At 36.5% G+C, this 55,156-nt stretch overlaps 3 protein-coding genes across 3 annotated transcripts in view; 1 reads left to right on the forward strand and 2 right to left on the reverse strand.

The window, feature by feature from the left end:
- The window catches only part of LOC145771033 (uncharacterized), a 2,505-nt gene extending 828 nt beyond the window's left edge, over window positions 1–1,677 (reverse strand). Inside the window, exons 1-3 of the mRNA XM_082582775.1 lie at window positions 1,588–1,677; window positions 1,032–1,105; window positions 1–168 (exon numbers count right to left, since the gene is read on the reverse strand). The exon at window positions 1–168 is cut by the window's left edge and continues 12 nt beyond it. Of these exons, the coding sequence (XP_082438901.1) occupies window positions 1–168; window positions 1,032–1,105; window positions 1,588–1,593 (248 nt within the window). The 5' untranslated portion in view covers window positions 1,594–1,677. The remainder of the gene's footprint in view (window positions 169–1,031; window positions 1,106–1,587) is intronic.
- A 19,428-nt stretch (window positions 1,678–21,105) lies between these two features.
- On the reverse strand, window positions 21,106–23,335 carry LOC145770435 (uncharacterized). Its single transcript, XM_082582081.1, has 2 exons — window positions 22,894–23,335; window positions 21,106–22,794 (listed from the first exon to the last, which is right to left on the reverse strand). Exons 1-2 carry the CDS (start codon window positions 23,030–23,032, stop codon window positions 21,122–21,124), a joined length of 1,812 nt encoding a protein of 603 aa, XP_082438207.1. The 5' UTR covers window positions 23,033–23,335; the 3' UTR covers window positions 21,106–21,121.
- Window positions 23,336–26,072: 2,737 nt separating this feature from the next.
- Window positions 26,073–43,769, forward strand: LOC145770391 (uncharacterized). Its single transcript, XM_082582024.1, has 15 exons — window positions 26,073–26,474; window positions 27,561–27,742; window positions 28,295–28,398; window positions 28,724–28,824; window positions 29,787–29,991; window positions 30,154–30,360; window positions 31,036–31,136; window positions 35,316–35,450; window positions 36,545–36,737; window positions 37,491–37,621; window positions 38,411–38,510; window positions 39,024–39,244; window positions 40,867–41,019; window positions 41,709–41,877; window positions 42,481–43,769. The coding sequence occupies exons 1-15, from the start codon at window positions 26,097–26,099 to the stop codon at window positions 42,768–42,770; spliced, it is 2,670 nt and encodes an 889-aa protein (XP_082438150.1). The 5' UTR covers window positions 26,073–26,096; the 3' UTR covers window positions 42,771–43,769.
- Window positions 43,770–55,156: the final 11,387 nt, after the last annotated feature.

A 55,156-nucleotide genomic window follows, 5' to 3' on the forward strand; every position in this document is an offset into this window, starting at 1 on the left:
AAACCTAAAACACACAAAGTTAAAAGTCCCAACATAATTGCACAAGCTATAACGGCAGTTGATGAACTTTCTTCTTTCTTTGATACTTCCTCGGGTTCACAGCAACCTTCGTCACCAAAAGTTATCACAATCGACTCACAACGCTCCCCAGAAAATCCTGTAGTGCATCTAAAGGCACAAAGCAATCAAAAATCTATTTATTTAAAGTTTGTTCATGATTATGTGATTTTACCTTACCTGAAAGGTTTCAAAAAATGATACCATCAAAACAAAGCTAAATAAAAAATAAATAAAAAAGTAGTTGCAAATTCAATGAAATGTTTACAGTCTTTGGTTTTGCGTTAGAATAATATATACTTTTCACTTCCTAAGAGCAATATGAAGTTTTACCAGGTTTTGTTAACTTAATTTTATCATGAGCTTTAAAATATTCTCCGGCGTACATTAGGCATGCTTCTTTTTCCACTTTCAAAGTAAAAATATAATTAGAAGCATTTTGTTAAAGTGATTGAACAAAACACGAAATGTGTTTTCGCTGCAAAACAGGCAAAATAAACATATTATTTACAATGCTGAGCTCAACACTTTTGTATTATCACCATCACGGTTACATGCTGACAGATAAATTTTTAATGTCTTGAAAAAAAAATTATAGAAATAATTCATTTTTGCCAGTTCAGTAAATTAAAGCAAAGGAAATTAAAGTAAATTTGAATATCAACATTGCATTAACCAAAATTGTGTTGTAATAAAAAGGATACAGTAGACTACAACTAAATAAACATCGAATCTATAAAACAGAAGAGTAACTCCCACGATTTTTTTTCAGTTTACTTTCTCTTTATTCGTGAATCAGTAATTGTAGTAGTTCAATGACGAAATTCAGGACTGCAACCATCATTTGAACTTTTATGAAACAGTAATTTAAAATTTGTTAAACCTCCTTTTCTGCACCTAATATTTCACAACTCGTAAGTTTGAGGTAGTACATACTTACGAATGAATTAAATCTGGAAATAATGATAACTTACTCGCAGCCTCCGCCTACAATACACCATCCTCCGTTCAAACACGTGCAACTTCCATTCTCATCATAAAAAATGTTCTGCGAAAACAAACAAATATACAGAAACTTCTTTCATGACTTAATTTATGCTCAATTTGCTGCGTAATAGTTTACTTCTTGATATTGTATTACAGTTGAGAGTGATATAAAAATTTGGGCTAACCTGCCCGCATCCATTCATTTTACCGGGAGTACAACACTTCTCTGTCTACTTTTAGTTATGCCTGATCCTACCGTACCAAAGAGATACAATATACTCATACTGCTCATTGTTGCATACATACATTTTCAATAACATGATGAGAGGCTAAAACCTTTGAACTGCTCAATAGTGTGCAATGCTAGTACAAATTCAATACTGTTGTTTTCATTAAAAAAAAAAGTTTACTATTCGTAAACGTTTTAAATAATTGTTTTCATAACAGAGGCAGAATCTGACTTAATATTAATTACAAATAATTTCAGCTCAGTTTCACTGAAAGCAAAGCTCAGACCATTAGTAATACAAACGTACTTCTTACCGGCATAATGCTTTATATTCCGTATGATTCTTTCGATAAACCTTACATTGAAAAATAAACAACCAAAACGTGAGATGTCTGGCATACAAAATTAGTCGTTTTTATATCTGTTTAATCAACAGAAAAAATAAGCAATAATGGAAATGATTGTTTATTTAAACACATTCTTCTTTTTTGCTTGAACCTTGGAGACCGAGGGTTTATCACCGGGCTGTATCACCCCATAGTTGGCAACGTTTGATAGCGATACTCTGGTCCTCTTGTCGAGTCATGTCAAACACTTCATGAAAATGACGCAAAGTTTTGTTCCAGCTTTTCCACAGCAGAATTGGTGTGAGAAAATATTCAACTCGGCAGCTCCTCTACATGGCTGCGGTTAAAGTATCGGCTATGTAAAAACGATACAAGAAACGCAGATCTGCGATTATTAGTACTGTATGTTTATTATTGTTACTATCAATGAGTTGAAAATAAATTCATTCTTTTTTCTTTAAATCATAAACAGACATCTCAGCAACAACACCACATTTAACATTATAAAAACAATAAGCTAACGTTTTCGGCTAGTCATACAGCCCTTTTCAAGCCTATAAGAAAAATATTTTTAAAAGAAATACTAAAGAATAATACACTATCACAGCAAAAATGTGGTCACATCTAAACATTTGAGAAACTTGCTTAACTAGCTCACACAAAATGATAACTGAAAAATTACGCAGCATAACGGGTCAAGTATTTGAGAGGTAAAATTAATTAATTGTTCAGAAAAGGACTCAAGCAGATTACGCAAGATAGACAGAAGCACAGCACGAGATAGTGGCACAAACAAAGTAAAAATACGAGAAGCACAAGACGTGACAATTCATTCAAAAACTGTTAAAAAATAGGAGGATCCGCGAGCAAATAATTGCCTGTTGAGCCCTGAGTTGAAAGATTTGATGATCAATGCCTTGTGAATCTTGGTGTCGAACTTGGACAAACACTTACGAACAATTTCGAAGGACTCCAATGTGGGTTTATTGCTTGAATGAATTGTCACGTCTTGTGCTTCTCGTATTTTTACTTTGTTTGTGCCACTATCTCGTGCTGTGCTTCTGTCCATCTTGCGTAATCTGTTTGAGTCCTTTTCTGAACAATTAATTAATTTTACCTCTCAAATACTTGACCCGTTGTGCTGCGTAATTTTTCAGTTATCATTTCCTGTAAGCTAGTTAAGCAAGTTTATCAAACGTTTAGATTTGATAATATTTTTGCTGTGATAGTGTAGCCTACTATTCTTTAGTATTTTTTTAAAAAATATTTTTCTTATAGGCTTGAAAAGGGCTGTATGACAAGTCGAAAACTTTAGCTTATTGTTTTTTGTTTTTATAATGTGAAATGTAGTGTTGTTGCTGAGTTATGTCTGTGTATGGTTTAAAAAAGTTACCTCTCCACCCAAATTGTATTTTCTTTAATGTTTTTTATACAGCGGTGTTTGGCAGTGGGATAGCGCAGCGGATAAGGCATTGGCTCTCCAATAATGCAAACCTGGTTCGACTCTCGGCTTAAGCTTGTTGTTGAAATTACCTCTCACCTCTACCCAGGGTGTGATAAACTGGGTGGGCATTGTTGCTGAAGTAAAGGCGCCGAGAGTAAGGAACTGGCCACCCTACTCTCGTTAGTCTCGAAAGCTTAGTATAATGAAAACCTTTTCTTCTCATACTCGACACTTCAATGAAGTATGGAACCATCTTTTTTTATGCAAATCTAAAATACCCTTAAAATTTTCACTGATTAAGTCCAAAATCTTCAAGAGCAAATTGATGAAAAATTTAACCTTTTATACAACTAGCTGACTCTTCTTATGCTTGCTTCTCAATAGTTATCATTTAATAATTAGTTTTAAAATCAAGCATAGCCTAAGTAGATATTTTTCTAAGAAATTATTTTCTTCCTGCTTTAGCCTTTAGCAAAGTTAGTAAGTTGCAACATTAACAGTAATTCTGCATGTACAGTAAGGCTCAATATGTTCGAGCTATTTTTGAAAAATGGCGTTTTGTTTAATTTCTAAGACGAAATACGATAGAAAAAAGCAAACTTTCTTTAGTTTCTTATTCGTTTACAGAAACTACTGATAAGAAAATAACCTTTTTATGTAAACGGCTAAACAAAAAGTACATTTATGTTTAATAGTGTGCAGCACTGTGTATATACTGTAAAATTCCGGTCGTAGGCAAATTCATTCTGATTTTTGCCACCCAAAAGGCAAAAATTTGATGATCTAAACAAGGCTGCACAACACGCCATTATCTTAAGTTGCTTTTTCTAAACTTCAAATTTCATGGTGAGAAAAATGGAAAATTAATTTACTCCTGCAGCTATTGAAACAGTTTCTCAAAAGCTGTTGATGATTATCTTTCTACGCTATGATCGGGTCAAAACGTAAGGTCTGTGTCAAGCCGAGAGCGAATCATCCAGCATCGGATGTTTCGAACTATGCGTCACGTTTATCAAGACAATTTAATCTCCACCTTCAGCGTCAAACACTTTACAAAAATGGCAGTGTGGTCCAAAAATAACCGGATTCCAGGTACTGGCTTTTAATACAAAAGCAATTCATTTTAATCCAAATGTATGGCGTGAGCAATACGTTTACAAACGCTTTCAAAGCTAGGCACATTCTGGTCTCGAAAAAGACTATACACTGGAAAAGACTCTTTTACCGCCTGAAAAAAAGAAAGAAAATTGGCTAGACAAAAATTTGGCTGACCAGTGAACAGTTTAATGTTCTTGAGTTTGTACATGAACACAAACACTAAGCAGACTATGACATGAAAGCATGAGTAACAAAAATTTCTAAACTATAACTCAAAAGTACCATCGCTGATGCTTGTGCGCTGTACATTTTTAGGAGCTATTACACTAGGCCCACTGACGTATAATAAATAGCGTACTAGCAGGTTTTAATTGTTTTCATGTGCAACTAAAATTGTTTGAAACGAAAACATTTGTTTACACAGAACATTCTTTGCTTTGCTACGTATATTTTATATAAAAATCAAAGCAATATATCACTTACATACTGTACACCAATTACAGTGAGCTTAATGCAATGGAAGAAAAACACAACACTTCAAAATCCATATCGACGCTGGCATCCATCCAACCAGAATTCTTGTGCCAAGAAAGAAATTGGTGCGGCTCAACCGCCCACGCACTGTCGGATTGTTTCTACCAAACATGAACAAATGGAGGATGGCACCATCTGCGATCTGTGCTTGAGACAAAGAAGAACAAACTTAGACCACACAATTTGTGTCATTTGTCGGGCTCCAAAAGGTGTGCACAGTTTGCGTAAACTGGATGAACCATCAATACAATGGCTGGTCGACATCTTCCCTAACATCTAGCTCAAGTCGCATCTGAGGACGAAGATTATTCCATTGACATGGCGAGATCTTAGTCTAACTCAAGCTCAAATATTCACGGCATAGAAGTAGTTAGTACAAGGTCGAATAAGGTTGCACAAAAAAACGGTGTACAAGATTAAATAACCTGAAAGTGATGAAGTGAACTGAAAAGATGCAAGTGGTCTTGGCAATCTTCAGCTTTGCCAGATAGCAAGTCAAGACAAGACGCTTGAAGTTGGCGGCATAGCGCAATCTTTATCATCTTCACATTCAATCACGTTGTTTAACTAATCGTGAAAACGTCACGAGTCTATTTCGACGTTATGCGCTCGGGATAGTTTGTTAGTGCTCACTAGAGGACGGCATCCCACTGCCCGGGGGCCATTGTTCGTTGAGCAAATTATTGGGCCAGTGCCTGTTAAATTAATTACTGAAACTGCACACATCCGTTCAATAATTTGTTAGTTTCAAGATCTTGTAAAAACAAAATTATAAATTTGAGACTTAAAAATTTGCTTCCACTGTTGTTGTTGTTTAGTATGACGCAAAATGAACATTTGGACAAACTCAAAAGATGTTCTAGTAGGTTAGAATAATAAAACTTCAAAATTTTAGTATTCTCAATTACTATTTTACAAATTAATCGTATTTGCAGAAGTTTTGCATGCATATTGTAATCTAAACCACGATTTAAAAACTACTGTCTATTTTTCAATATTGCAATCGTTAAAGCATGGAATAAGTAGTTAAAGGATATAACATTTTCGTATCAAACATTTGAACTAGACTAAAGAAAATAATTCAGCAATTATTACTGTACTAGCTTGTTCGTTGCTATGTGTTATTTGTGATGCCATTTTTCTTGTGTGCATCTCAACAAGACTATTGCAAACAGGGGGTAACATCGCTTACAATATACCACATTCCCTTTATATCATATAGAGTAACACTGGATAGGACCTGGTCGTAAAAAAACACACCTGATGAAACTTAAAAAACTATCTGCTCAACAGCTTCTTACTAAAGCTAGAAAATTCGTACTGGTAGCAGACAATACAATAAAACACATCGCAAGATGTTTATGCTATTTAACTGCGAAATGCTCTGGTTCAATATTGTCTATGTCAACCTATACAAAACATTATTGACTCAGAACTAAACGAGGCATGTCAAATTGCAACTCCAACTCGCCATCTAACAGTAACTAGGCCTACTAACCTGTACAGCTTAGCAACTATTGCTTCTTCTTACATCCGAAGAAGCCTTCATAACAAACTAAAAAAACTAAAGAAATTCGACGGCCATCACCTCCTTTATAAACATAAATTTAGCCTATACTCTCTCTAGAGTCTAGAGTCTAGAGTTAGACTTATGTCACGCAAGAGATTTTTCAAAGTTCATCGATCAGAAAATACTGGTGTGGCAACTTCACGATAGGGCAATGAAGTACGGAGCTTGAGAAAAAACAACGTCATGCCATTCAAGTCAATTTAGAAAGCCTTCAACAAGCTCCCACTCTTGACAGAGATAGATGTTGCTTAAACAGACCTCGCTGAGAAGTCGGAAAACATAAAAGCAACTATTTCAAGTGGAAAATGGCTCAAAATCCAATGTGTGAACGTTTAGATAAACTCAAACGATGACAGGCATCTTTACCAACAAACCTCTCGTCCCTTTCTGTGACAGCGACTTGAGAAACATTACCAGCAATAAAGAGTTGATTGGTGGTACAGAACTTGAAAATCGCAAGTAGAATGTTGCTCATGGTAGCTCGAAGCTGCAGGTTTTCTTCCGACTCTCTGCAGGAGCTATCGCCATAATAATAATAATAATGTTATGGTTTTATTTATTGTCGCTCTACAACAGCTAAGGTCTTTTAGCGACAGGGCTCATTTTTTATTTGTATCAGGTTTACGATGTTATCACATTATTACCCGACTCATTCTCACTGCGCTATGCAGGATAGAACACAATCGGTACCGTTTTTAAAGTCTTCGGTTTGACCCGACCTGGAATCGATCTCAGATCTACCAGCACCAGAGCCGAAGGCGAAACCTCTCGGCCACTGAGCTGGTCTATCGCCATAATACAATAAGCCTAAAAGTGACAAAGTATTTATAGTAGAAGAAAAACGGAATGTAAATTTGGCTGATCAGAATAATGCAAAATTAACGAAGAAGTTTTAGGGCATAAACGAATTCTTTTTGGCGGCATTAGATTGGATTGAGAGTCTTTATAAAGATTGCTTCAAGTGCTGCGAGGTGGAACGAGAAACGGCCTTTAGCAAGGATTAAAACCGTCAACCATTGTTTCTTTGTCGTCAAACCACCGATATTCTTTACGACCAAAGAAATTTTCCCCTCTACCAACAAAAACTGCTTGCCTACCATAAAATTTAGTGACGTACTTTACCAACTTAAATTCCACTGTGAGAGTCGATACGAAAGCAGCACGTCCTGACGCTTGGAAGAACGAATCAAACAACATGTTTCGAAAATAATTTGAGAAGGAAACAACACAACAAGAAATCAACCAAATCGTGCCTGCAAAACTGTAAAGGACAAAAGCATATTTCGTGACTCTGCAATAGAACAACACCTGTTGGATAACGAAGAATGTGCTTTGAACTTAGAAATGATTTTAATTGTTGCTGTATAGGCCGTTCCTCGTTCCACCCCGCAGCACTTGAAACAATCTTTGTAAAGACTCTTGATCCAATCTAATGCCGCCAAAAAAACTTCGTTTCATGCTCTAAAACTTCTTCGTTAATTTTGTATTATTCTGATTAGCCAAATTTACATTTCGTTTTTCTGTTACTATAAATACTTCACCACTTTTAGGCTTCTTGTATTATAACGATAGCTCCTTAAGAGAGTCGGACGAAAACTTGCAGCTTCGAGCTACCATGAGCAACATTCTACTCGCAAGTTACCAGCAATGTTCTCATTTGGTTCAACTGATGGCATGACAGTTTATGAATGAAGGAAGCTATTTTAATTGTTTCATTTTTACTCGGTGGTCTAATGGGTGGAGTGTCTGCCTGAATAGATAACGTGGGCCTCATACCCCGTCCGATCATGCCAGAGACTTTCCAAAAGTAGTGAGGAATCTGTTCCTATTTGGAATTCAGCAAACGAATGAATTTGGGGTAATATTGTACTGAGCTGCGCTGACATTGTCTGCTTTGTAAAGCGCTGCGAGCAACAGCAACGCGTGTATGCGATGGATGCAGCGCTACATATAACACAAACATTAATTTATTGATAGACTTTTTGAGATGGTATAACTTTTGCTTTAATTTTTCATCATTAAAAATTTTCCCTAAATATACGGGAATTTTTCGTATAATGCTTTTTGATAGACAGAAAATGAAGTATGAAACTTAGTGGAAATAAAGGAATTATCTTTTGCAACTAAATGGTAAAACAAATTTCATACCCATGTGCGCCATTTTGTTTCTTATATATTTAAACATTTCATTTTTGTTTGAAAAGGTTTAGCAAGTGCTTGTAGTCTGCTACGTAAAAACTAAATTTTTTATTGGATCTTTAAAATATTCTACCTCTGTTTTACATTTTTAAATAAATTTGATAAACAATTGCAAGGAAGAAATAATGCAGCTTGCAGAATTATTTTCGTCTTATAGGATTATAGTCCATTTTATGCATTTCAAAGTAATGAATTTGAAGCTGATCCAAAACTTGTTGAAGCCATGTTTGTTTTTATGGTGCTACTCAGCTTCAGCTACAAAATTAGAATATTTTATTTACTACATAAAAATTTATAACAATAGTTTGATGTATCGCTGTAAGTAGGGTATAGCAAATCAACGATCGATAAACTTCACTAAATAATTTTTAATGTTCTAAACGCATTGACAAACTATAAATAACACTAATAGTGTATTTCAAGCAACACCGTAACATCATGCTTAGGCTACTGTCGGTAAAACTGCATTTTAAGTTGACAGTAAATATGAAAAAAAATCTTTAAATCAAGCAAATTCTCTTTAATCGGCTTAATTGTTTTAAAACTCTGTGTGCCATTTTTCTCTGTTTACCTCTCTTGCTATTCTGAATATTTGAACTCGTGTATGTTTAGTGCGCAAAGCTTCTCAATGCTACTTATCCATCCCATAACTTGCTATTCTTTCTATTCTTCTTCCGCTAATTTTTCCCTACTCATATTGTTTCTATTTCTAGATGCCTCATTAAATGCATGCACGATGAGAGCCACATTAAGAAGCCATATGTTTCAAAAATGTTTGAAACTCACAGAACAGAAATGTTGGAAACTATTTTAAAATTTGAATGATAGAGGTTTTTGTTTTCCTGGATATTCCTGATATTTCTGTATTTAACAACAGACACCAAATATGTATTTTAATATCATGAACCATGTTCCTTTCTTCTTTCCTTATTAACCATCTTTCGTGCCGATAAGTGCAAAGTGACCTGTGCAAGTCGATTTTGTGAACATTATAAACTCCTCACTCCTGTCTTCTTCATTCTTATCGAGCTAAATTTTCAAGGTTTAACGCAGATAACGAAACGCCAAGTCGGAAAAGTTCGGATACACTTCTGTGTGTTATTACAAGTGAGTTCAACAAGAACAAAAAAAAAAAATTTTATGAAAACGTTTCTTACAAACATTAAAATTTCATTATTATGCTTGCAAATCCAACTGAGCCAGTACGGAAAGTGATGGAATAAAAAATTGTTGGCCACAGATAGGCTGATGACAATACTGTCAAACAACCGTATTGTACTTTGATTACAACGATCAAACATTTTTTTGCGTCATGACAGAAATCAGCCTAGAATGGGTAAAATCTAAGAATTTGCTTTTAATGCCGCTACAGTAAAGCCAGAATATGAGCACAAAGTTCACACTGGTAAGCTACATGTTAAAACAAAGCTATTAAACAGAACGAATTGAAGACTGGAACCTATTAATATAAATGAAGAAACATGAACCGTATGTTTCAGTTGTCTTGAAAAATCAAAAATCTTAATTGCCGTTCAAAGAAACTGACTCGAGCATGCAAAAAACGATGATGTTCTGTGGTCGTAATGTTTGGTGTTGCTTTTTGTCTGCTTATCAATATGTGTTTAGGAGAGCGACTTGTCGACCCTGGTGATTGGTTGTTATCGGAATTCATGAATATTTTTCTGAACAGTGACTAAAACAAAAACAAATCAACAATCTCAACAAAAATGCTGAAATAAAATGTGAACCTTTTCTTCTTCTTTGTTTGAATCTTTTTTTTAGCCAGTTCAAGACTTTTGACGGGGCTCTGATTTTAACCACCCTTGAGCAGTCACACTGACTCGGCTACATGTTTTAGGAGGCCATTGTCGAGTAACCATTGTATTGATTAGTCATTCACTTCTAGCAGACTATTATGCATACCCACTTGGCGCATGATAAATGACGCATTGCAGAGATGTGTAGTCTGTGGTTTGTTCCTTCTTGTCACACGCACAGATCGCGGATGGGGTCATCCCCTAATTGTGCAAGTAAGCGTGGAATATTCTGGTACGTAGGAGGTTGAACCGCACAAAGTCCTGTCTTGGCAAATGCGTTCCAGTTAGATGAAAGGTAGCAACTGAGATCAATCTTTGAAGTCTTGCAGAGTCCTCTTTCCGCTTTATGTTCTATTGATGGACAATCCACTTAGCCGCGCTGATGGATTAGTCCTCAGCATTTTTTATCAAAACCTCATACATGGGCCTGTACTTACTGACAATCTAAATAAAAGATTGCTTCACATGGCTACTTTTGTCAATTTCTCTACATTTTTATTTTTGCTGTTATCTGTCATTTCAATTAGCCTACAGTAGATTCTGAGAAGCAAAGTACAGTAGCCTACTGTTAAAGTCTAGTATTGCCATTTCAAGAACGTGACACAGCCAAAATAGCACTGGAAATGTCATACATTCCAGGGCGAACTTTAGGTTATTTTCCTTTTGGGAGAACCTCCAGTTGTACGTCATTGCATGTATGAATGATAAACGCAACGTAATTGCTCTGACGTGTGGTAAAATTACAATTGTTGGTCATCATATCTGAAAAACGTAAAGTGGTTAGAAAAACTTCACAATAGATTTAAACAAGGCTAACATTAGAAGTAGGCGACCTCAAATTTCTCAAACTGTATACAAGGAAAAAATGGTTTTATTTTTGCTCACCAGTGTAATGCAATAATGCTTTTTTCAAGTAGTAGCCTATAAGTAGGCTTATTTAAAAGTCCGTTCAGCATAGGCACTGAAGCAAAATTACTCACTTAAATATTTTAGAAACAATCTTGCAAATACAACAATTTGTGTTATACTGATGCCATACCTCAATGGCTTGGTATATAACTTTAATTTAATTTGAATTGCTCGAATCTTTTCATGTCAATATTGACAAACAGAATAGATTTACCTCAACCAACGATATCTGCTTGAAAAGTTTTGTAATTTGATAATAATAGTTTTTAAGAACCTACTACTCCAAAGAAATCTTCTATACGATAAAATTGACTTTTTATACTGAGACTGAACAAAAAAGCTGTTTCCATAAAACGATTCGTATTTGAAAGTAGTGTTATATCTAATCTAAGAGATAAAGACTACTGTACCACTATAGCTTCATTTGCAAATATATCTTGAAACAAATGTTTAAAACTTGTTTCTGAACTGAAACTTGGAGTATAATTTGCATTCTAGATATTGTTTTAGTTAGTGTGGTTTTGCATTTTACGTTGACATTAAAAGTTTGTAGCTGTTACAAAAACAACCGCCTTTAAAAAGATTACTGAGAATCTGAGAAAATTATTCAACTTCTGCTAAAATCCTGTGAATTAATTTCACAATGTAATTGACTGTTTATACTTGAAAGGTAATCTAAGCATCTATGTTTTTTTGTTTATCTTCTGCATACCAACCCTTCCACCGGTCCTTTGGCAGTATTGTAGAACTAACACGATCAGAGGTGTTTTCGTTTTTTACAAAGTTTCTAGTTTCGAGTGATGTTGCATGCAAACTATTTTTAACAAATATTCTTTTTGTTTGACTGATCAAAAGAAACTTTTCAGATTTAAGAAAATAACTTAAAGGCAAAAAGCGGTAACAACCTGTTTTTATAAACAATGTTAGCACAGGCCTCCCTGTAGCGTCATGAGTTTACCTTCACAACAAAGCGGTCTCCAAACCGCTTTTCGATCAACTTCTAAGTTAATGGACTTTTCTAACATGTAACCAGGATTACTCAACTAATCTTAACAAAGGTCCAGTTTGACAAGTTGAATATTTTTAGCGGTCCAAGAAATTTAAACTATCTGTACCAAACCACTTTTTTAGGTAAAATATAACTCGAATTGGATTTCTGAGAAAGTGTTGGGGAGTTTGGGAGTCGAAGCCCCCCCCCTCCCCCAGCAACTGGAATAATCACAGTAAAAATTGCTTTCTCTCATTAGAAATCTGTTTAAATAATCCCTGAAACGTGGCAATGAGGTTATTTTTCCAAAAGCTCAAGGTCCACCATCAACACCCAGAAGGTCCGGACCCCGGATTCGGACCGCGGTCCGCCAGTTGAGTAGCCCTGATGTAGACTATGTAGGCTATTTTTCATTTATTTTGAATGCGTGACAACGTGGTTGTATTAAAAGCGAAGCCTACTCCTACTAGAATCATAATATTTTAAATAATACCTTGCATTGTTAAGTATCAAATGTTATCAACATTTAATAAATCGGAGCATTGCGGCTGTTAGTTTTTATTTTAATTTTTAATATTTCAAGTCACATTGTTGCATACCTAAATTAACTGATCGGTATTTCGGTGCTGTTTTAGTAATTTGTACAACCACATCATCTTTCAATTTTAATTAATTGGCGAGGAATGTTTCTCAACTACACTGAAATGCATAGAAAACATAAGTTGTTTATATAAAAGTTAAATAAAATCCTATTGTTGTTATGTTTACTCTCATCATGTAATTCTCTTCTGATTGTCTGCTCTGCTGCTGTTCGAGCAAGTTCTGTTTTGACGTTCGTCTTGACTTTCGGCTTAGAAACCATCCTCGTTCTTTCTCTGGAGGCATCAAACTTAAGCACAAACGTTTTTAACCTACTAATATGAAATCTGGTTTCAACATGAAACGTAATGTTACCTTTTGTGACGTATCTCTATGAAAAAAGCAATATCTTGAGAGCAACTGGTTGGCCTACAAAGGTCAACGATGGCAGCCTTATTTTCGTAAAAACATCAAGGTAAACTATGCTCTGAATAGCAGGCCTATATAACTGTTCAGTATCATCGACATGGGGTCTGTCGAAAGAACTTGTTAGTCTGAGCCTAAAGCAAATTGAGGGACCATGAACCATTCAATAGGATCCAGGAACTTAAAACTAAGACACATTCTTTGATTATACTGTGTTTGCACTCAATCCACTTTTTATAGACAATCCCAGGTTTGGGGTAGGCTAGAAACCACCTTATTTCTCAATTATGTTATAAACAACTTAATTGCTCCTTTTTTAAAGTAGTTCTTTCATATTCCTAAAAAGATATCTTGTTTTTTTAGAGGTGTTTTGTTTTGAGACCCTGGGCATTTAACTGACATCGACCCAAACTGCATTCTAAACCGACCGTTCTCAAGTGTGAAAATTTCCGAATTTGCAACAAGAGTAATTTTTAAAAATTGGTTGTGCTTTATTTGTGCATTATATGATTCTCAAACTGTGCGTGGTGACGCCTTGGTGCGTCCTTTAAAATTTCAAAAAGTGTCGCATAAAAAAGTTCGGTTTCTTAACGAAATAAAATCATAGAAAGGAGTTAAATTTTTTTTATAAGACAATGTTTGTTCAAATTAATTCGTTTGAGGCAGCAGATTATTGAGCAATATGCTTGATTCAGAAATGCAAACGTTAGTCAGCATTCTATTAGCACTCACAGTTTTGCCATGACTGTGATTGCAACAAAATATGGATAACAAATAAAACATGGTGGAAATTCTTTGTAAAGGTCGTAAAAATTCTATTCACTTCAGAAAAAATTGTAGAAATTACAAAAAAAAAATATTAAATCGGGATTATAGATCTATGATTTTTGATCCTGTCTGCAAGCATAGCCTATAGCTCCTAACATCGTCAACGTCATCAATCGTCATAATTGCATCGTGAGTTCAACAAATTCTTCTAAGTGCGTCGCTTTAAAACTTATGAAACATTCTTTCAGTTCGGAGACGCGGTATAGCTTACTACATTTTCAGTTAGAAATTTTTAGGGGTCCGCGACCGCTTCGAGAGCACCAAAAGGGGTTCGCCAAGACCCAACCGTTGAAAAACACTGCTCTAACCGAAATGGCATGATTTGTACGAATGTGTTTAGAAAATAAAAACGGTATCTTTTCAAGTCATAGGCCTACCAGTCAACCACGATATAGTTTGTTTGTATTTATAAAGAGCGTCATATACTTGATGCATTTATGTCTTGCATAAAATACATTGCTAAATAAATGTTGAAATGAATTTACAGTGGTAGGCCTACTATGTTGCACCAGATCAACCTATAAAGCGTAAACCTTTTGGCTACAAAGTCACGGTGCAAAGTCGTTGTTAATTATTGTGCGATTTTTTTCTCGATGTGAAGCAGAAATTTTACTAATTCTATCTAAAATATCTTAATTTTTCTTCAAGCTTTTAGCTTCGTTGTTGTTTCGTGACCTTTGGTATTTCCAGATTACATGACTGATGTTTAAAATCATGTAGTGTATACATGAGTTAGCAGTTGATCTAAGATACTTGTTCAAAGGTGTCGCTCAGTTACAGATGGTAGATGTTAAAACTTGATGAAAAATCCATTAGCAATTTTACGGTTTAATCGAGTTTTGGTCTTAAAATAGGACAGTTTGTAAATACTGTGGACATCACATATCGCGATCGCTTATCTAAATCGTGTGGTTCAACAAAGGAGCCACACGAACGCATTGGCAAATATGGATTTCGGATGATGTGATGTAAACTTCATCTGTAAAAAAATTCTCATTCATTTGTACCATCTTCAAAGTTCTTCTTCTCTTCTTGCATCTCTTGTCGTTCATGTCACCTTCAACAATCAATGGATGTAGCTGGCGATCCTCTCAGAGTTTGTCTTCTCCAGTAATTTGTTTATCTGTTTTGCAGTGCAATCATGTTTTTAATTTCTTGATTAGAAATATATGATGTTTCAAAATACGGTATCCTTTTGTAACACCAGAGAGTTGAAAATAGTTTATTTTTCATTAAAGTTTTTGGCAAAAGTCCTCCAACAATCATATAACACAATTGATTTTACATAGCATGACAGCAGTTCTGGGATAAGACAGTGTCCTGGTGAGACGGTAAACTCCACTCAGTGTAAAGGCCTTACTTTGAGTTTTGTGGAAATTATAGTTGCCCCTTAATTCAGATTAGCCTACTCCCAAGCTCACTCTGGTCCAGAGTGCGAGCACTTAATAAGATCTCAACTAGGCTATGGGTGAAATGGCTTCTCAATAAACATTTAACCTTCCTAGAGTTTTCTTAACAAACTGAGCTATCGGGGCGGTGTTACCGTATGTAAACAAAGCTGTTCAATTCCCTTGGATCAATTTAATGTGGAACCCTACTCTCTATTTCTTAAATACAGAATATCTGTGTTTTCGATACGATTTTGCGCATGTTTGTAGTCATGCGCACCAATTAAAACGTTAGGGTGTTTTATGATAAAACCAAGACCAAAAAGCTGTGTATAGGTTACGGCTGTCTTGCAACATTTTTAAAGTGTTTTAGTAGGCCTACAGTAGCAAGTAGCAAAATATTTGAACTTTAAAACGCCATGAACAGAACAGGACGTCCATGCAGCACAAGGCAATTTTACCAGAAAAGTAATTTTCAGGATAGGGAGGGGGGAGAGTTAAAAGAAAATTTCAACCAAAGGTTTAAAATATAGGCTACTGTTGTGTTGTATCCTAAATTCAGGAATAAATTTGAAATTAAAAGTATCCTCTCTTTTCCTCATCTTCTGTGCTACATTGAATGAAAGAAATACCTAGTGACGCTACAGTAGCCTATGTGTTTTTAATTTAGTAGGCCTATACGACAACTGTATAGGCCCTAGGGAGAAATGGAATCCCACTGGGAAGAAATGCATTGGTTGGAATAAATAAGATTTGGAAGAGCAAAGATATCAAGCTGGGAACAAAACAGGAAGTGATCAAATGTATAATATTTCCAATTACAACTTGCTGATGGGAAACAAGGACAATGAACAAAGCAGACCGAAAACGGATCGAGAGTTTTGAATTTTGGTGTTAAAGAAGGATGCTGCGAGTTCCTTGGGTAGCAAAAACAACAAACAAACAGATCTTGGACCCAATTAAACCGAACATATTCTTAGAAACTCGAATATGAGGGACTTTAAATTATAATATAAAGTCCCTAATCGAACAATCAAACAGGAACTTTCATATTTTAGCCACATATATTGAGAAGCACATCACTGGAAAACGCTTCATGTTTGGCTTGACCAGCGGTGGAAGAGAGAAGGGTCGTCTCAAAACAAGATGGCTCTATACTGTGACGAATGACAGCGGATGGGTATGGAAGATCTGAAGGAGATTGTGAGGAATCGAGAGCTGTGAATGGAGAAGGTTTATCGAGCGACCGAGAGCCGAAACCGACTGAAAGGATAATGATGATGACAGTACGCCAAATAGGCCTAGCCTACCAGTCGGTCTATAGAGTAGAGTGATGATGATGATGCCTATCCCTCGTCTTCAAGGATGATGGCTTTCGCAATAAAAATAAAAAGCTAACGATGAGTTTTTAAATGGCTAATGAGTCCAATCCTGGCTTTAAAAGTTCGGTTACATGTGGTACATTTAAGATCTTTTGGGAGAGTTGGTTGTTGGTGTGATTGGCGTTTTTTCCTTTGCATTCTTTTTTCTTTTAACCTTTGAGATCTGCTCTTCTCAAACGTGGCAACACCTTCATGAGTGGCAGATCTCCAAAGCAGCCTATTCTCTGCGGTTTCCTCCCAGTTTGTGTAATTGATGTTACACATTTTAAGATCGAGGCATAAAGTAGAGTAGACAAAAGTCTAAGGGGTAGGCTATTTTATTTAGACCCAGATCTGGGATTATACTAAGGTTCGGATCATTTCCAAGATGCCCAGAAAGTTGATAAAATTACGCTTATTTTGCTTTCTAGAACCTACTCTAGACTATAGAGTATTTGTCCCAATTCCATTTTATCACGGAAGACAACTGGCCTACTGTTTTTTAAAGAGAACTACTTTTTTCTCAATTTTTTAACTGTTGTCTTGTTTTATAGAGACTGGAAATGTCATTGGTGCCGACTGCCAGACTAGGGATGGTACTGTCCCTATGCCAGACCTAAATTAGTTTTTCAACGCTTCTGCTAACCAGATTAATAAAATTAATAATAGCCTAATATTATTATAGGCTAACCTACTGTATACCTTCAATATCCACAAGGAAGCAACATAAAAATAGCCAAATGACCGCAAATTCAAATTTCTTGGCCATTTTCAAACACAAAGGCAAGCATCATCATCGCTTGCTTAGCCCAAAAGAAAACAACCCTACTTTTGTAGCACCGCTAAGCGCGATATTTTTTTGGTAGCGATAGCGTTAACAGCGTTACATTTTTGTCAGAGTAGCGCAGTTGCGATAGTGACGTTACTTTTTCTCAATGTAGCGATGATAGCGAGAGGCGCTAGGTTACATTTCTTTCAGCCATTCTTTCGCTACTCGCTGGCCTACTAGGCCTATAGGCAGGGTTGCATTCCTGGGGGGGGGGGCTCGGGAGGGCTCAGCCCCCCGAAATACGAAAAGGCTTGATGTAGGGGGGCTCAGGGGGGGCTCGTTCAAGCTTCCATTTTTCAGCTTTTCTGGCTGAACAACAACTTCTCGACTGAACAAGTAACACTTTAACAGCTTTCTCACAACAGAACTGCAAAAAAACACGAACATAAGTTGATAGCAATCGCCGTTTTCCCTGATTAGGTCCCGTATAGTTAGCTTATTCTATCATGCAATTTACATGTAGCCTACAGTAAATCAAGCTTTTCGCAAAAAGGGCAATAAAGAATGACATAACAAATTTTGTGGCTCTTTTGACATTCTAGATGTCCGCGTGTGATGTGACTTTTATATTGAATAGTTTTTCCCACCCATGTGCCCTAAAATTTAGGCTATAGCATTTTTACCAGGAATGTTTTTGCGCAGCCTACTCACCGTAAAATGCTCTGTGGAATAGTTTCCCAGCATTGTATAAACACTTTACAACCCTCGCAGAAAGGAAGAATATTAGAGCAACAGATCGGGCCATGTTCAGAGGTCTCTGCATCAAAATGACCACCAAGGAATTCGTAGAAGATCTGGCGCTTTTAAAAGATTGTCTTCGGCAATTATCACTTTTGTCAGAAACTCTCCAGACTGGTAATATCAACTTCGTAGTAGCTAATCGTCATGTCAAATGGACTGTTAATTCTCTACAAATAAAAAAAGCTATTCAAGAAGGAGAGTATTCGTTTGATGAAGTTGTTAACTTGAGTCCCGGAAGTACAAAAAACTACTCCTTTAAAGGCATAACATTGGACCAGTTCAAAGCTCGACGTAGAGACTACCTTTCTTTTGATCGTAATCGGTTTATTCAAGCTTTGGTTGACAACATTGGAAGCAGGATGGCGGACACCAACAATGAAAATTCTGTGAAGAGCTTGGAAATTATTGTACCAGAGTTATGGCCTGCTGCAGTCGAAGTTCCATGGCAAGAAGAGGAGCAGAGATTACGAAAAATAGAGGAGAGATTTCATGTCATCACTCCTATTTCCGATTGTATGTTGACAATCCTTGTCATATACCAGATACGATAAAGTTGCTCAAGAACGTAGTACTAAACATGATTGCTATAAGTTCTGCTGAAGCCGAACGTGGATTTTCACAAATGAACTTGGTGATCACACCGATACGATCACGGCTGACCATATTACTTGTTTCAGGATTGTTGTTCATCAGCATCAATGGACCACCTCCTCATTTATGGAATGGCACTGCGGCAACTCAGAAGTGGTTGCAGACTCATCGGTCGGCAGTAGATATTCAAGTTAAGCATTCTAAGCTGACCACATTGAATGAACTCAAATCTGTGCAAAAACTGTTTGCTGGCTAAAATCAAGGACTGTCGTGGTGCTTATAACTTAGCCCATAAAACCAAAGACCTGGCAGACAGGCTATTTGTTTTGTGTACCGTAATCTCGTTTGCACCAACTTGGAATATGCTTTTGCTGTAATTGGAGTTTTTTAAACTGTTCGTTAATAACTAAATGAGATTTTAGTGTAACTGTCACATTGGCAGCTTATTGGTTCTTATATAGCAAATCTGCAAGCACAAGCGCTCATTTCAAGAATTGCATTTCCTTACTTTCCTATTGCAGTCAATGTTTTTGCAAGTGTGCTTAGGATTGGCTCATACAAATAAGTTTACAATTGAGTTAAGAGATTGGAATTAGCTCATGCGAATCGAGTTTCAAGTGTAGGTCTACGCAGTAAAAAAAAGCAAAGGAGATTGCAGTGTAGCAACCAAGCCAAATTTCAAACTTATAATTTTATATCGGATTCAACCACGTTTTCACGTTTTGTTGCTTCTATCTTTTTCTGTACTTCAAGCTATGTTTTAGCATGGGTTGTTTTTCGACATGATGTTCAGAAGTAAAAACAAACTGAACAGCGTTTCCTTTTAAAAAAAGGTAAACATTGTTGGCTAACCTACACCGATTACTTATACATACTTAAGACAGGCAAGACACAACAATAACACAGGGTTGAGCATTACAACAGTATATTACATATTTACAAATAGTTCAACATATCAAACGTTTTCGACTTAACTTAAGTCCTCATCAGGAATCTGTAAATAATTATAAACTACAATAAATTTCACTTCTTGACAGTGACTACCGTAACTAACTAAAAGCATCGAGAAACACGCACGATTTAGTATGTTTTCCACTCCAGTGCTTTTAATCGTGCGTGTTTCTCGATGCTTTTAGTTAGTTACGGTAGTCACTGTCAAGAAGTGAAATTTATTGTAGTTTATAATTATTTACAGATTCCTGATGAGGACTTAAGTTAAGTCGAAAACGTTTGATATGTTGAACTATTTGTAAATATGTAATATGCTGTTGTAATGCTCAACCCTGTGTTATTGTTGTGTCTTGCCTGTCTTTGGTATAAAAAAGCAAACTCTCTCCCGAAACTATATTATACATACTTTGTCTATAACACCACAGCTAAGTGTTAGAGCCCCCCTAAATAAAATTTTAGGAATGCACCCCTGCCTATAGAGATGGTAGATCTCTTACTTTCCAATTTCAAGTGGAAAATAACTGAAGTGGAAAACACTGACGAATAGGCTTAGGATATAATTTTACCTTGAACCTGTTTTCGATGGCCTAACGACTTTGAAATGGCTTTGTATAGCCTACCATCATTCATTTTCGTGGTCATTTTGACTTCACAAGGTACTTTAATAGAGCTTTACAGTGTCAGTTAATACAAAAATAACTTGTAGAAGTAGCAGTAGTGCTCGCTAGTAAAGTTCTAAACATATAACAAAGTGACTTGTTTCGCATTCTTCACAAATATGCCTAAATAAATATAATTTCCCACTGCAGATCGTACCACCTACTTTGGTATGTCTGTACCCTCAAAGGGTACACGTACCCCTAGTTAAGAACCCCTTCTCTAAAGGTTTCATTTAAGTTTATAATTTAGGGTTACCATATTTGAAAAAGCAAAATTCCGGACAGTGCATGACTATTTTCATGAGACCATATATATGCGCTACCGAAATGCTAAAGCTGCAAACGCTGTACGATACTCATGCTAAAGCGCCAGCTACTGAAATGAAAAATACTGTCTTCTGTCACAAGCAGAATCTCACACCAGGCAGGGTAAGCACTCTCTAAATATAGCTACGGACCGTCACTGAAAAAAATCTCAACTTCAGAGTGAAAAATAATAATGAGAATTAGGTTGTGCCGAAAAAGGAAGAACAGCAAATACATGCTTAAAACAAATTAAGACACGCTTGTAAGTCAAGTCACTACAAATTTACTCTTCTGACCATGCATATTTTTCTGAAGATCTAATTCTCTTCAATAGGGCCTTGTGTGATTTCAAAAATGAGAAAAATTCATTACAGCCCATATCTTTGAAATTATATTGAAGAGTCAATATGCCTTTCATAGTCGCAACGCTCAACTTGTTTCTTTCTTTAGTCCACTGACTTTGCATCAGTGAGAAGAGTCTCTCTACATTGGCATTGTGGGATGTAACAGCAAAGAAAAACTGTACAATCCTTAAAATTTCTGAGTGGCATGTGATGTTCGTAGACTGATCGAAATATTTGCACCATTTCTTATGCGTTGGCAATTTAATAAATTCTTCGTCCTGTAGGTAACTTTCCACAAACTGCTTCAAGTTACAGATTTGGTCAAAGCACTTTGCATCGTCCACATCAACCCCTTTACCAATCAGATATTCCAGGCAAGGCTCTACATCCTTCCAACTTGGTATCTCGTTCAAGGTCATCCATTTGAAACAAGCAAACTCTTCCATTGGTTTCATCCATTTGCACAGGTACTCCAAGCATCTCTCATAGAGGTTTGCAACTTCGGAAAGAAAATTGTTACATTCATCTTCATATCCCTCTTCTCTTTTTTCAACTAAAAGCCTTTTAACTTTCAAGGACATAAAGTTTTCATTCTTCCTTTCCACAAGCATCTTATGAACCAGCTCCAAATTTTCTAGCACTTCTGCAACGGAATTGTTTTCTCTCTCAACTACTTGAATACGTCCATGAAACACGGACATTAGTGAGTGCATATGCCAAAGGTATAACTCGCTCATTTCATTCTCAAAGAACCGTTTAATAACTACTGGTGGATGTTCTTGTGACAAAAAGTAGGACTTCAGGGGTGAAAACATTTCTAACAATCTTGAAATTCCAGAAAACAAGGAGAGCCAGCGAGTCTTGCTATGAGAGAGAAGTCTCTTGTATTCACAATTTGCAAATTCACAGTATTCTTTTAGTTCTTCAGTTCTAATTGTGTAAATGGAAAAATATTGATATATCTTATTGATATTATTTTCAATATCGATGTTTATTCTTTCAGCCCCATGATGGATACAATTGTTCAAAACGTGTGCTGAACAGCCAACCCCAATCAATGATGGGTTTAACATTTTCTTCAACTTTGCAAACACATTGTTTCCTTGCTCATTACGCCGAAGTCCTCCAAACATAGTATTGCAGTTGTCTCCTGTAAATGCCACACATTTTTTCAAAAGCATCCTTTTTTCTAAGGTGTCTTTTACATAAGTGGCTATTGTGTCGGCAGTCTCGTTTGCCTTGTTTGTAAACTCAATCAATTTTGATTGCAAACCACCTTTCCTCCAGTCAAAATATTGAATAACTATAGGAAATACTTTCAGTTCATTGTGATTGCTGCCATCTGTTGCAACGCCAAAATACGCGATATCGTTTTCTTCAAAACTTTTCAGAACAGCATCAATAGAATATTGCGCAAGTACGCTAGTAGGCCTAACAACTTTTTCTGTCTTTGTGCGGCCACTACTAAACTTCGCTACATTAGAATCAGGGAAAATCTTTTTAAGTAAAGCAGATGTACAGTCCATGGACAAAAAGCTATGATGATGCTTAACAGCGTGAAATGCAAGAGTGCCTTCTGCGGCAGTGATTTCATCTTCGCATTTGCTTCCTGCTGTCACAAAATAATTTGTCATTTTCGTTGATGCAACAGCCCCTCTTACTGCTTTGCGATGTTTTTCCGATTGCAGATGTGTGTTTAAATCACCATTACCTTTGTGCACGATAGATATATAGGTTCCTGATGTGCAAACTAAGCATTCTGCCTCATAATCATTCCTGCCTTTTCTAAAACATGGATGTTTTTTTTGCATCTCGTTAGTGAATGTGCACTTTCGTTTAGAATTAGCCATTTGAAATAATATCTTTTTTTATGAACAATAAATACAACCCAACTAAAAACGCATAATCTAAAAAACAAAGTAATTAACCACCAGAATAACTGAACCAAATGGTTCCTGACATTTTAAGTAAATCACTAGGCTTCCTCCTCTATGACATTTTAAGTAAATCTCTGATTATATGTGCGAAATTGCCTGCTTTTATAGACTGTTGGAATGTTCTAGTAATTTTTGCAGCATGTGATCTATATCTAACCAATTCTGATTCAGCGCAACGGTCAATAAGTTCAAGAAAGTTCCAAAGCTCCAGAAAGTTCTAAGCAGTGTTTGCCATCAAGGTTTTATAAAAATAAACTAGATGAAGCTAAAAAAAAGACCAGAATAAACCAAATTGAAGCAGAAATACACTAAAAAATAAACCAACATACAGTACTGATAAATCGCATTACGACACATGAAGCTAAACAAAAATGACCAGAATAAGCCAAATTGAAGCAGAAATAAACTAAAAAATTTGTTCGAGTGAAATAATCACTGCAACGAACCGAATACATGACCTAAAGTATGTTAAAAAAACAAATTATAAACCAAAAAAAAGAAAAAGAAAAGAAATAATAAACCAAATCGAAAAAAAATAAACCAAACGGTTGCAAAATAAACCAGATTTGGTTTTAAAAAGACTAAAATGGTAACACTGACTTCTAAGTGGTAAACATCATTGATAAGGAAAACGCTCTGTTACATCATAATTCCGTACAACCTCGTAGTAAAAAAAATGCACACGGTACGAAATAACAATGTTCTGGATTGGCAGTGTGCACAGCACGATTGCAGATGCAGTAAAATGAGCTGGCTGAGCGAATTTTCTAGGACACTCCTAATTCACAGGATTATTCCCGCAATTTTAATTCCCCCAAAACGCCCATCATAAAATTCCGGACATTTGAGCATTTTTTAAAATTCCTCCCGGACGCAAAATTTAACCCTAAATTCCGGACATGTCCGGAATTTTCCGGACGGTATGGCAACCCTAGTTTATATACTCTTTTACTTTTCCCTTTTGTCTATGGTGAAAAGTCCAGGTCAAGATTCGAATTTAAAAATGCAGCACTGTCACTGAAAGTTTATTTTGGGGAATGTCCCTACTTTCAAACCATCATGAAATTAGCAGGCATTTTCTTGTTCTGTTTCTGTCATAGCATTATTGGTGTGTTTTTTTACCCAAGTCCAAGTTAATCTGTGGTGGGAAATATTCTAGATGAGTAGGACAGTGAGACAACACTTTCATATCCACTTTTAACCATTCAAACACCACACTTTGTTGAGCATTACAATAACATCATGCGATTGATGAGAAGGTTTATACTGCTCATTGAATAGTGTGAGGAAGTTGTTGAAGAGTATTGTGTGATGAAGTACATCCAATCTTACAGTGCAGGCTACTTCAAAATCTTAGCAGTTTAAAAATACATGAGCTATAGGCTACAAGCTTACTTGCATTATGGTATATTATTATGTTTTTTGCTGTTTTGTTAGGGGGAAAGGGGGTTGTGTCCGTGCTAACTACATAAACTACTATTCAAGCATGTCCTAAAACTTTCAAGGGTTTGCAACTTTTTCTCGTTCACTAACGTGTTTTGACTATTGTAGCTAGCAGTTTTTTTTTGTTTTTTGTTCCGGACTTATTAATGACATAAAATAAAATAATTGATTGATATCTTAAAACATATGAGATATCCCAGATGTTCCTAATAAGTTGATGCTGCTGCTCTAACTTCCAGTTGAAAAACTAAATTGCTTAACATGTTTTGTTTTTTTCATAAAAAATAAAAGCATTTAAAAACACAGGTTTTTGCCTAGCCTAGGCTATATAAAAAAAATGCATTTTTTTTTTTATTTGTAACAAAATTAAATGCTGAAATAGGATTTTAAACTTTTGCAGTTTTCAAATAAGCAAAAAATCTGTAAAATAACTCGTGTTGTTTAATTCAAACTGCTAAGAGCAATTCACTTCACAGGACCTTCACTTCCATTCTGTGTACCATAATTCACGAAGCTAAGTTAAAACTAATACTAATAGCATATAGTTTTTGATAAGCACTAATAAGCAGTCATGCAATTGCAGTTTTGTGTGTATTTTCACTTTTAAAATGTAGTATGATGATTTCAACCAACTTTTGTTACTTAACAAATGCATGAAATTATTGTAAGTTGAAATAAAATAATTAAATATGTATTTTAAAAATCTTTATAGCCTATAAAGCCACGGAATGGCCCGTTTCGGTGAGTCCGATTCGGTGAGTCCGATCCCTTAAAGGGGGATTTTTTTAATTTTTTTTTAAATTATCAGGTACCGTAGCCTAATTATCATTGCCGTTTTAGGGTTTGGGGTTAGGGGTTAAGGGTTAGAGGTTAGGAACTCACCGAATCAGACTCACCGAATAGTAGCAGACTCATAAAGCCAACATGATTAATAACAGAACTTGATGGTTGATACAGTCTACTGTAGTCTACAATATATATGTATATGGTCTTCGTAACAAAATCTGCAGTCTAACTATCATTACTAGACAATAGCAATATCAATAATTATAACCACCAAGTAATATCACTTGCATTGGTTTTTGAACTTTTGTTCTTAGCTAAAGGACCAAAGGTACACTGCCCTTTTCATGTCATTGACCTGGACAAAATATCAATACAAAAAGAGTCAAGCAGTCACTATTGTGTTTTGTCATTAAATTGAAGCAGACCCATGTGGGTTTTAACATATTTTTCAACTGATAAAAATGTGGTTATTGTTTTTTTTTCAGATTACAAAATCAGTACAGTTACTTCTAATAGTGTTTCATATTTTTGTATTGAGTTACTTTGACTGTTAATAAATTTGTATGTCTCACTGTCTGTAATTCTTATTTCACTGGTGTATCACTATTTCCAATCAGGATTGTTGTTGTACATTATGTTGCTATAGTTATATGTTACGATACATTACTTTACTAAGTTAATATGATTTTTATTATTCACTTTGTTTTGTTGTTGCAGAATGAAGGCCATTAAGCCGCTGAGGTTTTATATGTCACTGACTTTCCTTATTTTTTTATTTTTTGTACTTCTGTTTTTTCAAAATCAATGTAATGAAAGTTTATTTGTTGATCAACCAGCACAGGAAATAAATTTTCCAATAACTTTTCTTGAACCAGACTATTCAGCAAAGTCCGATCCTTTTACAAACAAAGACTTTATTGGCAAAAAGATTTTAAACTTGGTTTCTTTAACTCATTATGCTTCAGAAAGCTTTAAAGTGGATGAAGGAAAAGAAAACATTGACAAAAATTCATCAAAAAGCAATCGCATTGATTTCTCATATACCCTCAATGAGCTGATAAGTGCCGTACATTTGCAAAACTTTTTATTACAACTATGGGGATGCAAAGAAGTGGATTTAATTAAGGTTTAATTATTGTCTGATAATTTTTATTGTTTAAATTTCTTATTTATTTTTACCTTTTTTTTTTCATGCCTGGGCAATGTAAGGTCTAAAAATGCACGACAAAACTAGTAGCATAGAAATATTTTTTAAAGTCAAATAACCAAATTAAGCATTGCATACAATTACTAAAAAATTAAAGCTGTTGTTACCATTTTTAGTGTATGAGAACATGAGGTCATTTGATGGCAACAAGGTAAAACATCAAAATGTGTTGAGAGACGAGAAAACATGTATGGTGTCAGTTTCATGTTTAATCTTTTCTACCATTGCTGAAACCTACATCAAATATCTTGTGAAGTGTTGAGAAAGTCAAACAAGATCTGGAAAGACAAATTTAGCTTCAACATGATTTGTAATGAGAATGAGTTGTTCTGACATGGCATATTCATTTGTTTTTGTATAGAATAGAAGAAATCTTCCATGCTTATTGCTTACTCATTTTAATGTTGTAGTCAAATTTTATTGCAAGGTTTTACAAATTTCTTCAACACATCTGATGTTTAGAAATTGAGTTAATTTGTTTAATGTATCACGATAAAGATTTTGACAATAAGGACAGCTGATTTAATGCACTGGTGCTTGAACACCCTCTGTTTTTTGGTACTTTCACAACCTGATTGCAGCCATAGCATACCACCTGGTAAATGGCAGCTTCTGTTCTATACAATACAGAAGGAAATTTTCTTTTAAGAGAAATAAACATGGCCATCCTCATACGTTCAAATCAAAACCTCCCTTTTTAAGATGCAGCTTTTACAAGATTGAAGGAGATATCCTTGAAAACATAGTCTTGCACTGGCACAATTTGGAGCTACATTTATCTGGTTTCAAGAGCGTCTGCTGAGTAAATGAGAAATACAATCAGCAAATCTTGTACCTTACAGTACTTTTGTAAAGTAAAGCAATTTCTGGGATTTTGTAAGTTGACAGGCTATGGCAACAACAATGTGAATGAAGGTCTTTTGTGTATGATCTAGGTTATATGCCGTAGATGAAGTGTTTTTTTCTGTTCCTACTTAACTCCATTGGCTAAATTGTTTTTTGCAGATTAAGAATGTCTTGCATGAAACCAAAAGAAGCACAGTGTATTTGGGAACTTACAATAACAAAAATGTACAAGTGCAAGTAATGAAGAGCGACCCTGATCTGTCAATGAATGCCAACTGTGACTTGTCAGATTCTGAAAGAACTCAACAAAATTTGGATCGATGCTTTTTGTTGAAGCACAGGTATGCAACACCAACAAAATACAGTTTATGTGTGATATGTGATTGAATTCGCACAGAAATTGTTTTTATACTGTCTGATGGGTCAACTAGAAAAATCAATGTAGACAGGTGGCAAGCTCACATCATAAGTGAACGAGCAAGTCGGTGTATACTCTTTTGCAATGTTTGTGCAATATTTTTTAGCAAATCACATGGAACCCTGTCAAGTAACCCATGTTGATGTGCAATCTGCTGCAAGCGGAGATAGCGAATGATTATTGTTGTTATATGATTATAATTAATTTTGCATTGATGCGAGTCTGGATTTAGTATTGTGTTCTTTAATCATCATAATCAATATATATGATACTACAATTTTCGATTTTTTGTGAATTCAAAATAACGAATAACTTGATGCCCCCACTGATGTTTATTGTTTTTCATCATGACACATTACAGTTTTGAATCTTGGAGTTATAGATATTCCTGAGTGATAAATTCGAGAAAAAGTATTGATTATTCTATTATAGGTTGTTATTGCCACATGATCATATGCTGATATTTTCTTTCTAGGCAACTCCTTGATGAAATAGCTTTATTTGTGCAGCTTTCCCATTCTAATATAGTCGGAATTCTTGGCTTGTGCGTTAGAAAAGTAGATTTTATTGATCAAACTGGTAAGTCACTGTCATGATGTTAAACTACCCAGCCAAGCCAATGCTCACTCATCACCTAGTGGCTGGATTAGTTTGCATGTAACAACACTTAAAGCTTCACTCTGTTAACCGGGATAGCCGGGTATGTGTCAGTGATTTAAAGCCTCTACAAGACAGTGTATAAAACTGACATGATAGATTCCAAACAAGCTGAATACAATTCAAGAGAAAAATTCTAAGAAGGTCAGGTTACCTTTTTTTCGCTTTTGACCCACTCATTTCAACAACTTTAATGCAATCGAGTAAACTGAAAATTTTGGTCCCCTGTACGTGACTGTTTTTGCAGTTTCCGGGCTGTCGTCATCTGAGGTCATATTACTGAAAGAAACTGGTTCTCCGACTTCTCTTGAGAAATTAAATCAGCTCAGTTGGAATGATCGGCTCCAGGTCGGTTTGTTGAGTTTGTATTCACTTACACATTGGTCTCTACATTTTACGACGAGCCTTTGTGTTGTCGTTTCCGAAGACATGTAACAAAAGAATAAATCCTAATAAATGAGATTTTTATAAACAACGTATTCTTTCACATTTGACAAAATAGTAAAGTTGGTCAGGATTGGCAGCCAGACTGTCAAACTAGTAAAAGAAATGACATTAAACTAACCACCTGAAACTACTGCGATCTGACAACGCATTCAATAAACTCGCTGGATAACAACGTTATCGTTTATTTTAATTTTGCTTTGCAACTTAGTGTATCAAAAAAAAAGCATTCTTACGAATCTGATATAATGTTATAGATTAAATTCTTGCTTTTTTCAGGTGGCTGCATAGACTAGCCTAGTCACTAGATTATGACAAGATGTTGAAATGATATCTGGTCAACATCTTGTGATAGTCTGAAGTCACCGGAAGAACGCAAGAAATTAATCTATAAGTTAAAATGCCTGGTGAACAATCTTATTCTGTATTTAGAATCATGATATTGTTACTTACATAGCCTAATCAGTAATCACTCAGGTTGTTACTTTGTATGTTGGTGGTACAACGACGTGTACTCTTGTGTAAAGCTACATTTTTTTGCCTACATTGCTAAAATTAAAAGAAATAAAACCAATAGTTTTATTGCTTCTTCAAATGATAGTCTTCTGCTCAATGGTGTAAAACCGTAAAATAAGTGTTGTCTTTAAAAACGTATCGTGTGTTGTTAAAAACGTATATAACCGTCTAACTTAAATCCAGAATTGTAAATAGATAAGAAAACTCGACGAAAAAATAGTTGATGTTTGGTTTCATTACTCCATGACCATGAAATTTTGTTCGCATTGCTATAATTTTTTTTTTTCAGCCTTAAAATACTTTTTCGTCTTACTCCTCTACTCATGTCTTATTTCTCTTTACTCAACCAGGTTTGTCTTGATCTACTGAGCCTTGTCGTCTATTTTGCAAACACACCTTTGAAAAGCTTAAGGCTGGAAAGTTGGGAGCCACAAAATTTCATTCTGGATACGATGAACAGAAAAATCCTGTTATGTCATTTCCATCAACTTTTATTCCCCTTAGAGCCTTCCTGTATGACTGACAGCCAGTGTGTCATTGCTGGAGTTGACTTAGGTACGTCGCTTCATTGAATCAGTGAGTAGCTGTTGATGGCACCGCGTTCATATCCCAGTAGTTGAAGATTAAAATATACAGTAATATATAACAATATAACAGCAATCTCTTTCTAAAGTTCAGTTATCTTCACTTGGTTCGAGTCAATGTCACCCTTTGCAGGAATTAGTTGTATTTTGAAGCGATGTGTGGGTTACAATGCAAAGAAGAATCTATTCGAGCTCACTCATCAATTCCTGCTTCCGTTATTACTACACAACGTTCATCCAAAACTTTCAGAGACTGTTTTTGATATTTCCATTGCGCTGAAAAACCCGAAAATTGATCCTACCGATCTTGCAAAAGATATTCAAGAATTACTGCAAAAAGGTAAATATTCTTTTTATTTTCTGAATGACTTTCAAAACAGTGATGGACAACATAAGCTGTTGATAACTAATCCGCTGTTCAAAAGCTTGGTTGTTGCTTTCTACATGACAGTTGTACTTTAAATTACTAAGATTTGTTGCATGATTTAAGCTTATTAAATGTACGTGTATTAAATGTATCCTGCTATCCTGTTACGCTATCTGTTTGTAGTGAGTTGCGTCTGCTCTAATTTAATTTGTTTTTTGTCTGTCTCTCGGTTTTCCACATCATTGTTTTCGATCGTTGTGTATTTCTCGTTATTTAATCAGTTAGCTAGTTTCTTTCAAGAGGCTGACATTTATTGCATTTGTTATAAATAATTTCAGATTCCTGATGATGGCTTTATTGGCTTAAGTTAAGCCGAAAACGCTCGACTGTTAAAACTATTTGTAAATATTTTAAATATATTTTAGTAATGCTTAACCGTGTTGTGCCTTGCCTGTCTGTGGTACAAAGAAGCGAACTCTCTCCCGAAACTACAGTATATGAACTTAAATGCGTAAATGTGTCGGCTGCATTGCCAAGTGGTAAGAACCATGGAACGACACTCGAAAGGGTGCCGGTTCGACACCGTTCAAGAGCATGCGGTTGTGTCTGGATACGACAAACAAAACGTAAAGTACAATAATCTTACAGCTCAGTCTCAAATATTCATGAAGCTTGATCCGGGTCAACATGATATGAACAAACTTGACTCTTCCTTTGTGAGACCCTTCCGCTTCTCCGATACTTGGAAGGTAAAGATGTTCTATGTGTCTGAGATACTTCGACTTTACAACAACACGCGATTTAACTCACCTACAGCTTTTAGCCTCATTTTTCTTCATATACTGTATTGTGCAACTCACAAAGAAAGTTAATGGAAAAAATTTTTTCAGAGATACAATTTGATGTTTGTTTTTGCGTACTTTGATTTTGATCTATTAACCTTTGATCGTTTCTATATGAAAATTTACGGCACGGTTCGTTGGTTGCGACTTTTTTCCGATGGCCGGTGTGGTCGACTAACTAGATTATTGGTGCTCCCTATCGACATTCAAATGTGATCACAGACAATGTATTATTGTATATAGCCATTGCCGTTTGGGGATTTTCTCCTGATTAACGTTATGACCCAGAATATAGAAATGGCAGTCAACTAAAAATGAGAAACTCAGACTTCAACTCACAGGCCAACAAAAAAGATAAAAAAATTTGTGTCTGCAATGTAAGATGTGATTTGGGGTAAATTGAGGCTGCTGATTTCAAAAATCACATCACATTTTGCCCATCACATCAGGTTTTTGAGATTATTGCATGATTTTTTTTCATAATATTGGCTTTTTGGCCGAATTTTCTCTTAGTGTTTGAAAATTTGTCATAATCATGGAAATGATTTTATTTTGTAACATTTGGAGATGTATGATGACACCATGACCATTGGAGTGACCGACTTATCTTCAGAAGGTACACTAGTCAGAAGGCCCCCTAGCTAGATGGTCCACTGGTCAAACAGGTCACCTAGACCAGTGGTTCCCAACTCATGGGTCGCGACCCAAAGTTGGGTCGCCTGATAACTTTTTTGGGTCGCTTGTTTTTCAGGCATATTGTATCTTGGGCAAAAAAATTAACAATAAAAAAAATTTAAAACGTGATGAGATCGATCACAAAACTGGAAAATATAAACACAAGTCATGAAGCGTTTCATGTCGAAACATCGGAAAGCTTTGTAGCATGATCGTAGTCAGGGCCGGATTTAGCTGATGGGGGGCCCGGAGCACTTTTAGATCGGGGGGCCCCCATGCAAAAAAAACGTTTGCGCCTACGGCGCGAAAAACCATCTCTACGTCTACAGTAGCATCAGTTCAGTACTGCACAGCATTTTGCAGAAACTTTAAAGGCCAAAAGGAAAAAAATCACATTTTTCTCCACATAGGGGGGCCCTTCAAAAGTCGGGGGGCCCGGGGCAACTGCCCCCTCTGCCCCCCCCTAAATCCGGGCCTGATCGTAGTGCAAGAAGTTTTAACAATTTTCGCTTTTATTATTGTTATTATTATTATTAAATGTAAACCCAACAAAAATTTCAGTCTCAAACATAAATTAACTTGACAAAGTTACGGGATCTATATTGTAACGTGCACTATGTCACGAACGCTATGTCGGACAAACTATGACAAAGTTTTCCACACGTTGGACCACGCATAGTCTGGTGTGGTAAAACGCATCAAAGACAAAGCCCCAAGTGCTGTATGGACTTATTGCTTTCTCCACAGAGAGGCCTTGCTGCAAAAAAGCTGTCTCAAGAGCGGCACGAAGTGTTGAATGATGTGAAGTGTGTAAACTTCATCAAAACAAGTCCACTAAATCGGCATTTGTTTTTGTCTTTGTGGATTCTGATTATTATCAAGCATTGCTGTTGCACACAGAAGTGCGATAGTTGTCACGAGGTCGTGTCCTGAAGCGAGTTTGTAATTTGCGAGAGGAGATTCCTACCTTCCTGAGGCGACAGAACTTGTGAGATTAGCCGAGAAGTTTTTGCAAGAAGATTTCAAGGCAAACGTTGCTTACCTTGCCGATATATTTGACTCTCTGAATTCTCTAAATTTATCTATGCAGGCAATGGTTTTACGGTGATTGATCGCGACGCAAAAGTTTCTGCTTACCACAAAAAACTCATATTCTGGAAAAGTTATGTTACCAGAGATGAGTAGGCTACGATATATTTCCTCAACTAACGCAATATATCTGTGGGCCTGTGGCAATGAAGTTGATATTAAGCAAACGATAATTAGACACCTGGAACAGTTTGTGCACTACTATGGATAATTTCTAACACTTAATAACCAAAGTGATTGGATAATTGATCCATTTGTTGGAAAAGATCTGCCTCAACTTTCCATCCATGTTGCAGAACAGTTTATGGACATAACGACAGAAGTAGCAAACCGTATTTCTTTTGCGTCCTTCAAAGACAAATACCCCAAAGATTCTGCAAACATCCACTTTTGGGCTTCCATGTACAAAGTGTATCTCACAGTTTCACAATTAGGGATTCAACATCAGATTTCATTTGCAACAACTTGGCTTTGTAAGATTGGATTTAGCGCCATGTGTGTATTGAAAACTGAACAGCGAAACCGGCTGGAAGTTAAAGCCGACATGCGGCTATGCCTAAGCAAAATAACGCCTCGATTTCAAAAACTCACTGACAGCAAGCCAGCACAGCTATCTCATTAGTGATTTGATAAACATATTATTTTCGGAAAAAGTTACTGCTTTTGTAGTGCTGTTTGTTTGCAACACAATCTTGTATGGCTTTTAAAATATTACGACAATTTGCTTGGGTCGCAAGATTTTACCGAACTGATTTTTTTTTTTAAATGGGTCGCCTTAAAAACGAGTTGGGAACCACTGACCTAGACCATCAGGCTAGTGTACCATCTGTCTATGGTAGACCATCCAACTTATGTACCTTCTGAGAACTATCCATAAACCACCCCTTACAGGAAGGGTTATACTCAGTTTCGCCTGAATGTTTAGTACGGTACCACTCTACTTTTTGATATTTTTCGTTTAGTGAAGAGTCCACCATAGCTACTGCTGAACATGGAGATTTAAGCTTATGAGAAACTTGTCTATAACTTATTTTTATTTTCATGTATTCGGATTTTTTCATATTAGCAAGACGTTTATATTCTGTTTGTGGTGTGAATAAGTAGCAGGATGGCATCTTCAATGAGAAAGTGTGAAAATGACCCTGATGTTTTTTGTTACATATGTGGCACTAGTGGCAGTCATACTGTTCCTAACCAAAGGCAAACCATAACAAACTTTGTGAAACAAGCATATCTGGCATACTTTAAAGTTCGCCTGAGTGATCAGGATAAATCATGGGCTCCACAAGACGATAGATCAATAGAAATTCTAAATCCACTCACAACATTCACGACAATCATGCAAATTGCAAGCGAAAGTTTGACCCAGAGTAACGTTTCCCGAATGTGCATGTGAAATTTCCTTTTTTTCTGTAGAATTGAACGTATTTTTATGTGTCTATTATTCAATTTCTTCAATTTTATTTTTCTTTGCTGGTGCAAACATATAGCGAATGACATTACAAACACACAACTGTAGCACCAACAAAAGGAAAAGATGGCAAAACCAAAAGATTTAATAAAATATGCATTGGAGATTTGCACAGCCACCAAACCTACTTCTTAACATGAAAAACATAACAATGTACTCTTGTAAAAAAAAGGACGTTGAACGTTTAGTGTTAGTAGATAAACTTTGAAGAATTGGGTTCAAGTTACCAGACTCCAATAAAATCAAAAATTAAAAAAAAAACAGGTCTTGAAATACCTCAATGTTTTCATTAATATTATGTTTGTATCTCTTGTGTAGACTTTAGACTTTATCATGATGAATTTAGACTTTATCGCAGACCTTGTTGACAAAAAAGGGTTCAAATTCCCTAAAACGCCATAGTCTACCAATGTAGATCAGGAGTCGATTTTACCAATTTTTACCAAAAACAGCATCAGATATGATAAAATCCTGATGTGATACAAAAAATCTGATGTGATTTTTGAATTCAGCACCCAAAATATACCCTTGAATGGTATTTACTATGCTGACACAAAAAGTGTGTTGGCTTGTGATAATTCTTCTAAAAAGTATTAAATAAGAATATAATATGTGAAGTTTTCAGCAGATTTTCTGCGTGTTCATTACAACGGTCGTGTGCTTCCAACTAGTGGCTATGATTTACGAATTTTTTTCCATTTTAATTTGTCCTGAAAACGTCTAATGTGATTTGTTAATGTGTGTAGCCTACATTAGTTACTGAAGTAATTATCATTATGTGAAATTTTAATCTGTCTGAAGTTTTTCCTGCTAGAAAAAGGCTACCCCAATACCCCATTCTTGTCTTCCAGGTTGACTCATCGAAAAAACATGACAGGAAAGTTGCAATAAATGAAGTGGACATCAAGAAAATTCACAAACACCAACAAAAAAAGATTAAAAGCAGTAGATTCGGTGGAGAAGGCTCGAAATCGTTGGATGATAATGTAGGTTATGTGTATGCTGCATGTACTTTCGGATTCTGCGGTATAACTTTAAACCGTTATGAAGCTGCTGTCAAAAATGCTCGGTTGTACTGAGATTCTGTAAACTTCTGTTGTTGTCAGAAGCCAAAAAATGCCTTGCTTTACTCTAAAAACTGGTTGGAACTTTAAAAACAATGAGTATTGGGTGATCAATCGCGGGGCGTGCACAAGATTCGAATAACCACGGGAACTTGCGAGATGCACTATTGGTGTCCGAATACCTCAACAAGTCATGAAAATAAGGCACTGAAATGAAGATGCGATTAAATCAGCAAGTCACATGCTGTAGAAACAACAGAAAGTTTCACGCAATTACACGGGAAATACATAGCAATTCGTGGCAAGCTAAGATTGATTCGTTTCTTGGCTTGTTAACTACGGAATGGCCCGTTTCGGTGAGTCCGATTCGGTGAGTCCGATCCCTATTCGGTGATTTTTTTCAATTTTTTTTTTAAATTATCGGGTACCGTAGCCTAATTATCATTGCCGTTTTAGGGTTGGGGGTTTGAGGTTAGGAACTCACCGAATCGGACTCACTGAATAGTAGCAGACCCTGTTAACTATACTGCTCAAAACATTCAAATGTCACAGCTGTTTTGGAATATTTCGAACACTGATTCCGAAAATAACATTGATGACTTTGCATCAAAACTGAATTAGCACATCTTCGAAATTTTGACCTTTATCCTCTGTTGTACAGTGCTCTGACTTTCTGATCTGTGGTTCAACATTTATATCATGTGGACGCGAAGGCAATGAAGACAGTGTCCCTATCCTACTACAATTATTTATTAATGCAGCCCGTGAGCCCGCCTAATATTATTATAAACCAGTATATATTGCTTCTTTTTACTTTAATAGTAAAAATGTTTTTGTTTTTAACGTCTACAGCTTCCTGCGAGTGCAATCAGACAAAGCATGAACGGCCCAATTCTTAAATATCAAACAAAACAGTTTGAATAACTAATGTTGTTAAATTATCTTCAGCAGTTGGAACATGTCTTGGAGATTTTATAGATTTTTTAATGTGCAAACTTGTATTCTTTATTATATAGGATCAAGTGCATAAAAAATTTATTGTGTACAAAAACGCTGATTTCCCTGGTCGGTACGACTACAAGTGCCCTAAGAGCCGAGCTAACTGGGGCTGCAAGAGGTTTGTGCACACCGTGAAAGATGCCATGCAGGCATGCTTGAGTGACGCTAAATGCAAAGCTTTTGTGACAATGCCTCATCGACGAAAAGAAGGTTGGTCTTTTAAGTAAAAGTCTTCAGTTTGGCATCGTTTCAACGTCTTTAAACAATGACTTTAACACGTGTTGTATAGTGTTAGCCCTGATAACAAGAATCAGTTCTGTTTACATTAATTCAACGTTTGTATACATTGATGGAAAAAAAACAGATTTGACTACTGAAAAGTTAAGCTTTCCATTGTTTGTGTCTAAGTCTAAACCGACAAGGAAACAAAAGATATCGATATTTTAAGACAATATGGCGGTTGAAGCAGTGATAAATACAAATAGACGCTTGCTTGGTTGAAAGAAAGGGATGTATTTGAGATGACGAGACAAGTTCCCAGAAGACTTGATTTGGAGGACAAGAGGAAGATTCAGGAGAAGACGAAGGTCTTGTTGGGATAAAGATGCGAAGGTGGTGGAATCGCGCGTGGAGGACACGCCATTTCGAATATTTTTCCAAATGAGGATGTTTACTTTCCCCCGTGGTTGAGAATAGAGTCCGAGGTTAACCCTGATATTTTTCCACCATCACAATCTATTCTTATTCCTAGTGTGTTCACGCTTCTACATTTCCTGATGTCTGCTGAGGTCAAATGAAGTGTTCAAAAATAATGTAGCATGCTTGACAACTTGGAGCAAATGAAACATCATCGCATCTTTTTAGAGCTTAAGCAATGAAGAAGCCACCACCACCATCTTTCACAACCACTTGTGTATTAGTTTGCTGTATCACGATACTGGGACGTTAATCTTATTTTCACAGGTTGGATACTGGTGGTACTGAAGTCAGACATGCATCGTCCAACTGACCACGCCGGCACCAACGTATATATTCGTCAGAACACTGGCGGCGATAATGCGGTAACTATTGGTCCGCAAGCCACTGCTCGAGAGGTAACTTGCTTTTTGCACGGCCTGTAGAAATTGTTCACAAAATGTGACTTAGCTAGCCGTAACTCTAAAGGCCGTGCTCCTTGATACCAGTACAATACCCAATACATGTGTGACGTGTTCTAAACGTCATTCAAGCTAACCTCGTCTATTTTTGTTTGCTATTGAAAATTGAGTGTTCACCTCTAGGCTTTGAACTTTTTTCCCTTCTTTGTCCATATCCTTGTTTACTTCCTTCCGTTTCTCCGCTGTGTACGACTTCGAGTGACAGTATCTTTGTAGATTTCTATGTTACACAAAACTACCAACCCTAGTGGCTGCCATCGTATCTACTTACTGTTTGTAGCATGCTAACTTGCCCTGCATTTGAGTGTAACTTTTATTGATGCGTAGTTCAAACATACAGCCGTGGTCAATGGGGTACGATTAGTAGCGTTTTACCGTGATGTCAAAAAGATTTATAGTTTGTGTAAACTGTTAATGCACTTTCAAATAGTTTAGTTTTCACTTTTCTTCACTACCCTGTTGTATGTATAAACTTTATATAAATCAACTACATTGATATTGCCAAACGTGCTGCATTTTACTGACTGTGGCCTATTAGAAAGAAACTGGCCACCCTACTCTTGTTAGTGCCGAAGGCTTAGTATAATGGAAATCTTATTTTCTCATCCCCCGATGCTTGGATCAAGTATGGGACTCACCTTAGCTTATTAGGCTGCTACAAACTGTCTTATAAACAATTAACAGCATTCTTTATCTCAAAGCAGCAGCAAACTATTTTTTCCAAAGGTGCACGTGCAGACAAATTGCATAGACTCGATGGCGGTTATGCAAGTCCAACGGCGAATCATGAAAGAGCAGGTTTTGATGAAATCTTGTGGATGGAATGGTAGGTCAGAAGTTCGACTCTTGCTGGCAGTAGGGTGTCTTATAACCATAGAAAACTCAAAACTACTCTGTGACTACACCAAATGGAGGCCGTTACGACTTTTGGTTGTAATAATTCACAGTCTACTGTTGTTTGTTTGTCGTATCCAGGCTTACACCTGGTGGTTGAAGATTAAGTAGACGGGAAGGCAAGGAAGCCAATCTTCGTGTCCAACTTCAGGCATGCCTTTAAGCGTCCTGCCAAAGACACAGCCGCATGCTCTTGAGCGGTGTCGAACCGGCACCCTTTCGATTGTTGTTCCAGCGCTCTTACCACTTGGCTATGCAGCTGCCAACTGTCTACTGATTACCTGCAAAGAACTTGCACTACAGTTTTGTTTTCAGATTTTAGTTGCTAATATTTATTTGATGTATTTTGAAAACATTGTGTCGGTTTGTTTATTGTATCATACATCACAGTTCACTCGAAAGAAAATCAAACAACTCTTTGACATCCTCTACAATACTCATTCAGGTATGACGGATGCTGATTGGATGGATTTTGCAAAAGAGAGCACAGTGACCGACGCCCGTAAATTCAAACCAGCTTATGGCAGACTGGCAAAAGGGGGTCAGATAAACGTGGCTTTGAAAAGCAAGTCGCAACATTTTTCTGCATTTTTCCATGCCCAGCAGGGACCACGTGAACTGGATGTCTCACACTCTGCTGTGTATCAAATTGATAGGATGTTAGGGGTGAGAAGAGTTTTATTATTTTATTTTTTTAATTCGGTGGTTTAACTAGCTCAGGAGGAGTTGACAATTATTCCTAATGTTACGCGCATGCGCATATTATTGCCAGATCCTTGTTAAACAAATTCGTCTTTTTTACACTGAATCAAGGACTGCTGATGTTAAATCAGTGTAAAACAGACGGATTGTACCAGCTGATATAATTTAATGTCATTAATTTGGTACGCTTGTGATCAGCGGACATCGGTTTGGTTAACTTTGGACATAAAATGAAATCTATACTTTTGATGCAGTATTGAGAGATAGATCTTGTAATTGCGGTGTGGGAAACCTATTTTCTGATAGTGGGATGTATAAATTTTGTCATATTAACCACGAGCCGCTAAATGTCATCACGAAATACAGCCTACTCAAATTAGGCCTATATGTCTACACAAAATGATTTTTTTTTTATTTGACAAATTTAGCTTAGGCTGCATTTAACTGCAGGTCGCTGCAGTAGATGAGGTTTCAGAAGGTTTCACCAAATCAGAAGGGTAACCAATTAAACATGTTAATTCCCAGTAAGATCTCAATCCCAGCAAAAACGCCGCCAACCAATAAGAAGCTACACTGTTCGTGACGTCATCAAGGTTCCAGAAAGAACAAAGAAAAGACGCAAAGATTGAGTGAATTTGTTTGTTTGTTTTTCATATCTTTATCCTGCATTGCGGGAAAGCGGACTTGAGCGCTATGCATCGGTGTACGCCTTCCGAGGTACACCTGACCCACGCTGCAGCCGACGGCAATGTCTGTTTCCGGTTGTCTACTCTACTTATGACTTAAATTTGGTACTACCCATTACTCGAAATCGATCACTGAATTAAGTCAACATTTCTTCGTCACGTCAGTGGAGTAGAAGGTTAGGGCGTTAATAGTCATTTCAGTGACGTAGGTTCGATTCCCAGCCCTGCCATAGCTCTTTTTTCGTCTGTAATGACCAAACATTAGTTCAAAGCAAGAATCAACTCTCTGGTTGAGTGCTAGAAAGGTCGCAATGCTGCAGTCAGCTGGTTCACAGAGAAAATTGTTCTGTGTTAAAAGTGTCTACTGGTCAAAATACCCCATCTGCTGCAGCGACTTACAGATTATACAAATACGCATACGGGATTGACTTCAAATGTGATACTTGCGCACACGTTTGTCTTAATTTAATAATTTTGTACGATTTTGTTTTCCAACGTACAACACCTCCACCATATCTTCTAATTCTTGTGAATTATTTTTTAAATCAAACAGCGCATAGATACTACGATTATTAATATACTGTACAGCATCACAAGAGTGCTGGTAGAAATGACTCGAGATATTAAAAATATGAAACGTACTATTTCCTTTGCAATGCCTCACCTTCGGTTGCTGCAAATTTTGCGATCTTGCTACTATATCAGCAACCATGTAGAAATCATATTATTGCTTGGTTGTAAGTTTCCTCTGGTTTTGTTTAGGCAAAAACTATGGCTACTAGCCGGCAAATCAATCTCTTTTTACCTTGATCACAACGCAAAACACGACTAATTTGCTGACTAGTTTAGAAAGCTGACATGGTTAGCTTTCTCTTTCAAATTGCACGATTCACTTTGCAGTTGTACAAAACAATCCCTGCAGTGGAGAGACGACTCACCTCATCCCAGCTGTCGCGCGCTGGATTTCCAACCGACGTCGGTGGGAACCGATTTGATCACTTCCGGTCTCTCAAGCAGGCAGACGGATCATTGATTGGTGTGGTGATTCCAAAGGTGAACATTAGCAGTCGATGCTTTTCCTATTCTACATATTAACTTTGTTTTTTTTTGGTCTGAAAAACCCACAGAGTCTAAAATCCCAACGTGACTTTTGTCTTCTGTGGTTCGTGCGAGCGATTTTTGAGATTTTCTTCGAGGAAATCTCACCAGCAACGACGAATTTTTAGATTGAAGGTGAATCGTTTGTAGTTGCCTTGCACAAGATATCTGCTTGTGAGTAGGAAAAAATGTGCAATCGGCTGGAAGGCACTGTAGGCTGCAAGGAAACAATAGCTGAAGCTTTCCAAATTACTTTCACCTTACGAAACTAATGCACAAAATTATTAACATCAGTTCAAAGGCATGACCAAAATGGTTTGTTTTTTATGACTGAAATTGCCTCTTACATCAATAGGTTGCGTTTTTGTTGACATTACTTTAGTCTTTATGTCATTTCATCTGATCATTTTTGTTTAAAGAACTTATAAAGAGTGGCTGTCGAAGCTTATTCCCTTTCAGTAAAATTTAGAAACCAAACTGGCATAAAACTTTTGCTTTGAATGACGTTAACCCAACAATATCAATTTAAGTGAAAAGAAGCGTTCTTCCTGGCAGTCAGCGCTATGCCGAGCAACTCAACAGTTTAGCTGTCGAAAACTAATATCATTTTATCTCAAGAAAGCAAACATTTCATGTAACTTCAGGTGTTAGTAAAAGTGGTCACTGAACATCATATTTCCGTTCCTCCTTTGAGTGGAATAACTGGCGCGGTGACTCCGTTCAGCAGGAGGCAACTGGACGACTTGGAGTATCTGCTGCTGGGATTCTTAGCTGACATCCCCACTCCCAGCAGGGGTCACGAAAAGGTTCAAGGTGGGTTTGTGCGTTAATGTTGCGGGTTTGCTTTGCCGTGAACAGCAGTTATTTCAGAATTCGAACCAGTTTCATAGAGGCAATGAAAACATGACACAGTTGTTTTGCTTCGTTTTTTTAATCAGCTTCGAATTTATTTCTGTCGTCCTACTGCATTGTGAAATTATTTTATTGAGTGTAAGCATAAACAAGTTGAAATAGCATGTTTGTTTTTATGTTTAGCTGCGTTGCACTTTACGATAGGTTTCTGCAGGTTACAGACGTAGTAATACTACTTCATATTGTCAGCTTCTTTACCTTAACCCAGTGCGTTACAATCACATTTTTGAATAGCAAATAGGCACAAAGCGGCCTGTATTTGTTGGCAAGTTATCTTGCGTGTGCTTTTAAGAATAATATTGCTTTAAAATTGCAGTCGAAATGTTAAGTCAACCAATTTGATAAATTCTACATATAATTTAGCATAAAATTTTGCAGAAAAGTTTGCTAAAACCACATTTGTCATCTGCAGCATGATAGTTACCGTGTCATGTCTATCATTTCTTTCTATTTGTATAGTGCCACATGTAATTTTGAAACTGAATTAGCAGTTTTTACTGTTAGGTCAACTTCTTCACTTGAAAACTGAACAAGCTTTCCGTCCAAATTCGAACAATTACATCTCTTACCTCTACAACTGCCAATTTCCTTCTGACGTCATCAAAATATTGCGTCATGTCTACTCTCACCGCTGCCGCTTAAGCTGGACCATGCGGACTGGGCTCACAGATAGCCATTTGACTCATATCGGGAACATCTTCCAAGCGAATATGATCAGATTGTTGGACTTGGTTGATAATTGTGTTGCCCGGTTTGGTAGGCTTGCTGTGTTTTATGACGAAAAGGTCAGGTAGGGTAGGAGCAATAATATTACAACGTTATTTATCTACTTATCGCTCGCACACTGTGTCTCTGATCTCAACGATTATTATACTTTTTTACTTTCTTTATTCAATGCCTCGCGCTTTGCAGTGATGTGATTATCTCGTACACGAAAGTTGCGCTTCGCATTTATTTCCTTTTTCCTGACCTAAACTATTCGTAAACATCACAAAGTAGAGTAACGTTATAACTATTTTCATTGCATGCTGTATTATTATTTTAACGTCGAACCAACAAAAAATGTTCCTTTACATTAGTATGCAATTGCCTTAAAACTCCATCCTCCTGTCGTAACGTTGGGTAGCTGGATCTAATATGTCATTGTTCTGTCATTGTCACTGTCATGTCATTGTCACTGTCATTGTCACTGTCATTGTTATATTTTGTATTGCCTTGCGCCAACGTTCATTTTGGATTATAGTAGTTAGCAGATTGTCGTATTCATGGTGCTATAGTTTAATAAAACGAGCTTTTTGGAGATTTTGAAAAAAACTTGATTCAAGTGAGTGAAACGTAGCCTTTACATGTGCAATTTCAATTATGCACATTGATCAAATGTATCTGTATCATTCTATTCTCAGAACTGTGTTGGCGACCTTCGTTATGCAATTTTAAAACAGTGTTGTGCAAGATATGGTATCTGTGCTAAGATGAAAGGCATTTAACTGTGCAAGGATGATTCCATTGATAAACATAATAAAAATGTGCACTTGTTTTTTGAAGCAGTGGGAAGTTGGTACTTTATTTGTTGGATAAACGACCTAAATGCTACCTCAACTTTCTTATTAATATTTTGAAAACCGTATTTCAAAACGGTGTGCTGTACTGTTTTAATGAATGAATACTGTATTGTGTGCTCATAGTTACATTAAGAGATTGTTATCTCGATGTCAAACGCCCTTTCTAGAAACTCATTTTTACGACGGTTTCTAATTCACTGTGTGGCTTCATATTTGAAAATAAAAGTGTAAATTTTGAAGTGTGTGCTTCTTTGAAAAACACTCTTGAAACTAATACTATTTTCCTCCAAATAATAAAACTGATAATCCTTTCTCTACTTTACTAATACTCGTTATGCAAGGCAAGGAAGTCACTCTGAAAAGGAGAGACAGGCTGTGATTTCTCATTCATTGCTGCTATTTGTGCATAAAACCTAAATAACGTCTTCAAAAACTTACCTAACGTCTTCCTTCCTAACAAGTGAACCATTTTAACCCATACGTCATTTTCTAAAGATATTGTATTTTTCCACCTAAGCTGCACTAAAAAGCGAACAGAAAACAAAACTGTTCACACTCGCCATTTGACGGGAGAGACGAACAAACACGAGAGAGAATAAATATTAGAACGGATGCAATTTGGATAACTCGTCGTCGTGTGAGCCTCTGGGGTCGAGGTCTATCCTTTTACCAATCCAGATTCACAATGTTCCCGGACTACACTGGAAGGCTACTAGAGAGCAGCCAGTCTTTGGTTTGATCATTCATGACTCGCAGACCTTCCACTCCGTTAGGTGGCTTGAAGATGGTACATTCATTGATGGTGTGGTTTGCGGTCTGCTCCTCGGCACCACATTCACAAGAGGAGGAAGAAGCCATTCCCCATTGGTGCATGGTTGATCGGAAAAACCCGACACCCGTACGAAGACGGTTGAGGTGCCCCCACGCCTGTCTTTGTAGTGTCAGGCCGATGGGGCGTGTGTCGGCGTCGGAGATGAACGAATGAAGTCCGGTGATACTTGACTTCCATTCAGAATTCCATTTATGATCCGCCCAAGTAGCCGCAGAGATGTCTTGCTCATCAGCTTCGTTGAGCGGCTGACACGAATTGGTGTCTTGATTCTTCTTTGTTTAAACCTTCTTCGCCTCTTCAAGGGGCTCTGCATTTTACCACCCTTGGGCAGTGGCGGCGACGCGGTCTAGATGTTTGGGCAGGGGTCGAGCAGCCATTTAATTGATTCGTCACGCAGACCACGCACACTATTTGGCGCATGATAGATGGCGCAGTTACAGGGTGTGGTCTGCGGTTTGTTCCTTCTTGCCGCACTCACAGATCGCGCATGGAGCCATCCCCCATTTGTCCATGTCTTGATTTAGTCGACGGGAGTGCTCGTTTGGGAGAGCAGAGATCTTGTGGTGAAGAAGATGGTTAGGCTCCAGTGACCGAGAAACAGAGTGGCTTCTTCGTGATGAAGCTCAGCAGGTTGGATGCCTCCCAGCGAAAATACATTTGCGGGAACGAAAACGGGAAAGTGTCAACTCGCACCGCACTGTTAAACAGTTTTTCTGGCGCAAAGTTCAAAAATATGACACATTTCTTGTTTTTGTTGATCCATTCCTCAGTTCAGTTTATTTTTGTTCAAGTTTATTGGTTTTTCAGTCCAACTAACTCTGCCATAAATTTGTACGTATTAGAAAGTTCGTACATAAAACAAAATAAACCAAGGGAGAGTTAAATCGACTACGTAGGCTAAATGTGAGTTTCACTTCTCCGTTCCTAATGGTGACATGTAATATTTTAATGGCTTTTTATCAATTCGAAAAGGTGATTTTGCAGAAGAAAAATGATTAAAGTCTCCATAAAAAAACAAACCAATTTTGAAACCACAAATATATCAAAATTTAAAATGTTCCATATTAAAAATGAACGATTGAACGTGCACCCAAAAGTTACAAGTGCGCGTTAAATGAAAAGAGGTACCACTACTGTCACGAGAGAGCTTATTACTATTCATCATCCAGTCACAGCAACCGTGGAAAAATGTTCACACTTGTTGGCAATGAAGCTTCCTTGCAAAAGAAAGTTACTCTATGAGTGCAACTTGCATACCAAACGTGTCAAAACAACTCTGTAAAAAACAGTTGCTTTTTTAGATAACAGTAGCCTAACCCACAAACTCGCCCCTTCCTGCGTCAAACTCTTCTGATATAGTAGTGAGATACACCCCTGCTGAGTAGCATATTTTACTTCAACCCAGTGCATAAGTTTTCTCACAGATTATTATTTTGTCATCAACAGCTGTCAGCGAACAGTCACTGGATGCCATCGACCAACTCCAACCGACTGTCTTCGTGTCCTTGCTAGTGTCGCATTTAGCCGCATTTAGCATTTTCTGCATTCAGTGCTTTTTCCAGAAAATTTTTATTTTTCCCTGGAAGGGGGCATCAACTGACCTTTTGTATCAACTCAGCCGCCCTTTCCCTATGCAAAAGTACCAGGATCAGACTTTGTCACTCCTAGAATAAACGTTCAAAAATCAAACCGAGATCACTGAAAGTAACTGAAATTGGTGTTGACATCAATGTGTTCGCATAGATTGCTGATAAACTACAATCTGGTACTTTCTCTGCAAACACTGCACGTTGGTTTTATATCAGACAACATCGAATTAAACGATCTGAAACCAAATTAAAACTGAGAAATAATGTGTAACAAAAACAGTTTTCTGAGCAAGGTTTCAGTTTCCTGTAGGTTCGTTAAACTCATCGGGTAAATGAACCGCTGATGCGCAACAAAATAGTGCCATGACATATCATAACGAACGTATAACCGCATGGGGAACCTGGTCTTCAGTTGATAGAAAATTATATCGTTATTTATCGTTATATCTTCAAAACAGTCCAGAAAACAAAATATCTTCAGACAGGTGTCAAACCCACAACAATGCTTGATATGAACAGCTCGGTTACATGTCTTGTAATACAAACGAATTGATTTTCACACGAGTCAGTTCAATCATAAACAGCTAAAAATCGATTTCGATCAGCTATAGCAGCTAAATCATCTTCAATTAAACTGAAAGCAATTTTTCATTCTAGTGCCATTTTTCATTTATTTCGCCTTTGGTTGTTAGTCTTTTCCGTCAATTCTTTAACGTAGCAAGAGTGAAACATTTTTCATTCTATCGCACCTTCATCATTTGATTTTTTGTGCTGTTTGCTTTCAGCCGGAAGATGATCTAGCTGCTAGCTAATCGAAATCGATTTTTAGGTGTTTAAAATTGAACTGACTCGTGTGAAAATCAGTTCGTTTGCATTTTCAAAACAGTCGATGTTTAGCCATAAAAATCAACAGCGTTTTATAAATTATAGCTTAAAAATCATCAATACTTACATTTTCAAATTTTGATACCCAGTGTAATTAGTGCAAGAATTGAACAGAGTAACTGAAAAACAATTTTATTTTTCAAGTAAAATCTATTTTAATTTTGTGAAGTGTAAGATAACGTCAAAGATTATCCAAAATTTGGTCAAATTTGTTCATAACAGATTTTAGATATTTGTTTGTGCAATTTCGTGGCAATCGTTAGTACCATCCACAACTCAAAAAAGAGTCGTTTCAACAACACCATGCTTATACAATGATTGTAGATAAGATGTCGTTTCCTTTCATTATTTTTCTAATTCTTTGTAAATTTATAACATAAGTATAAAAAATGTTTTTGTTTTGCAAAGGTTATCATTAAAGGTTAAACCACAACCCGGGCTTTCCAACCTTGTCACTGTAATGGCATTCTCATGTGCTTCGATCGGAAAAATAGTGGTTACATTTCAGAGAGAAAGCAGTTTTTAAAGTCGCTTTCTGGGTCGTCTTCTTGGAAAGATTTCTTTGGGCTTATCTATGGCAAACATCATCAAAGTGCCAAAACATTAAACCAGGCAACCTGAGCGTAAACGTTTGGCTCTGATTTTTCTAACTAGGCCATCTGCAACTTGTAAAATAATTCTGTTTTTTACTTACTCATTATCTTGGCTTGGGAAACCAAAAATACTACTGTGGTATTTGCATTAGCTGTATTTGCAATTGGTTGGTTTGGTATTTGAACTTCTATTCTCGAACTGACAAAGCCTCGGTAAGTTATTCTTGGTAGTTTTTCTTGCTTGTAGAGGCTTTGACGCAAGGCCAGTTACCGAGATTGGCAGCGTGAAGTTTCCGATTGTTGAAGTGTCGTTGCCGGGGAATTAATCCATCCATTAAGCGCCGCTGAATGGAGGGCAGTCCTTAAAATGAGTTGCTTAAGCGCACACCCCGAGAGTCGAACCAGTGCCGCTTGATCTTGAGGCTTCTTCGTTCACGAAGTCACGCGCTAACCAACTGAACTATCTGGGCGGACATTGTCATTATTTATTTAAAGTACTGCAAGTTGTAGTTTGTGTATGTAAGCTGTCACAAGAGTGCGAAATTCCAAGTAGCCTACACTCCACAGTAGGCTTAAATGAAAAGAACAAAACATTTGACGTTTTTCATCTAAAATTAAATAGCACAAAATCCTTTGATCACAATCAAATCAGCAAGTTTCTTTGCAGAGAATTATTAAAGGCGTATCAAGTTATGTGCTTTTGTAACCAAGATTTTCCCGATAACTACAATTCTAATGTAAGATAACAATCTATTTGACGATTGTGATGTCTAGCGCCAGCCTACTGTTAAAATGTTTTGTTGAACAAGCTTTTTATTGAAAGCATAGGTCTACGCTTAACCCCGGTTAAAAATGTAAACAAAAAATGGAAAATCATCTTGTGACTTTGTAAAGTTTTGTAACACTATGTTTTCTGGCTTTAATTAATAAAATTTCCACATCTATATTGAATGCACTTTGACCAGCCAAAAAACAACAACGTTTTAAAAAAGCACTCTTTATTTTCTAACTTAATTATTTAATTTGCATTGTATTGATCAATTGATTCTTTGAAAGATGCATTTCTCGCTTTGTTTAATCTTTTCAAATCCATTTTCGCGGAACATTAATGCAATCTCAGTAGCCTGTCATCTGCATCTCTTGAAAACTGAAATGTGAGTTATTTAAAAAATTTTGAATTTGCATTTTATGTGATGCTCGTCGCTAAAGTATGTGCGAATTATTGTATAGTTGATAAATAGTTTCTAGCTGATGTTAATCTCGTAGAGAATAAGTAGCCTAAGCCTTAGTTGTATTTTATTGAGTGAAAACTTAAAACCGTTTTAACACGCACTATAGTAAGTGTTGAAAATGAACACAATAGTTTGGACTTGAGCAAAAACTAAACAAAAAAAATTATTTCTTTTATAATCTATAGGTCTAAAAATAAGCCAGAAAATTAACTTTTTTGAATAAACGAGATTGAGAAAAGCTAACTGACCTATAGAAACACCTGCATAGTGCATAATCTGTACAAAGTATGACCATATGGAAAGTATGAAAAAACTTTCTGCTTGTGGTGGCAAGAAAATTGACTTTCAAAAGCGTAGGCTAGTTGTAGCCTACTCGTATATTTTTAGTAATAAAATTCATTTGTCTCATGTCACTAGACCCGCATCATTTGGTAAGTTGCAATTTACTGTCTTTGAGAAGGTTTCAGCCGCATAGGAACAAGGACGCAACATCACGTTCTTGAAAAGAAATAAAATTTTCGACATACACAAAAATAAGAAAAAAAATAAAAATTGTACACTATGACCGCTGACCACATAATTTTATCTAACAATGGGTAGACATAAACATTAAGCGTAGCATTAAAACTGTATATTTACTAGTCGGAATCTCCTGGCGGTCGAAGGCCGAGCGTAGTCATCATCATAGATTACGTACATGTCCTACAGATTAATCCAGTATTTAGAGAAATTTGTTTGTAACAGCTTTATACATTTGTTTGGGTAATTTCGTGGCAACAGTTGTTACCATCCACCATTTAAAGAAGGCACTTTTCAACAGCGCTATGCTTGAACAATGATCAGAGACAATATTCTTTGCTTTCAATGTTTTTTTTTTAATCTATCTACATTTATTTATAATTTTTTCGTAAAAAAGTGTTGAGAATTAAAATTTCATTGCAATGCCACCTAGAAAGGTTATGAGTCTTTCGTGGAACACCCGAACTTTCCTGGAAAAGTCTCTGCAAGTCGCTATCACTTCCGTCGAAAGCTGAGTTGCTTTTGTCGTCGACTCCACCTTAAAGCTTAAATATCACTATTATCATATCAGTTTTAAGCAGTTCTATATTTTGTGTGGGTTGTGACATTTGTAAACTATTACGATAAATATTTTTGAGTAGTTGACAAAATGCAAGTAATATGAGAAACTTTCAAACGGAACTAACTCAAATGCACAATGACAAAATGCGGTGCATAATGCCATCAATTAACCCAAACAACGAGTTCAGACAAGGGCGGACATCACCCACTCACCTTTGGAATGCAAATTTATGCAAAGAAAATGCTTTTGTCCCTGAGTGGCATTTATACATAGGCCTTGAAAGTTAGTAGGTGCATAGTGAAGCATTTTTAAAATTTTCCTAACTTTACTCTTGTTGTTGTGTGAATCAGAATAATACTAGCAGGGGGGAGGTGCCAAACTCGTGAGCTTCCGTGAATGACACTAGTGACATGCATGTGGGTATCAGGCTACATACAAATTTGAAACAACTTTCAAAAATATTAAGATATTGATTGTCACTGATGCTGCTAAATTTTCTATTGTAAAATATCATAGTAATCAGTAACAAACGAAACGCGAAAATTTACTTGCTTCACAACTACGCTACAGATATAACACATCAACTTTCATCTTCTTTTTCTCTTTTAATTCAAGCAAGGTCGACCACAGCCGCGCGAGAACTAGCCGCCTTTACGCAATATTACCATAAAAGGAAATGTTATTTTGCCAACATATTGCATAGTACCAATCCAAACAACATCACAAACCTTGCTGCAATTGAACGAAAGGTAAAATCAAAATTAGACGTGTTCGGGGATATGTCAATATGCTTAGCTTTGATTATCACCTGCAGAATCTATTTATATTCTGATAAGACTGTTCTTCTGAATACTTTCATCTGCCGAAGACCCACCCATCAGGCGAAAATACAATTATGAGTGGATCTTCAAAGCTGCAAAATCGTATAAGCCACAGAGAACGCTCAATTGACGTTTTCAAAAACAACATAGAACTTCTGCACGAACTTACACTATAACTGTTAGGTTGATCAAATATAGCATGCATTTTGCAACATATTGCTTGATCATTATTAGGTAGCTTAAACTTTGCTTAAGTTAATGAGTTAATTAATTGTTTGTCTGTGATGATGACATTTAAGTTCTTTTGTAAAGGCGGCTGTAGGGTGAGTGGGTGACATATAATAAACCAGGGTTTCTTCGTATGAACTTCGCTTTTCGTCAAGCGCGAGAAGGTGCTTTGTTTAACATACTAATAGGCTACCGTGAGCTTTATAAAGAGTGACGAGTAGCCTACATGTGTGCGCAAAGTGACGCTGACGCCGTCAATTTCTTGTAGTCGTACACTTACTAAAACTTTAATCACTGAAGTTTGGCAATTGGAGACTGGATCGTTATTTGATGCACTCATGCAACACTCTCATCAACCTCCTGTTGCATAAATGATGAAGTCCGTAACTGAGCGAACTCACATCTACGGAATGCTCGATTTCAAAGTGTATAGCTCTCGTGGTCAAACAACTGAATATGCAACTACTAAATACATTGCTATGCAATGCTTCTTCCTATTTTCGCGTATATTGGAGACAATAAGTCCGTTAAGTCCTTCTAGAGATCTCTGATCACTCTGTTTGACGCCACTCTAGCTAATTTGTATCATAACTCCCCTGTGAAAACCTCCAAATTTTACTATAGCTGGAATTTTATACGTCGAGAAAACATTAGTGAAATCATAGACAACTTCAGAAAACAAATAGAAATGTTGTCTTTGAGTTGGCAAATAAAAAGCTTTTAAATTTTACTCCATGACAAAAAACCTAAACGTTTAATGTTATTCAAGTAATACCTTAAAACTATAATGAGAGTAGCGTGGTACAATAACTGGTACACATAAATTTAATAAATTTTTTAAGGGTTTTTTAGATATTATTCATAGTGTATTGGTGTCTGTGAGTTGACATGTTCTTCCAAAACAATGTGCAACGAAAGATCCGACTTGCTGCCTTAATGGCTGGTTGTGCTGGAACAAGATATTTCACAGTCAGTACGGCAGAAGACAAACGTGTTACAATTTGCACACCCATGTACTCATGCCTTTCTCAACAAACGGGAATCATAATCTCCAGACATATTAGAGTTTGGCAACAACATGTATGACCCAGATTCACTTCAGAATGGGACGAACAAGCAATCAAAAGGACATGTTTTACCAATTCAGTTGTTGAAATAAAAATACAGCAATTTAACTAGTTAAGATATGTAGTGGAATTTCAAAGCAGCATGCGTAATTTGTCATCCTTGTCCTTTTAACGCACTCTTTAAGTGCGAAGAACGTCAAACTTTGCAACAAAATCAGAACGAAGAGAAAACATACGTAATATGAAAAGCTTGTTGGAATCAGAAGCTAATAACGAACGTGTTGTTTAATCATTGCAACTTACAAGGTCAAATAAATCCAAACAGCACGATATTACCGCTTAACGCAATAGCAAGGCTAATGAGTTCTCTGCGTTGGCTGCATTGCATACTGTAATTAATTTTCTCAAAGAAATTTAATAATTTATTTGAAAACGCAGCAATAGCTGTGAATAATTGCTTGCGGCAGTAACCCAACTAGGTATAAAAAGAAATTCTTCAATTTAATTGAAAAAAACATACGCTTCCAAACAAACCTCATTTCTGTGTCTTTATCTCTGGAAAACAAAATATGTTTATCAAAACTACAATCTTGAATTCTTTCAAGATGTTTCAAGTTATAAAAATTGAAGAAAATGGTTGATATTCCCAATCTACATTATTTGAACAACACTTGTGCTCTTACTACTTTTTTTTAGTCATCGAACAAACTTTTTAATAACCCATATGCCATGCGTACACTGTGTAGAGTAAACTAGAGAGTAGAATGCGCAAATGCAAAAAATCTCGAAGAACTTTACATTGAATTTGAACATGAAGAACTCGTTTGCGATCTTTTTATAACTTAAAGCTACTTTGAACGTTTTTATGACAGATTACCCGAAGTTTACAAGATACAATAGTCCCCGCTTATAGATTCCGCGGTTAATAGGCCCACCCGCTTGTTAAGCCCAATTTGGTGCGGTCTAGAATTATTGAATGTATTGGAGGGATAAAGAGTCGTCTCCCGCTTAATAAGCCCAAAATCGTCTGGTCTCGAGGTAGTCTTAATAAGCGGAGGCTACTGCATCATGAACTTGAAGATGTTGTATATTTAGCGTCAAAAAACACAGGCGAGGGTGTAGTGCATGTCGTTGTTTACCGTGTGACACCATTCATAAAGGATTTGAAAGAGTTGCAAACCACCTTACTGTTACTCACTCTTAGGGACAAACTTATGTTGAATCAGGAAGCCATGAACAACACTTGCGTTTATCTGTAGTTATCTGTATTTGTGATTAGAAATAGTTTATACAGTAATCCGCGCAACGAAATATCAACTACATAATGACATGACGTATAAACACGTTCATCACAGTTGCACAAGACGTTGCAGAATATCTAGGCAAATCTAGCGCGCAAATTGCAGCATTTAATCATCATTATGTAAGTTCAGTTAATGAGTTAATTAATTGTTTGTCTGTGATGAAGGCATTTAAGTTCGGATATAAAGGTGACAATAATGTTGCATAAAAAAAAGAGGGTTTGTCTTTGTACAAACCTATTTGCTTAAAGCGACATTTTGCTTAGGATGTCCCATTGCTTCACTTGTGCACAAATATACCAGGTTTGTACAGACTGGTCATTTGGACCTGTTAACAACTCGAACCACTGAAGTTTGATCCAGGAATTCACAGAATTACGGGATGACTAACTCGTCTGGGATATCCTTGTCCGTTTAAAACTAATCTGAAGTTTAAAGTTGCACAAGATTGAGTTTTAACCACTTGTAGTTGTGTTACTTTGCAATGACAATTTGAATTTATGGACTAAGCTTTAATGAAACTTACAACTTAAATGCACCTCAGGATCATAAATATTCATGTTTTAAGTGTTGAAACGGGTAACTATTTTTCAGGTAATGTTTTTTTTTTATTTGTATAGGAGAAGTTAAATTTACAATGAAAGTGAAAGTGAATATGAAAGTGAATAATAAAAGTGCTTTTGATTAGTTTTAGAAATAGTTGTGTACAGGCAAGTTTTGGACGACCACGACTTTAAAAATACCAAAATGACAATTTTCCTAAAAATTAAAAAAATATCTGGCAACGCTTTTACATACACTTGTCGAATATTACAGCCGAGTTGGCTATCCCCTACTTCTATGAATCCCTAGCTTGATCGACAAAAATAAATTGCAATTGATATGCAACCCACATATAAACTATTGCTGTTTTCCATCCGACAACTGATATTTTCATACTTTGAATACTTTGTGACCCAAATTGGTCAACTTATGACAAAGCAAATAAAAATATCAGGTGCTCGTGGCAATTGACAACTAATCTATTTGTTGAATCTCTTTAGCTTTATCCGGTGCAAGCCAATATTAGAAAAAAATGTTGATCTGGGTAAGATGGCGGCCTTTCTTCTTTTGGGAACTTAACAAAATTTAAACGTGATTCGAAATAAAAGAAAAAAAGAGAACGCAATCGTATTAAACCACTCGCCTTACAACTCATACCTAGGCCCAGTAGCGTAGCCAGAAATTTTGAAAGGGGGTGGGGGTTTTCGCCTAAGACGACAGCCAGCGGCGGGAGGTCTGGGGGGGCTCCCCCAGAAAATTTTGAAAAATTACATTGAATTTGGTGCACTCTGTGAGCATTTTCAACAAAAATGTGGGTATGAATATTCCTGAAAAATGGTACTGTCCGGTGGCATAGCAAAAGGATAAAATCATGTTTTCTTCGGCATTTTTCGGAAATAAAGATAAGTCTTTATGTTTTCTTGTTTCAAATTCCTGGCTGAGATGTTTGGTACTGGCAAAACTCGCTCTTTTAATGCAGATTTGTTTAAAATTAAGCAAATCTTTTGTGGACTGAAAGCATCATTCTCAATATCGTAACGTCACACACGTGCCAAAGGGGGAGTTGTAACCCCCAAAACCCCCCCATGGCTACGCCACTGCCTAGGCCTACCCTACAACCTTCTCGCTTTTAACTTCGAGGCGATAGAAGCAAAATCGATTTAAAACACGAACGAAACATATCTAAGAACATCATATGCAACTATGTAAAGGAGAAAGACTTCAAGGAACAGCAACTGGAGACTGGAACGTTATTTGATCCAATCACGTTTGCCAACAACACCACCTCGATCGGTAAATCGTGCGGTATGGAGGCGACATCAAATGTTATTCTTGTGTCGTAGGCTGCATGAACAGAAGCAAATTTAAAAATGTTTCATGGCGCAGACAAGACTTCTACAAGGTCTACTAATTAGCATTGCCCAGATGTGGCACGAGGAAATTTTT

The sequence above is a fragment of the Aplidium turbinatum genome, chromosome 5 (assembly GCF_918807975.1).
Source record: "Aplidium turbinatum chromosome 5, kaAplTurb1.1, whole genome shotgun sequence".
Taxonomy (NCBI): Eukaryota; Metazoa; Chordata; class Ascidiacea; order Aplousobranchia; family Polyclinidae; genus Aplidium; species Aplidium turbinatum.

What these genes read in the sequence shown, in the direction of transcription:
- LOC145770435 (XM_082582081.1), bottom strand. Translation starts at nt 23,032, where the DNA reads ATGGCTAATTCTAAACGAAAGTGCACATTCACTAACGAGATGCAAAAA. An exon ending in TATATCTATCGTGCACAAAG is followed by an intron (nt 22,795 to 22,893) that starts GTAATGGTGATT and finishes ATTTTGTGACAG; the next exon opens with CAGGAAGCAAATGCGAAGAT.
- LOC145770391 (XM_082582024.1), top strand. Translation starts at nt 26,097, where the DNA reads ATGTCACTGACTTTCCTTATTTTTTTATTTTTTGTACTTCTGTTTTTT. An exon ending in AAGAAGTGGATTTAATTAAG is followed by an intron (nt 26,475 to 27,560) that starts GTTTAATTATTG and finishes TGTTTTTTGCAG; the next exon opens with ATTAAGAATGTCTTGCATGA. An exon ending in TTGGTGTGGTGATTCCAAAG is followed by an intron (nt 41,020 to 41,708) that starts GTGAACATTAGC and finishes ATGTAACTTCAG; the next exon opens with GTGTTAGTAAAAGTGGTCAC.